Source organism: Bidens hawaiensis, unplaced genomic scaffold (genome assembly GCF_021521415.1).
Source record: "Bidens hawaiensis isolate Kalapana, Puna unplaced genomic scaffold, B.hawaiensis_p1.1 tig00044600_1, whole genome shotgun sequence".
Lineage (NCBI taxonomy): Eukaryota > Viridiplantae > Streptophyta > Magnoliopsida > Asterales > Asteraceae > Bidens > Bidens hawaiensis.
The window spans coordinates 62,915-133,760 of NW_027497904.1; the positions used below are offsets into that span (position 1 = coordinate 62,915).

The 70,846-nt window shown below is 36.0% G+C and overlaps 6 protein-coding genes, 1 non-coding gene and 1 pseudogene across 8 annotated transcripts; 3 read left to right on the plus strand and 5 right to left on the minus strand.

Annotated features, from left to right (window-relative positions):
- Nucleotides 1-17,879: 17,879 nt before the first annotated feature.
- LOC143595039 (WD repeat-containing protein YMR102C-like) lies at nucleotides 17,880-20,776 on the plus strand. Its single transcript, XM_077074185.1, has 7 exons — nucleotides 17,880-18,849; nucleotides 18,939-19,029; nucleotides 19,126-19,283; nucleotides 19,366-19,417; nucleotides 19,676-19,755; nucleotides 19,833-19,926; nucleotides 19,990-20,776. The coding sequence occupies exons 1-7, from the start codon at nucleotides 17,896-17,898 to the stop codon at nucleotides 20,463-20,465; spliced, it is 1,905 nt and encodes a 634-aa protein (XP_076930300.1). The 5' UTR covers nucleotides 17,880-17,895; the 3' UTR covers nucleotides 20,466-20,776.
- A 4,838-nt stretch (nucleotides 20,777-25,614) lies between these two features.
- LOC143595040 (protein phosphatase 2C 57-like) lies at nucleotides 25,615-28,981 on the minus strand. Its single transcript, XM_077074186.1, has 11 exons — nucleotides 28,566-28,981; nucleotides 27,439-27,567; nucleotides 27,201-27,303; nucleotides 27,019-27,129; nucleotides 26,748-26,827; nucleotides 26,614-26,667; nucleotides 26,372-26,488; nucleotides 26,209-26,263; nucleotides 26,101-26,133; nucleotides 25,975-26,021; nucleotides 25,615-25,890 (listed from the first exon to the last, which is right to left on the minus strand). Exons 1-11 carry the CDS (start codon nucleotides 28,919-28,921, stop codon nucleotides 25,767-25,769), a joined length of 1,209 nt encoding a protein of 402 aa, XP_076930301.1. The 5' UTR covers nucleotides 28,922-28,981; the 3' UTR covers nucleotides 25,615-25,766.
- Nucleotides 28,982-29,519: 538 nt separating this feature from the next.
- LOC143595036 (protein PLASTID TRANSCRIPTIONALLY ACTIVE 7-like) lies at nucleotides 29,520-32,396 on the minus strand. The gene is made up of 4 exons (XM_077074182.1): nucleotides 32,328-32,396; nucleotides 32,145-32,198; nucleotides 31,981-32,043; nucleotides 29,520-30,329 (listed from the first exon to the last, which is right to left on the minus strand). Exons 1-4 carry the CDS (start codon nucleotides 32,394-32,396, stop codon nucleotides 29,982-29,984), a joined length of 534 nt encoding a protein of 177 aa, XP_076930297.1. The 3' UTR covers nucleotides 29,520-29,981.
- An 893-nt stretch (nucleotides 32,397-33,289) lies between these two features.
- LOC143595041 (PP2A regulatory subunit TAP46-like) lies at nucleotides 33,290-36,559 on the plus strand. Its single transcript, XM_077074187.1, has 9 exons — nucleotides 33,290-33,457; nucleotides 33,572-33,694; nucleotides 33,789-33,875; nucleotides 33,957-34,055; nucleotides 34,144-34,305; nucleotides 35,443-35,478; nucleotides 35,559-35,630; nucleotides 35,754-36,034; nucleotides 36,120-36,559. The coding sequence occupies exons 1-9, from the start codon at nucleotides 33,362-33,364 to the stop codon at nucleotides 36,379-36,381; spliced, it is 1,218 nt and encodes a 405-aa protein (XP_076930302.1). The 5' UTR covers nucleotides 33,290-33,361; the 3' UTR covers nucleotides 36,382-36,559.
- LOC143595042 (soluble starch synthase 1, chloroplastic/amyloplastic-like) lies at nucleotides 36,531-40,721 on the minus strand (annotated as a pseudogene). Its single transcript, XR_013146455.1, has 15 exons — nucleotides 40,164-40,721; nucleotides 38,906-39,251; nucleotides 38,751-38,828; nucleotides 38,546-38,670; nucleotides 38,392-38,473; nucleotides 38,149-38,322; nucleotides 37,995-38,076; nucleotides 37,839-37,930; nucleotides 37,703-37,765; nucleotides 37,531-37,620; nucleotides 37,320-37,444; nucleotides 37,146-37,254; nucleotides 37,008-37,060; nucleotides 36,882-36,921; nucleotides 36,531-36,794 (listed from the first exon to the last, which is right to left on the minus strand). The product of XR_013146455.1 is annotated as a soluble starch synthase 1, chloroplastic/amyloplastic-like (transcript).
- A 230-nt stretch (nucleotides 40,722-40,951) lies between these two features.
- Nucleotides 40,952-41,023, minus strand: TRNAQ-CUG (transfer RNA glutamine (anticodon CUG)). The gene has a single exon. It is a non-coding gene; the product is annotated as a tRNA-Gln (tRNA).
- An 817-nt stretch (nucleotides 41,024-41,840) lies between these two features.
- Nucleotides 41,841-45,109, plus strand: LOC143595044 (CLP protease regulatory subunit CLPX1, mitochondrial-like). Its single transcript, XM_077074188.1, has 15 exons — nucleotides 41,841-42,536; nucleotides 42,614-42,672; nucleotides 42,773-42,864; nucleotides 42,950-43,029; nucleotides 43,111-43,161; nucleotides 43,246-43,320; nucleotides 43,397-43,474; nucleotides 43,560-43,616; nucleotides 43,707-43,777; nucleotides 43,840-43,939; nucleotides 44,171-44,275; nucleotides 44,357-44,419; nucleotides 44,492-44,614; nucleotides 44,703-44,843; nucleotides 44,923-45,109. The coding sequence occupies exons 1-15, from the start codon at nucleotides 42,102-42,104 to the stop codon at nucleotides 44,962-44,964; spliced, it is 1,572 nt and encodes a 523-aa protein (XP_076930303.1). The 5' UTR covers nucleotides 41,841-42,101; the 3' UTR covers nucleotides 44,965-45,109.
- Nucleotides 45,110-47,709: 2,600 nt separating this feature from the next.
- LOC143595045 (putative pectinesterase/pectinesterase inhibitor 61) lies at nucleotides 47,710-52,947 on the minus strand. Its single transcript, XM_077074189.1, has 3 exons — nucleotides 51,997-52,947; nucleotides 51,568-51,707; nucleotides 47,710-48,620 (listed from the first exon to the last, which is right to left on the minus strand). The coding sequence occupies exons 1-3, from the start codon at nucleotides 52,902-52,904 to the stop codon at nucleotides 47,923-47,925; spliced, it is 1,746 nt and encodes a 581-aa protein (XP_076930304.1). The 5' UTR covers nucleotides 52,905-52,947; the 3' UTR covers nucleotides 47,710-47,922.
- Nucleotides 52,948-70,846: the final 17,899 nt, after the last annotated feature.

Genomic DNA, 70,846 nt, shown 5'->3' on the forward strand with positions numbered 1-70,846 from the left:
TTTGTTAGATGGGACGGGTAACGACCAAAAGATAATAGTTGAGATTATTTAAAACGAATATACAATTAATTTATTACAATTATATTCAGAAGCGCCTTAAATGAGCCAAAGCTAAGCTCAAGTTCCGTTATGAAGTGCTAAATTAATAAATAGAAGTCAAAATAGGTAAAACTTAAAAATGCATAAGGCTCGACGAACCTAAATGAGCTTCGGATTCGAGGCTAGAGCTCGGGCTCAATAACTAAACGAGCTTTTTTTAGGATCGGGCTCCGCTCAAGCTCAAAAAATGTCAACTCATTACGAGTTTCTTATCCACCTGAGCTCGAGTGGCTTGCGAAAAGCTTGGCTCGTTTGCATTCATATTTGAGACTAATAGGGTTGCGCACTTTTCAGTTTGGGTCAGTTTGAGCTAAACTGGGAACAAAAACCTAAATTTTAGCGCAATAATATAAATACAAAATAAACCTTGTTTGTTGTTCGGTTTAACAGCTCTGTGGAAAAATGTGAAATATGTTAAACTTCACTATTTTAGTAATTTACCAAATAGTCTGAGTCAAAAATGTGATCACTTTTGTTGGCTTCTTGTTTGTTTAACTGATCGAGTTCAATAGAAAAATATATTTATTTATTTTTACTCAAGTAAATGAGTTTATTGCATGAAGTTTGAAGGACAAAATTAATTATGCATAGAGAAAGAAAATGAGTTGGGCTTGAAGAAAGAAATAAATGAAAAAGAAACATGATTATTCAGAATTTGGAAAAACAATAGTGTGGTCCTAACAAAACATATTTTTAGGAATGCTTATAAAGGTTAGGTTTGCATTTACATATTACCAGTTGAAAGTTGTGTATCATTCGCTGGATTATGAAATTTTGAAATTAATTTATTCGAATGGATTGATGAATTTGGATGATTCTTAACTTTTTTTTTTCGAACGAACATTTGAATCATTGACGGATCACTAACCCATCTAATCATTTTCATTCCACCTCAAATACAGATGCTCACTATAGATAAGAAAATCCAGCGAATTACCAAATATTTTTTTTCGCATTTTATGAATTTATTTAATATCGAGTCTTTTTCTTTTTCAATTACCAAATCATTTTTATCAAAGTGGGCCTCAACTCAAAATTAGGCCCGATGCTAATCAATTTAACTCTGACGCGTGTGATTGGTGGACACTACTGATCAATAATTTCAGGGCCCAATCCTACTTTACTAGTTTACTTGAACTTATAAGAAGATTTTAACTAATTTTAGCCTTGGTTAGTTGGTTGGGTGGTAAAGACTAAAGACTATTTCAGCTTTGGAAGTGAAAACAAAGTTAAAAACCTGATATAGGAGTAGATTTTCTCTTAGAGTAGTTTAAGAGTAGGGGTAAAGATAGAATTGTGTAAAGCCGTTACTAAAAATAGTAAGATAATTTCAAATCAATCATATATTGTTGCAGTAATAAATGATATAAACTTTTTTTTTATCTTTAATATGTTTCATATGTTGGTTTTCTTCTTTAACACTCAAGTGGCTTCTTTAACACTCAAGTGGCTTCACTGCTTCACATAATATATATGCATGATATTTTGTACGTGAGAAACTCACTAAAATTTGTTGTAGTGGTTGCTATAAGAATTAAGTAAGTCAAATAGGAATAAATAAATGAAGGGATTGGTTGACAATTAAATTGACAAAACCAAAAAGAAGGGTATAGTTTGTTAAGAATCCATAATATGTCGGCCACCAATCACGACACGTATCATCAAACTCCATTCATTATTTGAAAGATACATTAGTCGTGTTGGCTGACAGAAAGCAGTTTGCAAATTAATAGATGATAATTAAAGACGTTTGTCTTTAAAATTCAATGGTCGTTGGTCGACTATCTTTTTGAGACTATTAGGACATGTGTGGTGGGTATTATAGAAGTATTATATAAGTGTATATAATGAAATTGTATTAATTTTGATATTACATTACTAATTTCGTGAAAATAATGTTAAAAATAATGGAATGTTAATCAAGCATCATGCGATGGCGTTGATAACCGAAAAACAAGGGTGTATGCGCTAATCGGCCGATGATTGAGTGTTATGTGTCTTATATCCAACCAAGATGCAAAAATAAATAGTTTTAAGCATGTCACATCATTACCATATAGGTAGTGGAGTTTTGAAGCCCCTCATCCATGAAGCCAAGTAAAACAATGAACAAGGCCCACGCCCACCACACACATGATTGTCGTCTGGTAAAATTTTGCAGCCCGCCTCCATGTCGCCCTTCATACAGTCTCGCGTGGTATTTGGGGCGGTAATGTCCTGCCACAAATGGCCATACCGCCCCTCCATACAACACACAATAGGCAGCCTTATGGCATGAGTGTTTTTACAATAAAGCTCACGTGTGTCTTGTAATGTAATGATTGAATGGATATTATCTATTATACGTGTTTTTAATTAAAAAAGTGTGATATGATGTGACAGAAAAAGTCACTTAAGAGACATTAACCATTAGTCCATCATGAATGACGGAAAATTATTTATTTCTCTTTAACTTTCATTTTTCTAAAAAATTTGTTTAACATGTTACTCTTCTTTAACATATTTCTTTTTGCATCTTAGGTTTTCTTTTAAAATATTAAATTAAAAATAATAAAGCTTTTTTTCTCAGTTTTTTTGTGTTTGTTGTCCTTATTAATAATAATAATAATAGCATTTATTATTATCGGTATCAACATTATTATAAACAATATATATATATATATATATTATATTTTATATATATATATATATAATACTATTGAAAAAATATTATAAATATTACATTATTAATATTAAAAAAATAAACGAATAATACTGGCTTAATAGTTTTTAATTTGATATTTATGGTAGAGAGTGAAGACTATTAAATGAAAAAAGAATGTTGTAAACACTAATATATATCTAAATAATATTAAGAGCTAACAGTGAGTGATTTAATAAGTTTAGAGGGTGTACATTGTAAAAATAGTATGAAAAGGGTATGTTTAGTAATACAAAAAAAAACAACCATATTCCACATAAAACGTGGCTATGTCATTATATATAAAACACCTAAATGTTACTCAGAAAGTTTAAATATAAACAAAATAATGGAATTAATAGATTTTAATTTGATATATATGGTAGAGAGTGAAGACTATTAAGTGAAAAAAGAATGTTGTAAAGACTAATACATATCTAAATAATGTTAAGAGCTAATAGTGAGTGATTTAATAAGTTTAGAGGGTGTACATTGTAAAAATAGTATGAAAGGGGTATGTTTAGTAATACAAAAAAAAACAACCATATATACTATATATAATACATCAAATAAGGGCAAATTAAGACACTCATTTTAAGTAATTTACAACACCTAAAGCATGAGCTACATGTGTTATTAAGGGTAAACATGTCTTTTAAACACAATCCATTCAACTTACAAGTTTGGTCCCTCATTTTTAACCATATTATGTTTTTAATTTAACTTAGTAAACTAACTTCCCACCCATGATTTTTAAACGACTATAGCCTTTTCATACGTTAATATTTTTATAAACAAATTGCACCATAAAAACGAGCATTTTATTCTCTTTAATTTGGATATGATATTGTTGTAATTTTTTTTTTTCATTTTAAATAAATTAATATGTTACGTAGGGGTGTTCAGTGTCGATTTTGATGGTTTTTAAGTTAAACTTGTGAGTCCAACCGTTAATACTGATTTTTTGTCGTCCAAAACCAAACTCAACCATTGAAAGTTGAAACCGAATCGTTACTAACGGTCTTGTTTCAGTTTGGTTTCACAGTTTAAACTTTAATAATAAATTTACTTTTAAATAATTAATAATTTAAATGTACCATAAATTTTAACTAAAAACCAACATGATATGATATTTGAAAATGATCATACATAAAAAATGTTAATTTTAGCCATATAAATGATAAATATTAATGGAATATCTAGGACGTGAAATAATAACAACAAAGATTACAAAAGGAACATATTGCAATTAGGTTAATTTACAGTATTTTTTGGTTTCATATGGCCAGTTGCCGTTATAAACCGCGAACCGACCGTTCACTACGTTTTGAAAATTTTGAAACCGACCAACAAACCGAAAGAAAAAAGGAAAAAGTAAAAGAAGTCAAACCAATGACCGATTTAAACGATTTCAAGGTTTTAACCGAACCATAAACACTTATATTTGTACGTGATTAACAGGTTCAAACACACGCTACATCGCGCACGCACCCGTCTAGTTCCACATATGTAACATCCTAAAATTTATAATGTTGAATAAAGAAAGTTACGTTTAGTGATTTCGCGTTATTAATTAATTAACATCGAGTAAAGAACGGATCATGGACTTAGACTAATTGAGATGGGTTAAATGAGAATGGGCCTTAGGTCCATGGGCTTTAAGGGATATAAATATCCCCTAAACCAACCTTAAACCCTAAACCATCATTCATTTCCATCTTATTCTCTAACACACTCCAAAACACACACATACACCACACACCGCCATATACGGCCGGCGGCCGAGGGAGAGAAACGAGCAAGATCCGAGAGAGAGTAAACGATTAGTTGTGATTAAACAAGTTAAACGAGATCCAAACGAGCACAAAAGGTATGTTCTTGACCTTTAAAGTTTATGTTTTATTGAATGTCCTTAAGCTTAAAGATCCAAGCTTTATAGTTTATACGGGATATATATACGAACGAAATGGTTAGGGAACGTTAGTGGGTGATGTCGAACCATAACAAGGGTATTAAAATCGCCAAAATGCGTGATAAAAACCAAACCCGTAGCGAACTGGGCAACTTCGCCTGCGAACTGGGCAACTTCGCCTTCAAAACGGTAACTTCGCCTTCAAAGCTTAACTTCGCCTTCAAGGCTTAACTTCGCCTACGGCCAAGTTCGCCTAACTGGTAACTTCGCCTAAGGCCAAGTTCGCCTAACTGGTAACTTCGCCTAAGGCCAAGTTCGCCTAACTGGTAACTTCGTCTAAGGCCAAGTTCGCCTAACTGGTAACTTCGCCTAAGGCCAAGTTCGCCTAATTGATAACTTCGCCTACGGACAAGTTCGCCTAACTGATAACTTCGCCTAAAGCTAAGTTCGCTTAAGGTTTAACTTCGCCTAAAGCTAAGTTTGCTTAAAGTTTAACTTCGCCTAAAGTTAAGTTCGCTTAGAAAATAAATTAAAAACCTAATGGAAAATGTGTTGAGACAGATAATGTAAATAAAATTTTTCCAAGCTGACCTGGCAGCTCGACCCCAGCCAGAGGCTCTGCCCCTTGGACCCTGCTAGGGGCTGCCGCCCCTAGACCCCGCTGCCAGGGGCGCTGCCCCCGGACCCCCGTTCGTTGTGGGTACTAGTTAAGACTAGAAAGATGATATGAGAAGTGATAGTTAATTGATACATATACTTGTTATACAGTCAGCCGTGCACAACTGAAGAAAGGGATTACGATTAACGGTGAACGTAACCGTGTTCAGGTGAGTTCTAGCCCCAATTATGTGTCATGTTTTCGGGGCTGTGTGCATACTCAATATGTTTGTTAATACGCTAATCCTAAGAGATAAGTGTATGCCTTATGTGAATAATGTGAAATGTATGAATGATGGCTTGACGGTACGTGAACGATCTTCGGATATTGCACGTACTGTCAGGTTGTAACGCTAAGTATAAGGTAAGTATGATATGTATGCTTATGTGTATGAATGTGATAAAGTTAATAAAAGCAGGAAATGATGGATGTACGGTAACGAAGAGGGAATCGAACCCTACTAATATTCGAGAACTAGGGAACCGAACCCTACTAATATTTGAGGAAAGAGGGAACCGAGCCCTAATAATACTCGAGGAAGGAGGGTACCGAGCCCTAATAATACTCGAGGAAGGAGGGTACCGAGCCCTAATAATACTCGAGGAAGGAGGGTACCGAGCCCTAATAATACTCGAGGAAGGAGGGTACCGAGCCCTAATAATACTCGAGGAATGTAGGACGTAATGCTCTTTATAACATAAGATATGAAAGTAAGTTAATACAAAAGAAAGTATGAAAGTATGAATGAAATAATATAAGTTTATGTGTATTGCATAGTGTATGATTAACTAGAACTCACTCAGCATAGCTGACTTTTAGTATGCACGCAGGTGAGTAGGATGAGGCAGCTCGCTTGAGGAGACACGTGGCACTGAATAAGAGGCTGGCATCGGAAGACTCAAGACGTTTAAGTTTAATGTTTCGTTTATTTTGAAAGACAAAATGATGTTTTAAGACAAGACGTGTTTTATTATGAAATGTTTTATGAAAGCTTTTATATTCCGCGAATGTTTTAATTAACTCTGATATTTAGAACTGCGTTTATGAGTAAATCCAACACGAAAGTAGGGCTACCGGTAACGGGGCCTTACAACATAAAACGTGGCTATGTCATTATATATAAAACACCTAAAAGTTACTCAGAAAGTTTAAATATAAACAAAATAACGGAATTATCGTCGATCTATTGAAAACAATAGTATATAAGTCACAATTTTCATACTATCGTCGAACTATTAAAAAGATATACAAAACATAATTTTTATACGTGTATTGAATATTTGAAATATCGAAGACCCTCATGTCGATATATAATATACTAGATGGGTGCCCGTGCGATTCTGCGTGTGTTTGAACCCGTTAATCACGTAACAAATATAAGTGTTTATGGTTCGGTTAGAACCTTGAAATCGTTTAAACTGGTCATTGGTTTTACTTCTTTTTTCTTTCTCTTTTTTTACTTTCGGTTTGTTGGTCGGTTTCAAAATTTTCAAAACGTAGTGAACGGTTGGTTCGCAGTTTATGTGATATTCGTCAATTTCGGGTCTCGTTTGTATTCGTTTATCATGTAAACCGACCCATTTTGTAAACCAAAGCTTATGATATAATCAAAATGATGGATTTTATGTTACAATATTGTTTTACACTTGTTGGGTCTTGAAAACATTCTTTTTGGTCCTTAAAACTCCTTAAAATGACTTAAACCAAACTTTGTGGACTATTATTGCCATTTACCAAAAACTTGTTTGACCATTTCAACCATCACATGCATCTTTACCCTATTTGTATGAACCATACTCTTACCATTATAAAAGCAAGGCTCCATACACCATTTTGGTTGTTCATCTTCTCCAAAATCTCTCTCAAATCCAAGTATTCATCTTCAACATTTTGTTATTTTGATTTCTTAAGGTCAACTAACTATAGTCTTTCATTTTAACTTGTTCATCTAATATTACTAACACTTTAATATGGTGGTACAACATATATATAATGCACACCCCTTGTTTCCTTTATTTGTTACTTCATCGACTCCGGTTGGTTAAGTTTCGAATGTCATAAGGCAAGGCTTCATAGAGGACTTCGTGTTCTTGATATACACACACACACACATAACTTATTATACATATCACTTATGACTAACTTCTAACCCTTTTAGTTTGTTCATCTTATTTATAAGTTCCATGGTGTGGGTTTGTATAAGACTAACCTCGGTTTAACCGAAACTAGTCCAAACCAGAAACCGAACTTTTGTTTACTAGTTTTGTTAAAATAGTTGTTTAAACATGTTTATTGCTAGATTTGAGTTTCAAAAATCAATTTTACAAGTTCTTTGATATTAAGCATATGGAATCCATCTATGAACTCATTGGGAGATGGAAACCGAACTAAACCGAAACTTTTGCTTAAAAGACTTGTAGTTAACTTTTTAGTTGTAAAATTTAAGTTTTCTTCATTTATAAACCAATATACAAGTTCTATGATATTTGGGCATGTAGAAACCATCTATGAACTATTTGTGAGATGGAGACCGAACCTAACCGAACTATACCGACTTTTACTCGCTTAAGACACACAAGTGTGTTTTTAGCTATCAAGACTTGTATATTTCTTTAAAAATAGTTTACAAACTGATTTTAATTATTTTCTTAAGTACTTGGAATTGTTGGATCCAACTTGATCTCATCACATAGTTTGGACCGACAAAACCGAACACTCGCTTAATGTGCGTTGTTAGTTCTAAACAATAGATCTACATACTTGGTTAAGTGTTAGTATATTTTAATGAGTTATCTCATAACAATTAATATGTTGGAAAGTTGACTTTGGGTTTGACCATTTGTCAAGACCCGAATCGACAACCCGAACACTCGTTAAAAACCCGTTTTAGTATCTTTGTCCCAAAGGAACTTGCATTTTAGCATTTTTCCCACCTTATTACTTAACATTGGTTAAGTAAATATTTAGGTTAGATACTTTAACCCGGTTTCGAGCAAACTTACATTTTTAAAGGATTGTTATTATAAATTCTTAAATAGTTACATTTTAAACCTTGAACTTTAAGTGTTTACTTTTTGCAAAAATTATTTTATTTAAAGATCTTCAAGACAACTATTCTAAATCCAAGATTTTATTGTCATTTAGGCCTTGCTCGTTAAACTTCATCCATCCGGTTATTCATCTTTTACCGATCAAGTTTTATACTTGAACGTGAGTAACTTCATACCCCGTTTTCTATCTTTTGTTTTGATGTGACATTTCATACTTATTCAAATCAAATGCTTTATACTTGAGTCTTAAACCACAAACGTTGTTGTATACTTTACTTGAATAATTGCTCGATTTGGTGTTCTATGCTTATATGCCTATGTGTTTATCGCTTTCGGTTGGTGGAATCTATAAATCCTAGACTACTTGGCATCCCCTTGTAGCAAGGTGTCGTTAACGTAATGCAATTAACGATATTCTATTAAATCCTAGACTACTTGGCAATCCCTTGTAGCTAGGTGGCGTTAACGTAATTCTATTAGCGATTGTCAATTTATCCAAGTTTATAGCTATTATTTATGGTTTTGTACACTAGTTTTGTGGCTTTTCATACTATATATCTATTGTTCAAACTTATGAATTGCTCACCAACCTTTGTGTTGACAATTTTATTTTATGAAATGTTACAGGTTTGCATCTAGGTTGATTATGGAGTTCGGTGAAGAAAATGACACAAATACCGTTAGGATATTAGCAAAAATGAACAATATTTGATTTGCTATATTTTGATATATTTTGTTGTATTTGACTTATGAATATTTGGTTATGTGACATTTTCGATGGTGTGAAATGAAATGAGTTTGTTAAATATTGTCGCTTTAAATAGTGTCATGCGCTTATGGGCAATCGTTACACCTTGGCATGTTCCGCCGCCTTTGGTCGGGGTGTGACAGTTTATACTGGCAACCGGCCATATGAAACCAGACCAGACTGTAAATGTTAAATGCATTTTAATGTTTTTTATTATTAATTATTAGATATGTTTTGTAATATATATTAGATATAGTTAAAATTTAATTGAACATAATCTTTTTATTACAAATAACTTGGCTATACAACTTCAAATTAACCTAATTGCGGTATGATTCATTTTGTGATCTTTGTTGTTATTATTTCATGTCATAGATTTACTATTAATATTTACCATATATGTGGTGATAATTATCATTTTTTATTTATGATCATCTCAAGTATCATATTATGTTGGTGTTTAATTAAAATTGATGGTACACTTAAATTAATAATTATTTTAAACTAAATTTATTGTTAAAGTTTAAATTGTGAAACCAAATTGGAACCAGGCCGTTAGTAAAGATTCGGTTTCAACTTTCAATGGTTGAGTTTGGTTTTGAACGACCAAAAAAGCAGTATTAACAGTTTGACTCACAAGTTTAACTTAAAAACCATCAAAAAGTCGGCACTGAACACCACTACGTAACATATTAATTTATTTAAAATGAAAAAAATTATAACAATATCATATCCAAATTAAAGAGAATAAAATGCTCGTTTTTATGGTTTAATTTTTTAATAAAAATATTAACGTTTGAAAAGGCTATAGTTTTTTAAAAATCATGGGTGAGAAGTTAGTTTAAAACTTAAATTAAAAACATAATATGGTTAAAGATGAGGGACCAAACTTGTAAGTTGAATGAAATGTGTTTAAAAGACAAGTTTACCTTTACTAACATATGTACCTCATGCTTTAAGTATTGTAAATTACTTAAAAATAGGTGTCTTAATTTACCCTTGTTTGATGTATTATATATAGTAGAGATAAAGCAACCGTGTTCCGCGATTGGATAATATTAATATAGATAAAAGATTGTTTGGGAGAGGTGAAGGTAGTTGGAAAAGTCAAAACGGTGTGTTGCATGACAACCCTTAATTTGTTAAGTTAAATATGGCCTTTTAAAATAATGTCAAGGAGTGTTATGTTTTTATAGAATTAAGGAACAGATAATGTGTATTAAAAATTGGAATATTAGATTTTAATAATCATTATTAAATGGTATTGGCTGATAATAATCTCTATTTGTTTTATCGTCAATGGCGGTCCCAAATTCAAAAAAGTTGGCCTCCAATGGTCCCCCGTTAAAAATGACTTAACGGCGTTATAGTTTTTTCAGAATTCCGAACCAATGTTTTAGGGCTTTTGATCGTTAAGAGGATACGAGTCGATCGATGTAAAACTTAGCTCGAAACAATGATCCAAACGACTTGATTTTGGTTAATTGTAAGTTCAAACACCCGAATTGAAGTATTGTTTCGTCATTTATTTCAAACTAAATTTTACACCAATCGACTCGTATCCTCCTAACGATCAAAAGCCCTAAAACATTGGTTCGAAATTCTAAAAAACTATAACGCCGTTAAGTCATTTTTAACGGGGGACCATTGGAGGCCAACTTTTTTGAATTTGGGACCGCCAGTGGCGATAAAACGAATAGGGATTATTATCGGCCAATACAATTTAATAGGGATTATTAAAATCCAATATTCCTTAAAAATTAATGTTAAGTTCTTACCGATATTTATTGTAAGGAAGTTAATAATATACTTAAGATTTAATGATAAAAGAGTTTCACAAAAAAATGAGATGTTATAATCCGGCTTAAAAGCTATTTGGGTTTGGTGAGATTCATGACCCGCTTATTTTTTTTACTATAAAGTTGTTTCTTAATTATAAATGATATTTTTTTATACAAAATCCGAGTCTAATTTTTAGTATATCTATATTTAATCGGATTTTCATGTCAAATATTGGGAGATATTAATTTTTAATTTAATGAGATGTTATAACCCGTTTAAGGGCTATATGAGTTTAGTGAGACTCATACTCGTGAATTCGGATCAAATGAATGAGAAACATCCATTTACAAATAAAGCAATCTGGTAGCTTGAGAAAATGTAAGGATGTTTCGTTTATATATATTTAAAATTAAGATTCATTGATAATACAAAAACTAAGAAATGTAAAAGGTGTGTTATTGGACTTGTAATACATGCATTGATCGATCTAGCAATTTAAAAAGTATGTGTGTTATTAAACGACAATATCATTCGAGCTAACAATGAAAAGGAGAAAAGGTTAACATGAAAAGCAACTTTGGTGCTAATCCGACAACATCCTATCCAAGATTAGGCAACTGTTGGCTACCTAAGTCTAAGACTTGTCTCTTAATTTGTTTTTTGGCTAGTAATGAAAGGTGGTAGACTGGTAGGATAGTTCAAATTAAGCGGCTAGCTCCATGAACGATAGATTACCCATAAACATTCTAATTAAAAGGTTGAAAAAACATTTCTAAGACTATTTATGTTATAACAATCTTGCCAAACACAAACTAGGAGGAATTCATTTTGAGTATTAAGGATGTTAAACTCAATCGATCAATCAATCAATTTTACCTAGTAAAATCTCACCTATAACAAAAGTATTAGTAGGATATGTGGAGAGTGGAATGTAAGGAAACCTAGAGAGTAGAGATTAGGGAAAGTATTTATGTTTGTTTATGGCAAAAGTATTTACGTTTGTTTCTATAATTAAAGAACGAGTATGAACAACCTCATTTTCCTTAATAAACAAACATACTAGAACTTTTGTTTGGTTGTTTGCTCGTGAACCGTCTATTTATTCGATAAATTAAAACTAAACGAATGAGCACTAACAGATTACAAACACTTATTTGGTACGGTTTTGTCTACATCTCTGCCTTCAGTGTCGGATCCATGATTTTTTTTCCTATGGGTTCACCTTTTTTCGGTGTTCAAATTTCACACAACCAAACGTTAAATTTTTCAGGCCGGTTGGACCTTATCGGAGAATATGACGTAATACGATACCATAATAAAACAATGTGTTAATTAAAAAACATGTAAGGTCATTAAAAAAGTGAAAAAAAATTACAATAAAAATGGGTCGTGGACGCGTGAATACTCTGGAAATAATGGGAAGCGAAAACGTTCTTCTTTTTGCAATTAAAAATCCCAACTAAATACACAGTGATGGTTTACAAAAAAAAAAGTTACAAAAATAGGACTTAAAAAAAACTTGAACTTGAGACATTTCAAGTAAACCCAAACTAATAATACAATGATGGTTTACCAAAAAGAAAAAAATATAATCAAAATAGGTTTGTGAAGACTTGAACTTGAGACTTTTCAAGAGTTTAGAAAGGTTTTAAAGAAGCAGTTTACCACTACACTATTTTAAACTTTTTGATATTTGTTAACTTCTAAAAGTCTTATGGGTTCACTAATACTTTTTATATATCGTTTTAACGTAAAATTTAAAAATCAATGGGTTCCCGTAAACCTGGGGAACCCACACTAAATCCGCCTCTGCCTGCCTTTCTACACACCTTGATACCAATAGCTCACATGCATTTAGGTATTAAAAATTTGTTCAACACCCACCACATCATATATATGCAAGTATAATGTAGCCTAGAGTATCAATCTGCATAGTAAAAAATATGCTCATGCTCAAGTATTAGAGGGTTTTAATTGGAAATTGTTGCAAACTAAACAATAAGCTTACGAGGTTTGTGAATTAGCGGTTATAAAAAAAATGTAATGTGATTTTTATGTAGAATCAGCCTAAAAACTAATAAAGAAATAACGACAAAATATGGGTTAACTTTAAACAACCATGTTTTTAGCAATTGACGATGATTGTCTGTATAAAGTACTTCAATCTTCAAAAGTAAAATCATGCGGTCGGAGAGGGGTTAAGTGAGAATTAGTCTTAAATTATATAATTGCCGCAACCTTTTTATTTTCCTTAATATAATTATAGGCTTGATCTTTCATATATAAGCATAGATAGATATATCTGTACGCTTGTAAATTGTAACAGGACACGAACTTTTTAAAATAAATAAATTATAGAAAGCATTGGTTTTGTTTAATAAAATATATTAATATATTTTTTTGAACGGCAAACTTGTAGGTAAATAATCATGTGACCAATGTCTTTTTTTCTTATAAACGATACTCTGTTACGTACCTCGTTCGTTAATCAAATGGTTCAAAGAAAATAGATAGAAACCAGTTTAAAAATCATAGATTTTTGAAAGAGACTTTGATTGTTAAATCATCATTTTTCATTCATAATTCATATGGAAATTACATAGTCTTTTATAGGCATACAAAGAAACTACCAAATTATCCACTAGGCCATTATACAACCCATGATCTCCTAAACATAATAAACAAACTACTAAATTAACTAACAACTAAATTAGTGAAAGAATAAACGTGGGAATGCACATATCATACTCTAAAAAACGTACGGTTAACTAATTATTTTTCAATAATTAGTTGTTAGTATGTGAGTGGACCTACCTTCCATATGTTATCATCTTTGTTATAACGTTGTTAACCGGCCACCCATAACGTTGGGATCCTTAACGTCGTGGCACGGTGTAGCCGGCGTTAAGGGCGTGCATTCACTCCGCATAACATTGGGCTCTTGCCTTCCCACAAGGACCACCATAATGATTAATGTTCTATTGTGACTAATTAAAGTATTTTCTTTAGTGACAAAACTGGCACTTCTTTCAATGGGTTATAACTTATAATGTAATGTAACCAGGACGTGTTCACTCCGTACAACTGTATACCCATGTATTTACTTGGAGACCACTCTATAAATAGATATAGGAAGCCATATTCATTTCTTTTCATACAACACTCAAAAAAGAAACTTGGTGAATCAAGCATGCATGATGCATTAGGGAATAAGGTTAAAGGAACTACAATGTACAAGCATCTTTAACACGGATCAATCTATACAATCATGATCAAGTGAGTTTTAATATCATATTAGTTTAAGAAATTTGATATATATGTTAAGATCGATTATAAAGAAGTTATATACGTTCATATATGATTCCTTCTCTATTCTATGTATGTATGCTATTCTTCCAGCAATCTTCTTATAAGCGGATGAATGCTAGCCAAGACTAGGACGCTGCCAAGACTAGTAAAAACAGACCAATGTAACATCATAGGACACATATAGACATAAAACACGTAGACAAACAAATACAAAGTTCATCTAAAATGCAGGAGAATCTAAGCTACTAAGATAAAGCTAACACAAAAAAGTGTCATCCTTTAAAAATCCTTAACTTTAATCCTATGTCTCCATGAACTCTTATCATGAACCATGTTCTCAAAGTAGAACTGCCACTTTTACCCGAAAAAACTCGTACCGGAACCCGAACTAACCCGAACCTGAGAAAATATCAACCCCAACCCCAACCCGAATCGAAGTAATTCGGGTTGGTCTTCGTGCTTAATTTATAAGTTTCGGGTCAACCCGAAAAACTCAAACAAACTTTTAGTTTTAAAATTAAATATATTTTTAGGTATAATAAGCTTAATATTAGCCACTAAAGTTATCAGTTGATGACCATAATCGGCTGTTGTCATTCCAACTATCATGAATCTATTGTTTATTGTTAATTTATGTTTTCCGTTTATTACTAATAGCAACCGTAATCGAACAACCAAATCACGTATGATTGAAGAAGATTATGGTTCGAGTTAGTTACTTAGTTTTGTTCTTCTTTTGAATTATTTTGTCAAATTATGTTTGTTTATTAGCTGATTATGAAGAATATGTTGTTTTAAGTTTAGCATTGAAGTATTTTTTTGTTTTGTTTTCTAGAATACTCAAAATCCGATTAACCCAACCCGAAAAAACCCATGAGAGATTTGGGTTGGATTTCGGGTTAAGATTTAAAACTTTGAAACCCGAAGAACCCGAACCCGAAACTCAAAAAACGAACCCAAAGAACACCCCTACCTCAGAGAGGTGCAACTCCAACAAAATTTGCTTAATCTTTTTCTTCAAAGTTAATTCAGGACTGCTATACTCCTCCCATCTACATTGAGATTTGAGAGTCTACACTGGTCTAACCGGCTCCGTTTAATATAAGTAACATAAATTAGTTAGTTTAGAAAACAATGAATTGATTCATTTATAATATTAAAATTATAACTATGCTATTAATAGTAAGGAATTAAAAAGAGAGAAGATTTTAAGAGATTGACAATATTAATAAATTACCTTATTTAAATAATTGAACAATTTATGAGAATTAACGAGGTAGCGACACATCAACAAAAAATGTTGTCTTTTATTAAGAGTATAGATAGATTTTTTGAACGACAAAATATTTTACGCGCTCTATACAGTTTGAATTCATGACCTCCTATTTCACATCTTAATCACGTTACCCCCCCATCAAAATGATAGATGTTATATTATTTATTTAAGTATCATTTTATTTGATAATGTGTTGGTTTGGGTCCTTGGGAGGTACTAAAGGTCCGAGTTTGAGACTGAAATCTTGATGATTTTTACTTCATCAATCCTGACCTCTATGTATCTGCTTTATGATTCTCATAGGTAACGACCTCTTGCTTTCCATCCCACTTCCTCCTAAATACATTTCGCCCACCTTAAGTAATGTTTCACCTCAAATATTAACTACATGTTTTTAATGTAATGACTAAAAGATGAAATGATAACTTCAAAGTTAAATATGTTCATGTAGGCTAGGTAGCTACAATCTAATGATAGTAACTAATCATGGAATATTTAGTTTAGTACCCTTATCCAGTCCTTTTGTGACCCGTTCCATTATAAGAATTAGTATTGTTATTATTGAGATTAAAATAAAAAAGAAAACAAGAGATCTTGAACAAGAAAAGAAAAATATAAAGATAGAAAGTTGACCTTCGATTATAATCAAAATTCAAAACCCAAATTTGAATTCCATATCTATCTTTTTCCAATCAATATACATGATACATGTCTTTCTTAACATCGTTTTTATTTTTGGAATTCCGTAAACTAATCTTTTAACATAAATTACCGACAATAATATTATTGTTGCCAAAAAAAGTGATCTTTAAAACTAAAAATAAAAGGGAAAATTCTCGATATAACCCTTTAATTATGAGAGATTCCAAATTTATCCTCTCAGAATCACCTTTCCAGATTTATCCCTTTTTTAACGCATCAATGACAACGTGTCAGGTAGTCTCGTCGACGAGTTAGTTAACACATAGTCAACAATGTGTTATACCTCAAAATACATAGTCAACGATTTGTTAGACCTCAAAACACATCGTTAAAGACGTGTTAGGCATCGAAACACATGGTCAAAGATGTGTTAGCCTATTCTTTATTTTTTAATATTATAATATCATAAATAATTTTACTTATATTTTGTTTTCTTTTATAACTTTTAATATATAAAGTTTTATATAATTTTGAATATACCGTCGAGACATGTTTTTTTTATTTACATGTTGACACAACATTTTCTTAAACCATGTCGGGTCAAATTTGATTGAACATTTCGATATTAATGACTCAGTTTCAAGTAAAATTTATATCGACCCGTAAACAAAAAAAAAACACGTCTCAATAGTATATTTAAAATTATATATAGCTTTAAAATATAAGTAAAATTAGTTATGATATTGATATTAATAAAACAAAGAAGAAGCTAACACATCTTTGACTATGTTTCTAGAGGTCTAACATATCGTTGATCATGTGTTGGAGGTCTAACGCATTGTTGACAATATGTTAGCTAACTCGTCGGCAAGACTACATAATACATCCCGGCGATGCGTTAAAAGAGGGACTAATTTGGAAAAATGATTTCGAGAGGACCAATTTAGAATCTCTCAAAATTAAAAAAAATATTTTAAGAATTTTCCCAAAATAAAAACCCAAAAAATCTTGAAAAATAAAATAGAAACTTGGATTTGGATTTGGATTTGGATTTGGATTTGGATTGGATGGAAACCGAAAAGGCAGAGATAGAGACAATATATATCTATAATATATATATATAGAGAGAGAGAGAGAGAGAGAGTAAGAAAGAAAAGAAAATAATAATATTGTAGGCATTTGACATTTTACAGACCAGACAGACCCCCAACCTACGCTACTCTATACATCTCGCTTCTTGGTCCATTCTTACTTCATCACCAATTTCAACAACATACATACATACATCCTTTATACATCTTCTCCATCAACACTTGTTTCTTTACTCACCTTTCTTACCGCTGGTTAGTAATCAAGTTTCAATTTTTAATCTTTATGTTTATGTTTATTTGATATGAGGTAATCCCTGTCGTCATCACCTTCCCAATTCTGTGTTTCTTGTTGCTCCATTTATCAATGTTGAATAATAATAATAATAATAATAATAATAATAATAATAATAATAATATTATTATTACCTTGTTTGTTTATTACAACTATACATGAATAAGCAGGGCGTTGGATCTTGAATTGGATCCTTCACAATTTTGTGTTTTCAATATATTTATTAATTGCTATAATTGCTACCACTTGAAGTTGATCTTGATATGTCTATGGTTTTAATTGATTAGGTGGAGATGATGGATTAAGTAAGTTACATTGCATAGGTTAGGTTAGGTTTCATGTGTTGAACTTGAACCATGGCTACCTTAAACCTAGACCAAGATTTTCAGTTCTTTGATGCCCAAGATTCACTTCCATCCACTTCTGGTGGTTCATCTTCTCTGCCTAATTTTAATTATGATGTTTGGGCCGGGACGCCGACAAGCGTTCAAGATCGAAAGAAACGCTTCCTTAAGTTAATGAATTTTACCCTAGATGATGATGATAAGTATAATTCGGATGGTTCAGATGATAGGATTACTGAAACTAGTGATGCTGTGTTAAGAAGCCCGATTTATGAAGAAATGTCTTCGAGTACATCCTCTGTTTCCGATTCATCAAGAGCTCGGGATTGCAAGGAAGTAGCAGAAGTATGCAGTTCCTTGATCCACGATTCGTCTCCACTGGTTCAGAAACTTGTGGAGAGACAAATCAAGGTTGCCGGTACTATGGCGAGAACCGTCAACAGAGTCAAAACTCAATGGCTGAACCGATTACTCTCCATGACATGTGCGGTCGATCCTCAACGAAGATTTGATGAGGTTTGCAGAAACAGGGTTCAACGGGTCAAGGTTCGACAAAACAAGAAACAACTAAAGGAATTCTCGGCTGTTTTCACTGGACAGGACATCCAGGCGCATCAAGGTTCGATTTTGACCATGAAGTTTAGTCGAGACGGGCGTTATCTTGCGACTTCTGGAGAAGACGGGGTTGTGAGAATTTGGGAAGTTGTGGAGGATGATCGGTCGAATGATATCGACATTCCAGATATTGATCCTTCCTGCATATACTTTACGTTGAATCATCTTTCTGAACCTGCGCCTTTAATGGCTGAAAAACAGAAACTGAGTTTGAATAAAAGCCTAAGAAAAACCTCGGATTCGGCTTGTGTCATTGTTCCTCCGAAGGTGTTTCGGATACTGGAGAAGCCAGTTCATGAGTTCCATGGGCACAAAGGTGAGGTCTTGGATCTCTCATGGTCCACTGATAATGTGAGTGAATAAGTTAATTAATTAAACACTGATTTCAATAATTATAAGGTTACAAATGTTTTTATACTGTAATGTTTTCTTCATTTTAGCTGCTTCTGTCATCATCGGTTGATGAAACGGTTTGTTTGTGGAGAGTTGGGAGCGATCAATGCATTAAAGTGTTTCCGCACAGTAACTACGGTATGTAAAATATTCAAGATTCTTATTCAAATATTAGACCCGTAATAACACCCTTGTGATTTATTTGTGAGGAAAACTTATGGTATGTGATTGCAGTGACATGTGTTCAGTTCAACCCTGTGGACGATAGTTATTTCATAAGCGGGTCAATTGACGGGAAGGTTCGGATATGGTCGATTGGGTCTTCCCAAGTTGTAGATTGGACAGACATTCGAGAAATAATCACCGCTGTCACTTACAATCCTGATGGAAAGGTTTACCATTTTTCTTGATTAATTCAAAATTTTGGAAAATACAAAGATTACTGAAAACGCCTTCTTTCTGGTTTTTAATCAGGGTGGAATTATTGGATCGATGACAGGCTATTGCCGGTTCTTCAGTTTGTCAGGTAAGCTTTATCGAGCACATACTTTAATGTTTCGTCAAATGTGTGATGCTTTTTCTTTGTGGATGGTATTCAACATACCAAACAAGTGTGGTCAAATGTTACATGATTGTTTGAAAATTCTTGTGGCTTGTATATGGATTTATTATAATGATGGAATGGGGGGATGTAATGTCATTTTCGCATCGAGCGTGTGATATTTGATCCACTATTATTGAGGGATCCACTCGTCTCAACTCTCGTGTCTTTTACTTGATTTAGATCAACAGTTCCAACTGGAAGCTTCCGTTAGCTTAAACAGTAAAAAGAAGTGGGCTTGCAAGAGGATAATTGGCTTTCAGGTTGGCTATTAATTATTGGATCATAATTAATGCAGCTTTCACTGCTGTTCTAATTGTGGGTCAATCTTTTTGTATAGTTCTGTCCACAAGATGCAAGCAAAGTAATGGTCACATGTGCGGATTCCCGTGTCAGAATTCTTCATGGGGTCAACGTGATCGGCAAATACAAGGGTATGACTTACTTGATTTACAAATATCAACTCAGCTATTAATTAATATTTACTATTATTCTAGGCCAAAGAAACTGCGGAAACCAGTTATCTGCATCGTTCACATCCGATGGGAAACACATAGTGTCAGCGTGTGAGGACTCAAACATATATGTATGGAACTGTAATAATAAAATACAAGACCAAGAAAAGACAGTGAGGTCGTTCGAGTGTTTCTCGAGTGATGCATCGGTTGCGTTACCATGGTGTGGTCTAAAAGGAAACGTTTGGAACTTGCAAGACGGTTCTTCTTCACCTAGTTACTTCAGTGTTGGTGATGAGTTGTTTCTCGAGTTCATTCCCAAGGGGTCGGCCACCTGGCCCGAAGAAAAGCTCCCACCTCCATCTCCGCCTCCATTGTGTAAATCCCAATACAAGTTTTTTAAATCATGTTGGCAGAGATCAGGTGGGTGTCATAGGTGGGGCCTGGTGATTGTAACGGCAGGGTGGGATGGACATATCAGGTCGTTTCTCAACTATGGATTGCCGGTAACACTTTAACTAACGGAATGTATTGGTGGGGGCAGGAGGGTTGAAGATGAATGTTTTTCATTTGTCATTTAAAAGTCGTCGTCAGTCATATCGCGGTGGTTTTTGAATGATTGAGTTTTGTCTTGTACAAGCTGGAACTTAATCAAAGGCAGGCCATTTTTTTATCACATTACATTACATTGGGTAAAAGCCAAGCTGTCTGCTCAGTGCTTACTATTGCATTGATTTTCATTTCCTACTTCCACTGGGCTGGCCATTTTTGTATTTCAGTAATTCCTTATTTTTCTTGAGTTTAATGTACATAATAAGCTTACATTTTGTTTTTCATCAGTTTTTTATTTCTCAATTGATAAAATTAAAAAAAAAATCATACTAATGACTGTAATTAATCAGTAGCATGCTTATAATTAACAACAAATTAATTTGAGGAGCTATTTTTGTGGAGTAATTTGTTCCATTTAATTATTAAGATATTTTAAATCTTAAGCAAAAATACTTTTGTTGACCTTCCAATTGGGGGTTTGCTTGGGTGTTTGAAGGTTTATTGTAAGTCCAAAGTTCAAACCATTAGGCTGTTCTTTATGGAGGGAGCTTTAAAGCTCCTCTACAGTGTCATGTTATTACGATGTAGGTTTGTTCATCTCTATAAAGCCCTGTTGTGGTTTGTTACCCTATTATATATATATATATATATATATATATATATATATATATATATATATATATATATATATATATATATACGTCCCCACACCCTTCAAGGCCGCCTGATCTTCACAACCCACCTCCCCCTTACCGCCCGCCCTTTATCGCCCCTTGGCGGTGTTCCCCCCTAAGCCGCTCCCACATCGCCTTATAGCGAACTGTCTTAGAAGAAAAGTAAATAAAGAGCTAATGTGTTTCTTTATTCCCCAATCCCCATTACAGTTTGCGGACGGCTAGTGCTATTTGTGTTCTACTACCTGAACGTAAACTATAAAGCCAAAACTATAAAGTAGTGTTTGGTATGCATGAATGGAATAATAGGCGGAATGGAATGAACCATTATGATGGAATGAAACAAAATGTGTTTGGTTGATCAATGGAATGGAATCAACCATTACCATGTCCATTTCATTCCCACTAAAACACCCCAAATTCATTTTATCCACCCCCATTGTTTTTTTTTTCATTCCATCTCTCTTTCACATATATCACCTCCACCACCCTCCCACCGCTACTACCCATTGCCCTCTCACCGCCACCATCACTACCCATTGCCCTCCCACCACTACTACCCATTGCTCTCTCACCACCACCACCACTACCCATTGCCCTCCCACCACTACTACCCATTGCCCTCTCACCACCACCACTACCATTGTCCCCTCGCCACCACCGTCTCCGTCGGCCGCCACCACCCACCACCGCCTCCGTCGCCAGCCCGCCGCCGCCACCACCCGCCTCCGCCGCCGCCACTAACCACCCGCCACCACCTACTATCGGCCCACCGCCGTCACCACCAACCATCGCTCCCAGCCATCACCACTGTCACCCGCCGCTTACCACCGCCACCACCGTCCACTATCACCACCAACAATCACTCCCGTCGCCCACCACCCACCACCACCATTACTTCTCGCCGCCCAACACCACCATCCCACTGCCACTCACAACCATTTTTATTTTCATCTGACTTTTTTTAGCTTACCAATAATAAAAATTAATAATTCATGTCATTCTCAAATGGTAACCAAACATGTCAATGGAATGGTAATGATCCATTCCATTACCTCGTCTATTCCATTATCTCGCTCATTTCATTTCCCCGTACAAAACACCGTTAGACTGTTAGTGTAGTCATACTCGTTAGATTGTTTTATAATGTAAAAGATTGTTTTAAAATGTAATTGGGCTTGGGTTATCACAAAGCATATAGGCTTGTGCAATGGGCTTATTACTATAAGGGACAAATACCTAACTGCTTTCATTTCACAAAATGAACTTTAATTAAAATTTTGAATTTGCATAAGATTTGAAATTTGGTTTGTAATCTGAACATTTTAATAGGAATTGGAACTAGAAGGAATTGAAATCCAATTCTATTCTTGATATATTCCTTTGACAAATAAATTGGAATCGGTGTTTCTTTAACGAGGATAACGGCGAAAACATTCTAGTTTTTTTTGAAATTGTTTGCTTTTTATTTATATTTTGCATTTTTTTTAATTAATTTATTTAGAGGTTTTCTATTAAGATAAAAAAAACCCTCAAAAATATTTAAAATAATAATAAAAAATTCATAACTCAAAATATAAATTAAAATAAAAAAAAGTAAAATGTTTTATTCATTGTCCACGCTAGAAAAAAAGAAAAAAAAACTCGAGAAAAGATACCAAAGAATTTACTTGAATTTATTCACATTTTGGAAGGATTTGGAATTCCTTCATTTTAAGGAATTTGAAGGAACTGAATTCCAATTCTTTAAACTGAGCACACCAAAATAGAATTAAGATTCCAATTCCAACGAAACGAACACGCCATGTTATAGGATTTTAATTTCAATTTCTTTAAATTCCCACGAGTTCTATGAAACGAACGCACCCTTTTATTTAGTTTGTGGTGTGGAATATGGATCCCTAGTTGCAATATACAAACACACTTGAAAAGACTAAAGAGCATTCCCATCCTATCTAGAAATGTCACTCTTATCCAAAACTCAATCTGATAAAACTCGTGCTCGAACATGACTATCCCGACCTAAAAAACCCGAACCCGAGAAAAGACTAACCTGAACCCAAACCAAAGTAATCTGAGTTGGTTCTTGGGTATGATTTATGGTTTTTGGGTCAACCCAAAAAACCTGAATAAACATTTAATTGTAAAACAAAATACGTTTTTAGGTATAATAGGCTATACGCCTTAACCATTAAAGTTATCAGAAACTGACCCTAATTGTCTCACAAGTTTTTCAACCAAATTTAATGTTTAGATGATTTCAAAATCAACCATATTAAGTCTTCGCTTGTTTAGGTAAGAGTATTCACGCCATGAATGCAATATTAAATTTGTCGGTTTGTATGACGTGATACAAATTTAATTGAAAACTAAAGTAGGTCGTAGGTATGAACTTAATTGAAGAGGCAATTTAACCTAACATAACTTATCCGGTTGTTGTTAAAGTGGGAATACTTCTTTCAATTTCCTTCTATCCGAAAGCCCCTTCTTCACCATATCAGCGTCTTGTCAAATTTCTTTCCTTGAATCCATATCGTCCATGGTGTCCGTCTTTCTCACCCATAAACCATTTTTCAACTACTTAATTAAAATAATTAAAATTATACCATCTATAATATATATAAACGAAATCTTTAAAAGCTCTCTGGTTACTCCCTACATTCTCTCAAGCCATCAGATTGCATTATTTGTAAATAAAGGTTTCTCATGTATTTTATCCGAATTCACATGTATGGGTCTCACCAAACCTAGATAATCCTTAAACGTGTTATAACATCTCATTAAATTAAAAATTGATCTCACCAAATATTTGATATAAAAATCCTATAAAATATATGATTTTTTTTAAAAAAATATTATTTATAATTAAGAAAAAAATTTATAGTAAAAAAAAGATAAGCGAGTCATGGGTCTCGCCAAACCTATATAGCTTTTTAAAACGAGTTATAACATCACATTTATTTGTGAAACTTTTTCAATATCAAATTCTAAGTATATTTATTAACTTTCTACAATAAATAAAATTAAAATTCAAAAATTATATATAAATATTTGAAACAAATAATATAAAACAACCCCGTAATACAGGGGATACAAACTAGTATTTTATAAAGTTACTTTAATAAAGTATAGAAACCGTGATAAAATAAAATAAAAAGTATTCAAGGTTATAGATTTATCCCACCATTTAAAGGAAGTAAATTTAAAAGCTAGCAACAATGGTTTTACAATAATGGTTAACTACTTGGTGGCTTGGTTTGTTTGTTCTTTTTTTTTTTGTTTTTTTTTATGGTTGATGGGTTGTTGGTGACATTTAAGCAATTTTATGGATTACAAATTTACAATAATGATTAACTACGTTAGATCCCATGTTACACACAGGTAGAGATATATATAATTTTATAAAAATATCAACAAAAAAGAATGCCATTAGTCTGGATAATGTATGTTTGTCCTAGTGATATGTTCCACGACACTCGATCAAAGGGCGTAGCGGGTTTTTTGAAACCGCAATTCCATAAAATACCATAATTCACTTCGTCATCAGTTGAAATACCGATTATTGTTCGAAACACATAGTTACACCTTCATTTTCAAAATCATAATTTGTAATATAATACAAACGTACATCTTTCTTTTAAATTTTAGACAAAAGCATTGCCCCTACAAAAAGATTTACCAAAAGTCATGAGCATTTGAATAAAGTTTGAATGGCCAAAACTTGACTAGCTAGATGAAATAGAGTAAAAATACGAGTTTAAAAAATAGATAAAAATTAAAATTTAAAGTCAAAGAAAATCGAGAGTAAAATGGTAATATTAAAGTCTTAAGAAAACCGAGAGTTCATTGAGAAACCATAAAAAAATGGTGAACTAGAAAACCATTGATCAAACGAACTCCGGTTTAGAATCGGCTCATTTGATATATATAAAAGAAAAACTCAATTTGCTAAGTAAGGCAAAGCATGGTTAATGAGAGTAGGTGGTGCAACATAAAGTTAATGCAGGTGACCTCACACTAAATAGAAATCCTACCAATATAAGTAGCCTCCCTATTCTTCCCATTCCCATCATCAAATCTCTCCTTCATGGCTATGCATTTTAACACCTGGATCATTGTTATAACCTCCTTTCTTTTACTCCTTTGCTCACATTCAGGTATTAATTCCTTAATTATATATTATATGCCTATAACTAACTTATATTTCTCTTCTGACTACAGCAATTTGTGCCACAAATGTTGCTAACCTATATAGAGCCCGGATGCACCCAAGGAGGCTTCATGTGGAGCTCACAGACTACAAAGATCCAGGGCCAAATCCCAGGCATGATCCAAGGAAGGGTGGTGGACACCATGGACCATCGAGGCGTCATAATAAGAAATACCAAGTCATGCTGTTTTAGATAAACTTCCGGTTGTTAATAAACTTATGCAAGAAATAAAATAAAAATTTTATCTGAAATACTTTTAGAACAATACGTTTATACTAATGCAAGCACACGAACGAGTAACGCGTTAGACATGTATAGTAATGGAATATCAACACAAGGGAAAAGATATGTTGATTATATACAGAGGTCGCAAGGTTAGGCTTCAAAACGAAGCATTAGATGACATCCATATCCCAAGTGACACGATTCCAATGGTTGCAAAAGCTTGTATCAGTTCAAACACAACGTTCTGTTGTTGTATAGGCAAATTTTCCCAATCCGTCCGCCTATAAAGAATAAAAAATTTAGAAAAGGGTCACCGAAAAGTGATTTGTTAATTGTTAATATCATATATTTTACAAAAGGCATACCCCAAATCAGCAATGACAATGGTTACATTATCTTGAGAATACTGGTCCTGCAATACAAGAAACAAGAAAGTGAGAAATGAAAAAAAAAATTAAAAAAAAGTCAAAAGGGACTATGGAAGTCATTACCAAGGCCATTTGAGCTAGAGCTTCAGATGCAACCTGTAGCAGCATTAGAATATATTAACAATAAATATAAATTAATATAACGAAAATCGGTTGATGGCTACAAGTTACCTGAACATCTCCATGTTCCCTAAGTTGGTTTCTGACAAAGTTGACCGCATCCGAGCTGAAAGTATTAAGATTTTTGGGCACAAGGTTAAAAGTGGTTTAAACCATTTCCTAATTTTTATATAAAAGAAAGGTAAAACTGAAGAATAAAGGTGAAATGAAGCACCTCTTAATGTAATCCCATAAGCCATCGGTTGCTAGCAATATAAACTCCGCATCAGGGCCCAACGTAACCTGATAAATATCGGGAGTAGCAATAACCAAGTCTCCAACAAACTGCATGCTGTATCAATTTACAGTTGGTGATCAATTAACAGTAATCTTCTCAACTCATTTAAACTTCATTAATTCTCCCACGGTTAATTAAAATATTAACAAAATCCACATAAAACGTATGCGGAAGCTTACCGGGATACAAATTTTTCAGACCACCTTCCTTCTGCAACTCCCTTTTGCAGCATCCTTTCAATAGTTAAAAGAAATGCACATGTCAACTACTAATACATCATACATGTGATTATCAGTAAGTAAAGAGAGATTACTCATTCTTTTTGGTCTTAAACCGTATGTCACCAAAGGCACGGGATACAGAGATATCTCCACAAATTCTTCCATCCGAAATCTACATACACAAAAAGACAAGTTGCAAATCAGTTTTGCAACATGAGTTCATTCAGAATCCATGAATATTATTTAAAACAGGCGAATGCTATATATCGAAGAAACTTGCATTAATACTACTAGTTGGCATTTAAAGAAATTTCAATAAAAAAGTATGCAAGTGAAGAATTAAAAGGGAAGAGAATAACACACCCATCCGCCTGCTTCTCGAATTCGTTTGATTTCTTGAAGAGAAACCTTATTTCTTCCATACGGTCTGTGAGGATTAGTCACTTCTTCAGCTTTTCCAGATTGCGAAATAACCTGCCACAAATTCTAATTCTTTTAAAAACAACAAAACAAACATAATAAAACTGGTAACATTAGGGACTTACCGCACATGAGTCACCAACATGGGAAATGAATAGCATATCATTTCGTATGAACATAGCAGTAGCCGTTGCACCAGATTCATCGTCCTCCCCGCTCGTCTCAAGCCTTTACAAAATGAAACAGCGTCTAAACCTTCAACGCAATTAAAATGAAATCATACATACATACATACATACTACTTTGACAATTCTTTCTTAAATTGTCCATGTAAGCACATGTTACATGTTAATGTTATCTTACCAGTTTACAAGTTTGGCATCAGCCTTCTGAAAAGCCTCTTGCAATGCATTCTTTATTCCAACAAAGTCCTTTTTAACCAACAATTGGCCACCTTCTAGAGCCTTCACACACTCCTTATATAGCTCCTCCCTGAAATCAATCAAACTTACTTTTAGTCCAAAAAATTTTAAAAGTAAATTTCAGGTATTAGTGTAAAACTTGACTGTGTTTATTAATTTTGTGTTGATAATACAAATAACTCCTATTTATAAACCTACCAATCCTATTGAAAGATTCAGTTGATATTGTTTAGAACAAGATTACGGCTCAAAACTTGTTTACTGTTATTGATAATTGATTTAAGATTACATGGATCGATATATATTGGCCTAACGATCCTAAACAAATCATAAACCTGTTAGATATTTTAGTGTAATTGGATTGACTTGCCAACCAATGTAATCATAATATACATTAAACAAGTCAGGAGGTGCAGAGTGCATGCTTGTTTTAGTTTATTATGATGTTAGGAGCGAAACCTCTAAAGAACGGGGTTCCAAGGGGGCAGCACTCCGGGTAGCAGGGTCCAATGGATTTTTAATGAAATTCGAATTTTAAATGGATAAACTCTAATCCCTGGTATACGATCTGATAGTTTTGGTTGCACTCTATGGTTCATATTTTTAACTACAAATACTGGTTCTTGATCTCATTCGAGTTTTATCTGATTGATATATTTGGAGAACCACCAAATCGTTTCAATCCGAAAGGCAATACAACCATGGGAGAACCTTTAATGTGGCCCGGGGGAACCTCCTGTTTTTTTGGTCAGTAGTGTAAATTTATCTGTTTTCGTTCGAAATTTTTTGTATGTAATGTAAATCTAACGGTTTACTCCTAAATTTTGACCCCCCCCCCTCCGTTTATGAAACTTTTAATACGTATTAAGTCTGCCCCAACTTTTTCATCAAAGCTTCGCTACTGCATACAACTCAGATAATCCAAGTTGTTACTCCCGAAATTCCCCAACAAAACGTTATTCGAATCAAACTAGGAGAAAAACTAACTCAAAAAAACCCGTAGTTATACAAGATTACTCTAACAAAGTAACAAAACATGTGCAAGCAAAATATATAATAGAAAGAAACCTGAGAAAGTTGACGGAGGAAAAGCCGGCATGGCCGTCGAAAACAGCAGCAAAATAGAAACCATCAAGATCGTTATTAGCGACTATAACAGCATCATCCTCCATCTCCTCACGAGCACCTTGTAATTTGGCAGAACCCCATCTAATCCCAGGAGCAACACCATAAGAAGGAGGCGCATCGATTGCAATCGCTGAACAACGCCACCGGCTACTCCTAACTATATTATTATTATTATTGTTATTATTATTGTTGTTGTTGTTGTTATGATTATTCTTCTTCAAGTTGATCTTATTACTAAGAAGGTGGTTGTTGTTGTTTAGAATAAACCTTTGCAAGCGTGGACTCCATAACGCCATTGATGAAAGAAAGAAAGAGAGAGAGTGTAATTTGGAAGAAGAAGAAGAAGAAGAAAGATTTAAGAGTGAAGGTGAGATATAGATATGTAATATGAGGAGGATAAGATAGCAGATACTGAGCGCCAACACAGGCCGCTAACTGCTTTAACGGATTAGATTTTTTTTTACAACTTAAAAACTCTACCCTCAACTCCTAAATAATGGTTTCTTTTACAAGACTTGAATCCTCACTAGGGATGACCAAACGGGTATCATACCAAATCGATACCATATTTTTAAGATTTTTTGCCACCGGCATGTTACCAGTATATCGCCTTCAATACCAGTACCAACCCGAGCATACCAGTACCGGTACCAAGAATTTGGAAAAATGGTACCGGTTTTTTCAATACCGGTACCCGGCTCATCCTAATCCTCACCATTTAAGAAAACTAAGTTTTATCTAAGAATATGGTACTGTTAGACCAAAAGCCTTTTGGTTTTCGAAGATTACTTCAACTCTTCAAGCATAATCTATGGATTAGATAATCTCTGCTCCCTATACATTCAACACTTAATACATAAATATAAATGTGCATTTGCTCATACACTAGGTCCGTATAATTGGATCCGTTGTTCTCGTGGCCTTCGCCTCCAGATGTCTACAACCCAAAGAAACGAGAGAGAATCCCCGCTACTCGTATCTTTGTGTCAACATATGATGCAACTAGTGGAATCACGAACACAAACTATTGCGAATCTCCGGTACCCACTCTGTTTTACCAGATAAAACTTTTCTAGTGTTCAAACTTAAGTGTTTTACAAATTGTCATCATATCCTATTATTAGTTTACTAAAAATAAAGTATTTGTGCAGCCTTTTAATTTGAATCTAAGATCATGGTGTTTAATATGATGATTCTAATTTCAACATTAACAAAAACTTGTAAATAAGATTTGACACCACTACCACTGTGTTCATCCTATCTCTTCTCTTCTATAACTGAATAACATAACTAAAGATTGATAACAAATTATGCATACAAATGAGCTATGAAAAAAGTAGAGACGCAAAGGGGGGTCTACTGCTCGTCGTCCTCATGGTCATGTGTGTCCATCTTGGTGATATGCTTGAAGGGATCGGTTCTCATATATGCCTCTGGTCGATAAAACCCCAAATCGTTCATTCTGTTGCTTATCGCGTGAAGAATGGCTTTCTTTTTACCCCCATATTCATCTTTATTTTGTTCCACCAACTCATTGGCCTCAGCAGCCAAGTTGTTGACAAAAGCAAAAATATTATCCTCCCACAGCTTCAGCCTCTCTATGTCATACCCCACCAGCTTTCCGGTCTCCCATATGTCCCTCACCTGCTCTTCCACAAACGGTGTTCTTTCCTGTGCGTACTGTATCATCTCATCTTTCTTTGTCTACAAGTCCATAATAACAAACACTAATAAGACCAACCATAAAGTATAAGAGCATTCACAACAGCTTCTTTATATCTATTTCTATAATTTAAAGAAAAATCACTTTCTCTAAAAAATTTTCTGACCTATATTAATCCTCTCACATCTCAATCTCTATCTCTATTCTATTAAACTAATATTGTTTCTCTTTCTTCCAAGTACAATATTTAACTGCTAACTATTTGGTCCTATTATTATTATAATTATTTTCAAATATTGATTTCTAATAACTTTCTATAAAATTTGACTATCTAACTTATGGGGTGTTGATCAGGTATTTTCCGAGTTTCGGTTTTATCAGGTATTTTGAAAACATATTCGTTCACACTGCTTTAGTTTGAAATAGATCAAATTTATACTCCCAAAAAAAGCACATTTTATGATTTGCTGCAAACTCATAAGCATTTGCATTCACTTCTCTATCAAAATTACATTCCTGCAAATTCATCATTGCATTTTGCAGGGTAATGCAATGCAAAGAACCGAATCCTTTTCACCCATGAATATACAATCTTTTCTTTACTGAAACACAAAATCAATTCATAAGAACACGCATGATCAACTTCAACATGTTTTTAACAACTCAAGTACTAAACATAAATGGCTGAAAATACTAGTTTAATTTCCCTATGAATTTACAAATTGTTTTTAACATTCCATGTGGAGAGCGGAGTTTTTTAACATCCAATTCACATAACCATAGGAAACGAAGTAGAACTAGAACCAAAGCAATAAATTGTCACTATTCCATTAACCTTAAGCTATTCATGTAAATCACCAGTAATAATAAATAATGAAACTGAATTCACAACATTGTGACTTGAAAGAAGCTTCAAATGCTCCATGGACTCACGCAAGCAAACGAAAGTCAAACTAATAAACTAAAATCCTCACTAGTGAAAATTTACCAACTTTAGATGGATCATCCTAAGCAACGAAAAGCCTAAATCCAAAATTTACTTGGAAATCATCACTAATAACGCAAAAAAAGAAAAGCTAATATGAAATCCAAATTACGCACATTACATATACAACAACAATAACATTACCTGAACCATCTATAGTTTATGCTCAAATACTTGAGACAGAGTCAAGTTCATGGAAAGGTAGAAGCTTGATACAAAATTTATTGAAATTAGTTTCATTCAAACCTCCTCCAGTTGACTAAAATAATCTAACTAACTAACAATTGATCAGTATCACTACAGCCATTAGTAGGGATGGCCAAATTCGGGACTGGTACCGGGTGGTACCGGTACCGAAATCGGTACCGATTTGGTACTGCCGGTACCGAATCGGTACCAACGTTTTGAGTTTCGGTACCGGTACCGGTATTTCCCGAAATTTTACCTTAAATACCGGTACCGGTACCAAGAATCCGCGATTTTCGGGACCGGGACCGGTCGGTACGGGCCCATTAGCCCTGAGATGATTGTGTTAATAAACCTAAGTTCCTTATCCTAAATCAGCACTTACACGAATCGGTGTTGTAGAAGGTGGGGACTAGCGATTAACCCAGATTAATCAAATTAGAACAGACACACCCACCAAAGTTCCTTATCCTAAATATAATATAGATTCAAGAATGCAATTAATTAATGAAAGCATGTACCAATTTTCTCCTCCTCCATATCTTCCGACGCCCAACGCCGCCGTTTTGGGAGTGATCGTTACCCTAGAACACCAAATAATCAGATACATACAATACAATAGAATACAAATTTAGATAATTATTATGGATGGGTTCCAGATGTATGTATGTATGTATTGACCGACCTTGGAGTATATGTTAAAGTTGGATCGCCGAGTGTTGAACTGGAGCTTCTGCTGCTGAAATGAAATAGATAGATAGATGATTCAACAAGTTATGCAAAACTTACTTAAGACACAAATTCTAATTATAATAATAACAATAGTTGTAGAGAGTTGAGTTGAGTTGATGGATTATTATTAATTTACAGATGATAATGATAATGATGAATTTGAATATAAAGACTGAAGCCCCATTGAGTTCATCGCCATTGCCATTTTCATACGGACCTCCAATCCACCCTTATCTTCTTTCCTTCATTTATACCACACTCAGTCAGATAATGTTATTTTAGGTTTTGGTTTATGACCCGACCCGATCCTGATTTGCACTTAAGTCTTAAAGCCCATACCAGCATTGCCTGGGCTCATTCTAGCCCAAAAGATTAATGACAACAAAATTACTTATTTGAATTATTAGTCTTTTAATTATTATCATTCGTTTTAAGAAACAGGAAAATGGTAAATTTCAAAACTGATGTATCTTTGGTATCGATCACAAATGGTTTGTTTTACGTATATACCAATAACCTGGGCCCATGAAGTGGTGTCAAGTGTCAACGATATTTTAACATTTTGATAAGTCTATAATATCGTATGGTACCACTTGCGTAACTGATAAACACCAAAGACACATTAAATCTCTTTATTTGTATGTGTTTAGATGTGCTATGTGTTAAGATTTTAAATGTGTTCAAACTTCATACATAATATATGAATAGTAACAGCCTCCACATAAATAATTAAAACGATTACTACATAAGTTTTTGTCAAGTAAAAATATACGTTACGGAAAAAATAACTACACAAAAAGATGACAGTCTAGGCCTATCCAAACCGCTCAATGCTCGCTCCAAAATGCTTGAAAAATCGACACTCGATTTTGACTCGGTTTGGCTCGGCTCATGAATTGCCCAAGGCTATGCATGACTTTAGAGAACACTAGAAGGATCGAATAAAGCCGGGTCAAACATTAGTTCCATCCTACTGTTAGATCAACGGCAAAGATGATGCTTTATCAACTACATCGACGGTTCTGAGATAAGTCGGTGTTTGTAACCCAAGAAAACCCATATCTCGGATCCAAAATCTCAACCCGATTTATACCCGACAGCCTGCACTGCAATTTATCCCTTCATCAAAAAACAAGAAACAGAACCAAAAACCAATCGATTTGATTTGTGATGGGATCAATGAAAATGGAAGACATGTCTTTACCAGCTTTGTTCGAACAAGCTCGCAAGATTCACATCCTTGCATCCGATTCAGCAGTCGACAAGGTAGGCTTCTATTCATATCCCAACATGTATGTATGTGTGTGTATGAATATTATTATTATTATTATTATTATTATTATTATTATTATTATTATTATGATATGTTGTTATTTGTAGGAAACGTTGAGAAAAGGATGTGAGGCTTTGCAACAATGTGAGGAAATGATTAGCAAGCTAGGGCTGTTTTCTAGTAACGAGACTAAGGAAGAAATTAGTACCACAAATCTCAAATATATACTTGTAAGTGTGTTAAGATATTGCATGATTTCACTGCTTTTGAATGAGTAAATCTGTATATGTAGTAAGGTTTTAAATGTGGGTTTTGTGGGGATAGGTTCCGTTTTATCTTGCGGAATTGATAGAGAAGACGGTAGACGGTGATAGGATACAGATATTGAAGGCTTCACTGGCTAAGTTAAAGGTAGTAACTAACTAACTAACTGTTATTAAGTTGTTGAATGTGTAGCGGTTTTGGTTAAGTGTAAGTTTGAATGATGTGTAGGAGTTTATTTCGTTTTGTGACGCGATGGAGCTTGTGCCGGAAGGTGAGTTGGAAACGGGAGCTCAGAATATTACTGCTGTGGACAAGAGGGCTAAGAAGGTCGGTTGGTCGGTCGTATTAATATTTGTTTATTGTGAAATGATTATTATACGTTTTGTACGATATTGAGGGGATGACTTTAATATAGATTGCTCGGTTCAAGCGCCAACTTGCTGCAGAGTCGAAACTTTTGGAACTAAAGGAACGGAAAGAAAGACGTGGGCGCTCAACTAGGGCTGCTGCGCTATCTACTCCTGTTGATGCTGGGGATGATGATGTGCTTGATGATGATGGGGAAGAAGAAAGGAAGGTCAGTTATTATTATGTTTGTTTTGTGTATGTTAATCATCTTTGGGTTCATAAGAGTAACCAGGGCAGCAAACTGGATGAACTTTTATGTTAGGAATAACAGCCGACATGTTTTAGGGATTGTAATGGTGTTCAACACAGTTAGCCTTGGGTTTTTTTCTAGGGGTGTAAACGAGCCAAGCCGAGCTCTCCTCTTTTTTATTTATGAGAGCCGGCCCATGAGTTGTTTTTTAAGCTCGGGATCGGCTCAGTTATAATCTATTAATTAATTTTTATACATTTTATATAATTTTATATATTTTCAGAAAAAACCTTATACGAACCTAAGCTTGGCTCGGGCTCGTTTAGTACCTTAAACAAGCCAAAGCTCGGCTCAAGCTTGGCTGCTAAGTATAAGTTAATACATAGAAGTCCAAAAGAGGTAAAAATTAAAAATGCACAAGGCCCGTTAAGGCACAATAAGCCTAACCGGGTTTCACATACAAGGCTCGAGCTCAGGCTCAATAATTAAACGAGCTTAATTTGAGAGGCTCGAACTCGAAAAACTCGGGTCGTTTCATCTTTTTATCGAAAAGGAGGTCGGTTATTACATTTGTTTGTTGTACTTGTGTGTATGTATAATCTTCTCCATTAGAGTGACCAAACAGTTACATTTAGCAACAATAGCTCAACATGTTTTTAGGGACTCTAGTGTTGTTCAACGCAGTGTCTTGAAGTTTTAATAGAGACTTTCACCTTCAAGATGTGACGTGCTCTTGCATAGTCTGTAATTTGTAACCATCCTAAATTATGAACTGCGTTGAATCATCGCCCACTTGCTAGGTCCTGTCTATTACTAGCTATTGCATCAAGCCACTAATTATAATCAGTTTTCATGAAATCTGATTTCTTTTAATATTTGAATGTTTTATCTATCGTTATCCCGTGATTCAGAAGAGGGCCAATCATTACTTCAGTTCAATTACTATAGCTGTTTTAATAGAATCATTGACACATGATTTTAACATCAACACAGTCACTATGTCTTGGGGTTGGAAAGGTTTAACAGAAATGTAGAAAGAAAATATGCTATTCCAGCTTTAGAAAGCTTATTGCTTGCGCTTCACTTTATTTCATTTTTCTGTTTGTGAATTTGCAGGCTTGGCTTACTACAATCTCTTTGGCTATCTGCAAGGTCGGTGTTTAATAGTTTCGGCCCAGTCTCTCGTTTTTCCATTTTTCAGTTAATTGTTATCTGATAAAATTATATTGTAGGCTCTTGATCTAATGGAAATGCTGAAAAAAGAGGAGGAAATGTTGTCTGCAATAAAGGAAAAACAAGAGCAGGTATAAGTGTATAACTCATCATCAAATGTCTTAAGCTAAATATACCAGAATAGGATAAAAGGACTTTTATGGTTTTAGAAATCCACAAGCATATCATATTCATAAGTATTGTATTGTGTGCAGGATGGAGACACTGAAATTTCACAGGCGGTTCTTGAAGAACGTGCAAAGACTGTAGAAGACTGGCACCACAATGCTTCTGCTAGAGCTCGATACACAAAACCAGCAGCACCTATAACATGTGCTACTTTTGCCCAAGATGTTTTGGAAGGGAGAGCTAAGGTTTCCCAGGCAGATGATCACAAGCACCAACCACTCATGTTTGGACCAGCTAGTCTCGTGGGCGGAAGCATAACAAGTGAAAGAGAAAGGATTGCTGCACAAGTTTTTCAACCTGGTCACAGGTATTATATTATACTATTCTTGTGTTACCAAAGATGATCTTTTAAGGTGAATATTTATATATGCTATTTTTATAATAAATGTTAGATTGCCAACGATGAGCATAGAGGAGGCTGGGTTGAAGGAAATGGAGATGATGAACAAATGGCAAGAGAGAACTGCTAAGATGATAGAAGAGGCCAATTCCTCGTGGCACAATGACAAGTGGAAGCCAAGGCCAGGTGGCGCCGATGACGACGACGATGATGAGGATGACGAGGCTGCCCAAGACAAGGCAAGGGCCTTTGATGATTGGAAAGATGAAAACCCTCGAGGTGCCGGAAACTCAAAGCTCACACCTTGTGGCTAACTCGGTATTCATTTCTCTTTTTTTCGCAAGCTGTTAGTATCTCTTATGGTGGAGATGTACACTTACAATTTATTATGTGTAATAGTGAGCTTAACTTTATGTAGAATGGTAAGCCAATAAACCGTATAAAACAAAGTTGTGGTCCCTATTTTTTTTTAATCAAAATGATGCAAAGAAACATGAAGATGAATTCAATAGTAAAGGTGGTGCGTTCTTAACATAATCGACTTCCAAACAGTCCGTGATGGCGTCGATTAGGTGATGTAAGGAGGGTCCGTGAAGGCCCAATGGAAAAGTTGCTCATATTGGAGTGCAGCGTTATCCCATGAACAATCTCTCGCCATGCCTCTACGCATTAACCCTTCCCATGATGTCTTGTGCTCCCTGTACGTCTTTATAGCCGTCCTTAGTGCCTAAACCATCAACCAATCGTTCTGTAAATCTAACATACTGTTAAAACAGTTAATAATATTATTATAATTTTGAATTTCAGAACTTACATCCAGCATGCTTTCTCTTGTCAAAGGTGAAAAGACCCATCTGTTAAAAGCAACATAGAAAAATAATATTAACAGTTGGTCTACAAATAACTTATGATGTGGACTGGGAGGGTACCATATACGTACCCGGTGCCTTCATCTTCACCTTCTGCATATGGATTGAAAGTCTTGACAGTTTCCTGGAATGTCAAAAGGTTTATTAGTTTTCTACAATGTTTAGTTTATAAACAATACAGATCACGCGAAGTATTGAATTTAACTCACTCTAAGGCCTCCGATTCCATGGACAACTGGTACAGTCCCATACCTCATTGCATACTGCTGGTTTAGACCACATGGTTCAAATCTTGAAGGCATTAACAGGATATCACACCTGCACATTTCACTCACTCAGATATATCCCCTTAAGCATTCATTACAGGTGATTTAGTTACCCACCCTGCGGCTATCTGGTGAGCAATAGGAATATTAAACCCAACCCATCCGCGGTATTTGCTTCTAAATGCTGCTTCACTTGCTCTCATCCACTCTTCATACTGTCTCTCTCCTGATCCAAGCATAACCTGAAAAAATATTCCGTCTTTACTTATCCATCGTTTTATAATTTATTGCCCAACCTCTATTCGATTCTTTTTAAATAAATTCCTACAAATTGAACATCGTCTTGCAGCAACGCTGGAGCAGCTGAGAGTAGTATATCGATTCCTTTTTGGTAGTCCAGTCTCCCAATAAATCCAATCTGTCAGATTTCACACGCTTATAGCAATAGCAGGAGTCGTCGTTTCACACTTTTTGGTCATAAATAGAGAGCGATAACTCACCAACGGACAATCTGGCCGAATTGGAAGACCTAATTCCCTTTGTAGAGCAATCTTGCACTCCATCTTCATTTCACATACAGACCAATGAGATCTTTATAATATAAAAACATTTTATTAAGTAGCTTGCATTGACCACCTTTCCTGAAAGATCATCAGCTGTGTAATGAGAAGAGATATACTCATCAGAGGATGGGTCCCATTCAGTAACGTCGATGCCATTTGTGATTCCTGCATTTATCATCAAAGCTTATACCTTTTTATACTGAAGTAGAACACAATATTTCCTACATACCGCGCACAACAAACTTTCGGCTAGTCAGAAGCTTGTTTAGACCATATCCACCTTCCGGGGTTGTTATTTCCCATGAATAACCCTGAAACATGAAGTCATTAATACACGTCTTCACAGCAGTATATAAATCTTTATTCTTGATAAACGAAGGTACCTGACTAACGGTCAATATCCGGTCAGCAGTCACAATTGCGCCTTTCAAAATATTAACAGCCTGACCGGTGTCAAGAGCATGTGTCCTTGCCCAAGTAGGAAATATCCATTCCAATGCTCCGTACCACTCCCAAGGAAATCCCAAATTACAATAAGTTGATGCAGCCTCAACTCCCTTGCATACAAATATTAAAATCACATACTTTTCCAGTAACATGATTGAAGGATATCAAAACAAGTGTACCTGGTGTGCAATGTTATGAATCACAATGATACTCCGAGCGTCCTTATAGATTCCATTTGGACGATATTTTGCTGCCAACAGTCTAATACACAAAATCATTAGCGAGTAAATCAAACGACAGGAGTGTTCAGTGAGGTGATGACTGATGACATACGTTGGCACAAGGCCTGCGTGCCAATCATTAGCCAGGAACAGGCATTTTTGTCCATACGTAAAGCCTCCTAGAGGGAGCACTAAAGGAGCCTCGCACGCTGCGTGACAAAGTAAGGTGAACCGAAACTGTTTATTCAAAAGAAAAAACATGTTATTGTTGATATAAAAAATATAACATGTTAAGCCATTAATTAGTAGTTTAGTACCTGGTTATCGCCAAATGGACCATAAATATCGCCATATGGATTTCCTGGACGGTGATAGCAAGGATGGTCTACAAACACCTGAAACTGCATTTCAATATTATTTATGCAACATTTTCTGTTATGTTAAAACTGTTAAAGTTGATTATATAACTTACCCAGTCAACGCCTTTCCTGTACTCGTGAAAGAAATTAACCTCCTGGACCCCACCGAAGCAGTAGACGTTGGTTGGACAATCGAGATTGGTGGTGCGAGCTAAGTTTTCATCAGAAGGGCCTCCATGTAAATATCTTGGAGAACCATAACTCGATGTCCACGTGCTGCAAGTGCAATGGGCAAGGAACCGCATACATCTCCTAACCCTCCTGTCTTTGAGTATGGTGAAGCTTCAGATGTAACAAATACTATGTCGTATGTCTCCTTTTTAAGGTCTTCTGATACTGCAGGTGTTAATTCATCATCTTCCAACTTGTCGGCTGGAAAGCTGCCTGCTTCAATGTCACCTGGGAGTTTTCACAGTTTGCTACTAGTTACTAATTATATATACAATTAGAAATCGTTTAAATGCAAATGGAACACATTTTTACGAGTGCAAACAAGCCGTGGCGCTCACGAGCTGCTTGAGCTCAGATTGATAAAAAGCTCAAAACGAGCGCAGCTTTTCGAGCTCAATCCAAGCCTCAAATAAAGCTCATTTAATTATCGAGCTCGAGCCTTGTTTGGGAAGCTCATCTAGGCTCGTCAAGCCTTAACGAGCCTTATGTATTTTTAAGTTTTTCCACTTTTGGACTTCTAAATATTAATTTTACACTGCACAAACGAGCTCGAGCTAGAGTCAAGCTTTGGCTCGTTTAAGGTATACTGCACTAGCTTGAGCCAAGCTTAGGCTCAAAAGTGTTTTTTCATAATATATAAAATAATAATAAAAGTGTATATAAATTAATTAATAAATAATAAACAAGTCAAGCCCAAGCTTAAAAAAACAACTCATGAGCCAAGCTCGAGTTTTAGAAAAAGAGCTCAAAACGAGTCGAGCTCGACCTCAGCTTAGCTCGTTTACACCCCTACACATTTGGAAAAGTTGCTTGTAATAGAAGTAAGCTATTGTTCTATTCTATTTGCTGGCAGACCTCAAACCACAATATAAGTTGACCCTTTCCAGTTTCCACTATGGTTTTAAATTAAAAATGGAGATAGTATTAATATTTATTTATCATTAATGTCCGTCGACCGTTGTCAATGATCATATGAAGTTGCAGATTAAATGCTTAGAGTTTGGAATTATTAGTTGGTTGCCAAATTATCAAGATCCAAATTATAAGAAAAAAAAAGGCTGCATTTCTGATTCAAAAGGGTTGGTTGATAATAATGTACAAGATTATTAAGTAGAACGAATGATGATAGAACCAAGTTACCAGATTGAGGGATGAGCTGAAACTCCTTTTCATCATCTTCTTCGTCGTCAAAAAACCCCAAAAGACCATCCTTTTCGTCGTCTTGTTTAGAGTTGTTGATGATCTTGATACGACAACTCCTCGTGTTTTTATTCTTAGAACACAAAAGCCTCAACCTCCTATTAGAATCCAACTTCAATTCGTCTGCAATGTTACGGGTTGATTTGGAAAATGGAACAGGAAACGGTAGGAGAAGCGACTTCATGAATCAAAGATAATATTACAAAAGAGAGTGCTTGCATTTGCATGTGTTTAAAACAATGTTCTAAAGAGAGAGAGAGAGAGACAAAAGCAATACCAGATGTGGAGGAAAGGGATAATAATAATAATAACTTTTGTTCACTGTGTGAGTCAGTGTGCTCTAAACTTGAACATCAAGTAAAGACTAAAGAGCAGACATCCCTTTCCTCAAAAGCAGTTGTTTCAAACTCACAAAGTAATAATGCAAAGCATAAATCACTTCTTGTTTGATTATGAACTGAGAATCCAGTTGATGAGTTTGAAGTTGATTACGAAACCGAATCAAACAAATTGCTTAGCATATAACACTGTTGCTTTAGTTGTGGATGCACACTTTTAAAGGTTGATCTTCATGTCAATGTTTAATCATATCAAATGATAATTAATGTATCGAAAATGTGTATTTGCGTGTTGAAGATTGATTGTTTGGAGTTTATATCATATACGGCTGTAAGGTGATTAATTGATTTGAAAGCAAATAGCATATTAGATAAAAAAAGAAAAATTTTAGGTTCTACCGAGACTTGAACTCGGGTTATTGGATTCAGAGTCCAATGTCCTAACCACTAGACCATAGAACCGCTTTGTTAGAACATGTCTTACAAATTATAATTAAATTAACAATAAATCTTCCACCGTAATACCTGTATTTTCTATTTTTGTCCACACGTTGTTTAGCAGTATAAATACAATTGTGAATTTGTGACATATGTTCAAGTGTTCAACAACAAAATACTTAAAACATTTTTCAAAATTATTTTTTTCCCGGAAGTAAAAGTTTCAAAAATTTCAAAAACTTAATCTTAATCTATAGTTATATAATAATATAATTTAAGTCTCAGTAATCATGTTATATTTTTGGTGTTAAACACTAATTCATTCTATGTGTGTTAATTTTTAACGTGTTCTTTTATATTTTTTTGTATAAAATTGCATTCGGGTTTTAAATATGGTCTAATCGATCCATACATAAATTGGTACATTTTGCGTTCGATGAGCCTAATTATTTTACACATTTTAATACCTCTGAACCATAGACGCTAAGATAAATAAAATAAAGGGGATATGAAACAATATAATCTTTGCACAACCTACAATAATATTTATTTACTTTATTAAATGATGTTATATTTTTCTAATATATTTGAGGACACTTGTTTAGACAAGACTTGTATTTTTGTAATTATAAAACCCAAATTGATAAGAAACATGATCCAATCCTTCTAGACATGCTTCTAATATTTAATAATTTGTTGAATTGTTCACGCCAATTTTAAAATTACACTATTTCTTAAAAATCCAATTTGTGTAGCAATTAATATCAGAAATTTATTAATGTTATTGCCATAGTTTTGTTTAATTGTCTTGCAGATAAACAGAATATTTATTATGTTTCAACCACACAAACAAACTTGTATGTACTCTTTTATGATGACCAATCAACTATAGATATTTTGTTTTGGAAAGCAAGGAATGTACTTATCTAGATGCATAAAGTACTTCAACCCAAGATTCAGATTCTAAACCTTCCTCTTTCTTCTACACTTTTCCAATCACAAACAAGAACAAAGATTATCTTCTCAAGATTCACCTTCATCAATTCATTTTAATCCAAATAATAATAATAATAATAATAATAATAATAATAATAATAATAATATGGCTGCAGCTGCTGTTCTAAGATCAAAAACACCTAGAGCCAGAGGTTCACTGTCACACTTGAAGTACTTAGCTTCAAGTCAAGATATGCATACTTGTTCAAGACCATCAACAACCAAGCTAGACCAATACCACTCTTTAAAACCCTTGTTACTATCAGGTGAAAATCTTGATAAAGGTTATTGGTTTTTCAAGAAGTGGAGATCAATTAATATGTATGGTGGTAGTGTTCATGGTGGTGACCCACCTGAGGTCTGGCAGCCTCGTGGAGATGGTTTTAAAATTGTTCCCACCATTGCGAACTCGGCCGTGTCCGGTTCGGGTGATGGGAATGGGAGTTGGGGTGGCTCTAATTTGGGCAGCAGTTTCCCAACTCCTAAGGAAATATGTAAAGGATTGGATAAGTTTGTTATTGGTCAAGAAAGAGCTAAAAAGGTTTTTTTTTTTTTATTCTTGTGTTAAAAGTTAATATTTTTAGATTGTTTTATGTGATTATGGTGAATTTGATGCAGGTGCTATCTGTAGCGGTGTACAATCATTACAAGAGGATCTTTATTGATAGTTCACAAAAGTAAGCACATTTGTAGAAAGTGATATGTATATGAAAATGTTATTGAAACATGTCTGTTAGTAACTTTTTTGATAAATTTTATTGCAACTTGGAAAGTTAGGCCTTCGGGAAATGACACGGAAAAGGGGGCGGATGGTGATTTTGTAGAACTTGAGAAAAGTAATATTCTTGTATTTGGACCGACGGGGTCAGGTAAAGTTGTGTTATGCTATTTGCATTTTCAGTTTTTTGCTCTCCCTGTATTTTTTCGCACTTGTGAACTTTTTTTTTGTTATAGGGAAGACGTTGCTTGCGAAAACATTAGCTCGCTTAGTGAACGTTCCATTTGTTATAGCAGATGCTACCACTCTTACTCAGGCAGGCAACTATTATACGTTATTTATCAAATCGGCCGCTTTACAAATGTTGATAGGTTACTATACATATTGAGATTTGCAGGCAGGTTACGTTGGGGAAGATGTGGAATCTATTCTATACAAGCTTTTGACGGTACTACTACTTTTAAGCTATGGTCATCAGATTCAATGCTGTATATATATTTGAGATTTGATGATAACCTTTTTCTTGGTTCAGGTTGCTGATTATAACGTCTCAGCTGCTCAGCAGGGCATTGTGTATATTGATGAAGTTGACAAGATTACAAAGAAGGTTTTACTTCAAACTTGCTCTCACTCTGTGTTAAACCTTTGATCTGTTGCATTCATTAATTTGTTGATATTTATAGGCTGAGAGTCTTAACATTAGCAGAGATGTATCGGGTGAGGGTGTGCAGCAGGCACTACTAAAGATGCTGGAAGGCACTGTACGTTGATTTTTTGTTTTGTTTTCTTCTAAAGATAACATTTTTAAGAAATGGCACGCATTCGATTCATGATGATGTGTTTCAGGTTGTCAATGTACCTGAGAAGGGAGCACGAAAGCATCCTAGAGGAGACAATATTCAGGTAAATTACTTTTACATATATGGTGTGTCTTGATTTAACCCAAATTGACCTATTTTTAAGTTCAAACTTTTTTGTTAATATTTGTTGCAGATTGATACCAAAGATATTCTGTTTATTTGTGGTGGAGCGTTTATAGATCTTGAGAAAACGGTCTCAGAAAGGTATGTGTTTTTGTTTTTGTTACTTGTGCAGTTGTGTTATATCACATGATTTTGTTATTCAGACGGCAAGACTCTTCCATTGGGTTTGGGGCACCTGTTCGGGCCAACATGAGAATGGGAGGTGCTACTACTGCTGCTGTCACTTCATCTTTGTTGGAAACTGTAAGCATTTTCCAAGTCATTATCCGATAATGAACAAGTTGTAATAATAAAACTTACTGTAAGATATGATAGTTCGAATAGTTAAAGGAAGGTTATATGAAAATTTACCCAACCCTTTTGACAGTCAGTTTTTATTGCTCCCCTAGTATTAAACCGATTATTTAATCCCCCAAAAAAGCATATAAACGTTAGTAGAAATAGCTAAGTTTTACTGGCATATGTTTTTGTTAGGTTGAAAGCAGTGATCTCATTGCTTATGGATTGATTCCTGAATTTGTTGGACGGTTTCCGATTCTTGTTAACTTATTAGCTCTCACAGAAGATCAACTTGTCCAGGTAAAGTTTATTCAAGATTTTGGATTGATTTTTCCATACCTTTATCAGTTTATGTATCAAACAACATTATTGTATTTGTAGGTGCTAACGGAGCCAAAGAATGCGTTAGGCAAGCAATACAAGAAGTTATTTCAAATGAACGGAGTAAGTTTTCGTGTTTTGTCTTATATGCATTTTGACTTGGATAAATCAGTTGGTTATTATTGTTGTTTTCAGGTTAAGTTGCATTACACGGAAAGCGCATTGAAACTAATTGCGAAGAAAGCAATATCGAAAAACACAGGTGCTCGTGGTCTGAGGTCCTTGTTAGAGAACATTTTGATGGATGCAATGTACGAGGTTTGTGAATTCTTCAACTTATCCAGTATCATTAATTTGTTAAACGAGTGAGCATGTCAGTTATTGTAAGACGATTCTTCATTTGTAGATTCCTGATGAAAGAACAGGGGAGAACATAATAGATGCTGTTGTTGTCGATGATGAAGCTGTTGACCGTGGAGCAAAAATATTGTACGGGGAAGGGGCACTTGATCGTTATCTATCACGCCATGATAATAAAGATACGGAGGTAGGTGCATGCCAAAACGTCGAATCTTTATTTAAAACACTTCATATTAAATGTTTAATATAATGTGTTTCTGTTGCAGGTGGAAGGGGCTGATGAGCTGCCTTCTATTGCTGCATTGTAAATCATGTTTCGGATGACATACGTGTACTGTACAGTATAAGTTGTAATAATACCCGCCCATTCTGCACCATGTGCTGTAACCTGTAGCATGTATATATGTAAACTGTATCCATTTTAAGATGCCATGTTTGTGTTGGACTGGAGTTTATTACAGTTTCGTCGGTTGCATGCTGTCATCGCCCTTATGGGCCTAATGTAGCAAGCAGCATGTCAAAACAAGCATGTGAATGCTTGCTTGATATTATAGTTACTACCGGTGTAACCTAAAATCCGTCCAAACTGAACCATAAACGCTCATCCCTCAGTTCTAGTTAACAGAAGCTGCTATTCAAACATAACTTTGAAATTTGATACTCACTCCGTCCCTCTACAAGCGTCATGGTTTGAAAAACACAAAATTTAAGAAAGTTTGAATGATTACATTTTTTGCTTAACAAATAACTATAATGCCCTTGACATATATAAAATGACAAAATTTAAGAAAGTTTGAATGATTGTATTTGTGTAAGGGTAAAATTGGAAATTAGTTAATAAATTTTGAAAGTGAACATTTGTAATGGAACAAACTAAAAAAGAAATATGAACACTTTCAAAGGGACGGAGGGAGTATCTTTCTATATATGTTTTAGGAAATTAGGTGCTACAAATTCACTATCTAACAATGAATCATACTCTTTCCAGAGGGTGTGAGGAAAACATAATTATTTGTGTAGAAGTTGATTTCGGGTTTTAGATGGGGAGGCTAAAATTCGGGTAGAGTTTCCGATGAGCGGTGCGGTCATGGTGTTTTCTGAAGATGATGGTTGCAGATCACCCAGAATTCCATATGTTTGTTGATTATGTGTTGTATTCTTTGTTCCTTATACAGTGGCATGCATGCTACTAAATATTTTGTTATTTAGCTCTTGTTTAACAAGTTGAAAAGTGCCCTGCTTGCGGTGCGCGCATATAATGTATATATGTGTGAACCCTCGGGTGGGCAAAAGTAAAATTGCACTAATTTTGACGTTATTTTACTAATTTTATGAAAATAACGTTAAAAGTGATGGAAGGTTAATCAGGCATCATGTGGTGGCGTTGATAGCCGAAAGACAAGGGTACATGCACCAATCAGCCGGCGTCCCGATGATTGAGTGCTATGTGCCTTATGTAATATGTCCAAGGCTTGATGCAAAACTACTATCGAGCCGGGGGTCTCACCGGAAGCAGCCTCTCTATCCCCATGGGGTAGAGGTAAGGCTGTCTACATCTTACCCTCCTCAGACCCTACCATAGCTTTGCTATTGGTGGGATATACTGAGTACGATGATGATGATGATGATGATGATGATGATGATGTTTAACAAGTTGAAAACTAGAAATAGGGTATCAATTTCTTGTCTATTGACATAGCTATTTTAGTACTTAGTTTTCATTTTAAAATATAAATATATTAGAAATAAATTGAAGAATTTTGAAGTCAGTCCACTCTCTGTTAGAGGTTGGCAGGTTGCTACTTGTTAGTGCAATTGTGGGCCTTTTCTTCAACTTGAGGTCCATTATCCATTTAATGTCTCAGCTAGAGGTAGAGGTGCACAAAAAACCCGTATTCGGAATCGGACCTGAAAAAAATACCCGGTGCCGGTTTTTTTATACCCGGGTATTCTATACCCGAAACCGGAACCGACCCTACCCGTAGGGTATGGATAGGGTATGCATTTTGAGGTCAATACCCGTACCCGGAACCGTACCCGATTTATACCCGTAAATACCCGGACCTGGTCATATCCTATACCCGATACCCGATACCAATTTTCTAATACCCGAAATAATACATGAGTTTTTATAGTACATTTTTATGTTTACTTCACAACTTTTATGTTTAAGTTTTTGTAAAATGCATATTACTAAGTAAATATTTTGTAATTAAGTGAATTTATGGTTTTTGTAATATCGTTTAATTATTTTTATAAATTACAAAGCAAATTTAAATTTTAAACAAATTAAAAAATGTATAAAAAATTACAAATTCAAAACCGGGTATTAATACCCGGTTCCAATACCCGAACCCGATCATACCCTACCCGGATACATAGGTTGAGTTTTTCTCCTCAATACCCTACCCGAACCCTACCCGGTTTCTCTCAATACCCGATTTTCCAATACCCGATCATACCCGAAACCGGTTTCATACCCGAACCCGGATATTAGAAAAAAACCCGATTTATACACCTCTAGTCTCAGCTATTATAACAAATTAATTACACTTAAATAATAATAATAATAATAGTAGAATCGAACCATATTTTTTCTTTTTGTTAATTTGTTGGTAAAATATTTCTTTTTGGTTGGGGCAAGTAGCAAAGACAAAGTTAATTAATTAATTAATTGTTTTGATGTTAATGGCTTACATATAAACACTCAAATATTCTGAATTGAGTTCTAAGAAGTAAAAAAATTTGTATGTATGAATATCTATTTTTGTAAGAACGTATATTTAATGTGCCAAACATGCATTAAACCAACGAACAATTATTATAAATTTATAAGCACATGTATACCTGTAATTATCAAAATAATTCTCAAAAGAAAGGTGATGTATGGACAAAATATAATTTAAATCCGATGTTGATGTTATATTAATTATTAATGTATATTTAATAAAAGATTTCCAGCAAAAAACTTTACAGCTAGCAATTTCTTCATTTCGATGATGATAGATCAATAGTAACACTCGATGGGTCCGAAATGAAGAAACATGAATAATCATTCCTTCTATTATTTTTATTACAATTACAATTTTGACCCAACACATTACATCAATATTATTAACTTATGATACAAGATACTATGGTTTTATGTTTTCCAACATTTACCTTAATTATATCAACATGAGTTTCACATGTTCATATTCATGTTTATTTTTTAAAACCCTATAAAACCATGAATATATATATTTTTTTTGTATGTTAAAACAAAGCTATGGAGATAGACCAGCCAAAAATGCAACTCCAGTAGAAGGTAACCATGAGGATCCATATATAAACTGAGCCACTGTGAACCGACTCGCCTCTATAGTAGATGTGATAACCCGATAACCTGGCCACTTTACTCGTTGACCAACGCCCGCACCGGGTCCATTGTTCATATACTCACCATAGTACAATGTGTCAAGTGCAAATGCCCCATTCCATTCTAACCAACCCCTAGGGTGAATATGGTCACCCATGTAAGTTTGCAAGTACACCGTCCTTGCGTAAAGTTTCCATGGCCGCCCAAGATATGTTGGGAAACTCGACTTTGATGCCTCGAGATCGGGTTGGGCCACTAGCCTACATAAGTGGATTGAGATACCCGTGTTTTGATTTGGGTCTTTTCGGTTTTGAGCAGTAATTGTGACCTTTTGTTGTGGCATTGGCTTTCGGGCATAAATGTTGCAGCTTTGGAACACGACTGCCGCATTGCCAAAAATGAAATCCACTGTGCCATAAATGTCACATTCGCGATAAAATTGGCGTTGGGAGTGTACATATAACGTGTCTTGGTACCCGATGATGCTGCATCGGTAAACTACTGCATGGTCGGCACCAGTTCTCAGTGCGACCGCTTGGTGTCTGGCAGGGCCGGCATAGTTCTCGAACGTGATATCCCTTGCAATGAAACCCGAACCAGTTGCAGCTGTTTTTGGAAATTCACATATGAAGGTTAGAAGTGTCATTTTAGAAGATAAATAATTAAAGTTAGGTATCCTAGATTGTAGTCTAATTACACTAAAATCAATGATAAACGAAAAAAAAAAGACAACTTACAGGAAGCAAGAAGCCTAAAAAGTATAATGAATCGTATGACCAACATAATAACTACTAGCCCCAAGTTAACCTTCTTGTTTTGAGTTTTATTTCAATGTTAAGAATATTTCTCTAGTTATTATATTATAATGTTTATACGTTTTTATTTATCCATCCGTTAATATTTTTATGGGAATTATATCTATCTATTAGAGTTATAAATGATGTTACAATAATTACTTGAAAAGTTAGGTGGAGGAAAAATGATGATGTTTATGTAAAGTTCAAAACCTCAAATAATGCATGTTATCAGTAAAATGCTAACTTTATATTATTTTACTGGATGATAATGAGGAGTTTTTTACTAAATGAGTGTAGTTGAAAAAAATATTTACCAGTTTGGTGTAGTTTGAAAACTAATTACCAAAATGGGTGTTTTCTTGAAACTTGTTTGATTCTCTCCTAACCTAATTGGTTAAATCTAATTCACTAAAATTAAATTAACATATTGTTAAAAATAAAATTAAATAAAAGAGAAACTCATATTTACTATTTATAAATATTCGTTTTGCCAATCATATATTCCAAAATTATAAACTAAGTAATAACATCGTTTTTTTACTACCTTTAAACTAATTATTATAAAATTTAGAAGTTTGGGCGAATACGGTCCATGCAGCTTTGTTTTTTAAAATTTTATTTTTTTACTTTTAAAAAAAAAATTAAGCAACAATGGACTGGCTAATAATTTTTTTATTATTTTTTTCTTTTATTAGTTAACTCGTATATTTAAATAACCAATTAACTAAACACAATTTTTGTTTTCCGTTTAATCTTTTGTTTGGTGTCCGTCATAGTGCACAAGTTTGTAGCATGAGTTTTCAAGTTACATAATAAACAAACAATGGAACGTCCACGTTTCGATACACGCTTACATTACGACTAAATTTTTGGGTTTTATTTTTCGTTTGCAGTCGCAAATACTTTAAATCGAAAGACTTTACTATTGTCGTATTCTATAAGTAACCTAATGTCTTTTAATAAAATCTCTAATGTTTTTTTACATTTTTGTTTTTTACGCACCAGACAGAACCGGATCGCGTTGTCTAGTATTACACATACCCTAAAACCTAAAATATTAATAGAAAAATAGCATTGAATTATGAATGTCTCGAGCAATAACAAGAAAGTCGTTGATTAACTTGTTCGATTTTAGTTCTAAATTACGAAGGGACGTAGAATTCGTCACCTCTTGCAAATATAATATCTTAGTGCATAAATTTCTAATTCTAACAATATGCTAACAATAAAATTATTATTATCTAATAAGTTAAATATCAAATTTTGGTGCCACAAAGACTTTTAAGATCTCTTTTTAAGTAAATTATTTTGTTTAGTTTTCAGGTTGATTAGGTGGTTCAAATGGTTGGGTATGATTCTTTAAAAGCTATGGTTTATATTATTTGTCCGAGTTCGAATCTTCATGCAATCATTTTGTTTATTATTATTTTTTTCCTTCAGTTGTGAAGTGGATTTGTGTTCTTTATACGTTTGACCAGACTATATTGACTGTTAACTTTAGATTAATAAGTTTTTTGTTTTCTATTTCTACTTTCTTTTTCTTTTAAATGTTTTTTTAGTTGTTGTGGCTTAAATATGTTTTTTTTGATTTAATTCCGGTGCCGTGACCCGATACCGACCGAAAAACTGCATCTTATGGGTCCAACTGTTAACAACTCATTATATATATATATATATATATATATATATATATATATATATATATATATATATATATATATTTATATAAGAGAAGTTTGGTGCCGCTAACCAAGTGGCGGCACCAAACTTGTCTATACCATTTTGATTTTCTTTTTTAGTATTGGTAGCGTATCGAACGTAACGAAAACCGACCTAACGTCAATTTTTGTGTACATAACGAAAACAGACTGAATTCGTGTAAGCTCACTACATCAACGTCCCGCACTGACAATGCTAGGGTTTTGATGCCATTTGGTTTTGTTGTTTTACTTCCGGTACCATAACAAACGTAACGAAAACCGAACGGATTCCAATATTTTTTGTTTGTTGTTTTAGTTCCAGTACCGTAACGAACGAGAAAGAAACAGACCAAATTCGCGTAAAGTCACTGCCTTTTGTTTTAGTTCCAGTACCACCGTAACGAAAACCCACCAACTGTCATTTTTCCTTTAGTTCTGGTATTGTAAGAAACCGAATAAATTTACGTCGACTTATCATCTCAACGCTCGAGACCGACAACACTTGATATTGACCACAACCCAGATTTTACCGACCTGTCCGGCGCAACACGCCGGATATAACTTCCTAGTTATTATTATTATTATTATTATTACTATTATTATTATAATTAATATAATTTTTTGGTGAATAATAAACAAACATGCAGGTTAAAAAAGACGATATTATTAATACTAATATAATAATAGAAGTGTTTTCTTTTATTTAAGTTTAGTGAATTAAATTTAACCAATTAGGTTAGGACTTAGGAGAGAATCAAATAAGTTTCAAAAAAACATCCATTTTGGTAATTAGTTTTCAAACTACACCAAATTAGTAAATATTTTTTTCAACTACATCCATTTGATAAAAAATTCGATAATGAGTTATGTATATGTTATAGTTCAAAACTTCAAATATGATATGATAATCTCAGTCATCAAATGTCACACTCATTTTGAATTCTAGTTAAATACCGGAATACCTATTTAGAATGTTACTGTTTTTCTTCTAGGATTCGAGTTTGTTTGTCGTCTTACTAGGTAGGGTAAAAAAAAGAAAAAAAGAAGAAATAGTACCAAAAGAGGCGGTGTGGAAAGTGGTGACATTGTCAACGACCCTATTTATCCCTCCTGTAATGACTGTTTTGCCCTTGCCATCCCCTACGAACATCAAATTTGTCTTCTTCCTTCCCACCTTTAAATTATCTTCTTCGTACCTAAATTACAATACCTTTTAGTAAAATAAATAATAAAAAAATTTCATTTCACAATACTTTATTCTTAATAACTAAACTCTTACTTGTCTGATCTTTTTAACATAACAATTGTCACACTTCATACTATCCTGTGTGTTTAAAACTTATTAACCAATAAAAAGCCTCAAAATACACCTTTCATCATACTTTTTATATTACCTTTTTTCTTTTCTAAGTTAATTGATCCCATTTAAAAATATAAAGTTTTATCCGACACCTTGATTCTGTTAAACTAAAGGCTAAACTTTACCTTCCTGCTTTTACGTAGATTATGAACCGTCGGCTGCTAAATTCGGGCGCCTTCTTTATCGCCTCAGCGATAGTCTTACACGTCCCACTTCCATCCTTCGACACTATAATATCCGCTTGCATACTTCCCACGGGCGTCTGCAGCAGCCTTCTCTCCTTCCTTCCCAACCACTTCGGGTACGACATTAACCTACGCCTATGCTGTATCGGGACACCATAAAAATCATCCTTGTCACTCGTAGCCGCATAAATCGCCAAACTATTACTCACCAACTCAGACAAGTCCTTCAACTTCTCATCCATCTGCTGCTTCACATACCCGTTTTCCACCTCGGACAACCCTTCTATACACGTGTCCTGATTAGTCAACGCGGCACTGAGCCACGTCATCACATCCTCACTAGACCCCTTTGTGGTTACGGAACCCAAGGAACGCGAAAGCTGGTCCACCGAATCTTCTAGAAGCTCGAGACAATCCTCGTACGCGGACCGTACATGTGTGTCCATTTCGAGGTTACTTATCTCGGACGACGTGTACAGCGCTTTTCCAAAGCGCTGTAGCGTCACGTTTATCGAAATGTGGTTCATTTCGGTTACAGACGCACTTTGTGCCCCTGGGAAATTAAGTAGGGAGTCTAAACACAGACTCTGGTAACGAGTCCGACCGCAGACTTGTGACATGGCTGCGGTCGGGCGAGGGTGAGATCCTCCCGTGTGCCTGGTTCGGAGACGGACCACGAGTCCCACCGACACCAGGGACACGATAATGAGAGTGATGGCGAAGATGAAAGCAAACTTTAATTTGGAATTAGAGGTGGGTGTGGGATGAGAAGGTGATCGGGTGGGCTTTAATGATGCGTCGGGTCGGTTTCGGCCCGGTTGATAGTTGCCGAGCCTGTCGTAATCCATGTGTAGGTTTAGAATTAGAATGGGAGGTTATAATGAATGAGTGTGAGTGTGAGTGTGAGTGTGAGTGTGAGTGTGTTATGTGTATATATTCAGTACGTACGTAGCAGTGGAAATTAGGCAGCCAATGTCTGGAATGAATTAGTAGTTGTTGTGAAGTTAACGTCCATGGCTTAGCTGTTTCCATGTTCTTCATGGGACTTTATTATTATTATTATTTTTAATTTTAAAGAATATATGATGAATAAGAGGGTAAAAGCATCCACGCTAGGGACTCTAAAAACAAAAAAAAAATAAAAAAAGAAGAAAAAACATACATAGTCATTTGACACGTTATAAAAACATCATTTTTAAAAATATCCAAACTCATCAATAAAAAATCTTAAAAATACCAAAAATCATTGTCACGTCATCACCACCTTTTCCATCCAAAACCTTCATATAATTTTTTTTCTAGTTCTTAGCTAAGAACTTTTTCTAAAAATAAGTCCTAAAAATTTGGTCCACAATAAGTAAAATTTGATGAAGTCTAAAAACACACACAAAAAAAACAATATTTAAAAACATCTTAGTGTATGCTCTAACACTATATAGACACAAAAAGTGTATTCGAAAGTAAAAATATAAAAAAAAACAACATTTAAAAACACGTTATTGTGCATGCTTTAATATACTGTACTAAATAGACACAAAAAGTGTATTCAAAAAGTAAAAAAGAAAAATGATTACGTCAGGCACCAGTGAGTACTCTTTGAGTCTTTGGTCACCAATAATATTTACGTTGGTAGTTTAAATTGACATGTTTAGTTAAGGATATTCTGAATTTATAAAACACAATTTTGATTGGTTAATTAATCACGTCCCTTTTTACGTGATTTGGTTTTTTCCTAATAAAGACCTAAAAAGATTTAGACCCCTATTGCCGGAAAAGAAAAGTTTGGTGTACGTGATTAAGATAGTGCTTGCGAGGGGATGGCATGGACAGTAAGGTGATGTGACCGCTGGTGTGTTTAGGCCATTCACCCGGTTACCTGTTAGACCGGCTCCAACGCACACGTAAAGCCATTTTTCACTAACATCAGCATCCCAGGCGTGCGGCGTTGAGGCATCAGGACGGTGCACCATCCTTAGCTACATGCACCATCCGCTATGTTTAGTTAATTTCTTTTTTTTTCTCTCACAAAGCTTTTTAAGGCTATTATTATGATGTTTTATACGGTTACTTTCAACTTATACAACAACTATCTATTTGCTTAAATGGCTATAGCTTCCCATTCAAACTACGTATACTCTCTTCTGCCTGAGTTTGAACCTCTAAGGCAACATTTTTTTTTCTTTTTTGATAATTGGGATATACATTGTGTGTTGAATTAGGTTCTTTGATTAGTTTTTTTTGGCCAGTAAACATGATAAGTTGATGAAATATTTTTTAGGTTGGTTCTTGTACTCATAATAAATCAAACCGATACCCAACCGAATTTGTGTCGACTCGCCACCATAATGCCCGTGTTTTTGTTTAAATATGTCAACTTGAAAAAACTATTTTTTGAGTTTAGTTATGAACCATAACAAACGCAGCCACTACTAACAAAATTCGCGTTGACTCGCCGCTATAACAACCGTGTGTTTACCGACCGAATAAACATTGTTTTAAATATGTTAAAAAAAATTTGTATCATATGCTATGTGTATTGAATGTTTACTAATTTGTGTTTTGGGTTTAATGTTTGTAACAGTCGGGTTCTAACCAACACTAATCGAATTTATGCTCGCCGCCGCAACGCGGCGGGTTTACTACCTAGTTATATATTAAAAATAGATTGCATGTAGAAAAGATGAGTGTAGTACTATTGAGGGTAAAAATGTGATTGTAAAAGAATGAGTAAAAAGTTGATGTAACATGATGACGCGTCTTCATGTGAAAAATATAAGTTGTAGCGACGCAAACAATTGTGATATTGTTGTTCCCAAACTAAAACAAATGACTAGTGCGTTTTTTCACACTCGTTGACAACAAATTATAATCAAAACAGAAAACAATATACTCCGTAATGTTCTAAACCTCATAAACACACAAGACCCAATGTTTTGTTAGAGTGGTAATTACATAGAATAAAGAACTGATGACGATACTAAAATAAAGAACCAAAGGGGTATATATATGTTGAAATTAAGCTTCAAACTTTTGTATTACTTCTTAAAGAAGTATCTTGAATAGATAGAAGTCCTCATAGAACAAATTAAACATGCAGTTAACAATCTCAAATCTTCTTAGGAATATAGAATTGTTTATGCTACATAGCATTCTATCGGAGTATTAGTTATTAAAGGTTCCCCAAATGGATTGTCGGCAGAAACTCTGATTATGTCTTCCAAAATCATAGAAAAGACTCAAAATCATATCATAACTTTGTAAAACCAAAAAAGCCATTATGTGTCATATCTGACAATGAATCGATCCGTCATCTTTTGAAGTTTCCAAATTCCCACATTCAAGTGTCTGGGGTCCTACCATCTACGTAGAGGCGAATGGTATGGCTATCGACAGTGGTTAAGCCAGCCGGCCCATTTGAGAACTGACATCAAACCAGGATCCCTACCCTTGTCATATTACTATTTATACCCAACTCCAATTTACATAGCTGGCTGCTCTGCCCCCACAATCGCATGAATGGTGCTCATCTCGTACGAGTGTCAGGTATTGATTTAATGATTTTAGATGCATATCCACGTTGATTGATTAGTTAATCAGTCAATCCAATTCGTACGTCCTCATCGAATGAGCTAGAAACAAGTCTTAACTATGACTTCTCAACATCACACACATTTACCACATAATCTGTTATATAATTACTACGTGTAATGTAACGTAACAACTCATTCTTATGTTAATTATTTCCTTGTAGAGATATGAGTTTTAGCGGTAAACTGGAGTATTGAAGGTTTTTCTACACGTAGAATTTAAAGGATGTTAACATCCCAAGTTCTGATGTATTTGATTCGAAACAAACTGTTTTATACCAATAATGATAATAATAATTTTCAGCTATGATAGCTCTAGAAATGTTTTTATGTAATAATAGAAGTTAAGATGAGGTGTTAACGAGGCATGTGCTATATATAGAAATGGCAACCACTTGTAGTTGTAGGCCCATGGTGGTAGGCCCATTGATTCATTCATTCATTGTATTTTTAACTATATTCCAATGTTCATTATTAGTGTTTATTTCTTTTCCTAGTTACACCATTTAAAAAAAATCATTGCCACTTAGATTAACCTGCATTTATCTCCAAAAATGATATAAACATAACTACCGTTCTTAGTTCACTGATTTGTTGATCCAAGTTAAATCACTCGACCTATGTTGTTTTTTAAATCGTAAATTGTAAATTTCATCGTGATGGTTGCCTTTGGCTCTGCTCTAATTGGCAACGAGACAATGGATTGATTCTGTTTTGTTTCCTATCCCAATCTGGAGGGGCGCTTAAATGCTCTACAAGATGGTCCCACAGGTAATCTTCTTTTACCGCGTGCCTGAAAAGGGCCTCGAACACTCATTTTATGCTAACACTTGTCTTAGATATTACAGAATTAAGCTAAATAATGATGGAATTTTGTAGAAATAATTAGTTGTGCTAATGTATTTGAAGTCCGGCCATCTTGTCTTGTTATTTGTATTATATATATGTAGGCAGTAGGTCTATTGATATTAATGGTGTCCCCATCATTGATCAATTTTCAAAATAATTGAGTGTGTAAATATATATGCTCTGCCAAAATAGTCATTGTTATCACTTTTGACATTTTAAACGCTGATGGCAATGGGAATATGTACTTGTTAAAGGATGTCCACAAATTCATATTTAATTGAATTTCGGAATTAATGTGTACTTTTAAACATGTAAAGACAAAAAATTTAACGAAGTTGATTGTAATTACTAAATTAATATAATCATTTTGAAGACCTTTATTGGTTGGAATACATTTAAGGTGACATCTGATCTATTTGTTCCTTTTACTATATAGCTATGTTGTTATTTACATCATATGATTCGGTATTTCTTTTTAACGACCATTTGAATTATTAACGAGTCACTTACTTACCTGATTAATATAATTGGTATTGATATATATAATTCAAATTAACCAATTTTTATATTAATTTGATAAAATATTCCTCATCTCAAATGACAATGCAATTGCCAACTTTTATGGTATCAAGGGACATAGTTGTACAAGTAATATTGTTGAGACCATATTTCTTAAAACTTAAAAGAAAACGTCGATGTCAAAACATAGTGCATGGACCATATATGATTGAAAATCTATGCAATCATTTAATCTCACAGTTTATATATATATATGTTTAAAATAAATCATAACTCACAAGAAAGTTGGTTTACATTCTTTCTTATCACAATCACTTCTTCGCTCCTTCAACAAAGGGGGAAAAGATAATTTACATATTGATTCACCCTTGTAAATCTTAAAACATACATTTTGAATTCTAAATTTATAAAAATCTGATAATACTTTTATGAGTTTTGATAAAAACAACTAAAATCGTAATAATAGCGAAACTTATTAAGGGTATGATAAGTATTACTTGAATTAAATATGATAACGTTGATGATAATACTAAGAAAAAAATGGTTAATTGTAGTTTATATTCGCGTATCATAATTTATTCCCATTAATGCCCACGTAAATGCATGTGATACGTGACTTATTTGTGCCTTATGTCGTGAAAATTGTACTAATTTTGACGTTATTTTACTAATCTCGTGAAAATAACGTTAAAAGTGACGGACGGTTAATCAGGCATCATGTAGTGGCGTTGATAGCTGAAAGATAAGGGTACATGCACCGATCAGCCGGTGTCCCGATGATTGAGTGCTATGTGCCTTATGTCCAAGGCTTGATGCAAAACTACTATCGAGCCGGGGGTCTCACCGGAAGCAGCCTCTCTATCCCTATGGGGTAGAGGTAAGGCTGCCTACATCTTACCCTCCTCAGACCCTACCATAGCTTTGCTATTGGTGGGATATACTGAGTACGATGATGATGATGATGATGACGTGACTTATTTGGTATATCACGTTTTTAATGGTGTGCTGTGAGAAAACATCTCTTCGATGGTAGTTAAGTGACAAAAATCAATATCTATGCATCCTTGAACCTTGTAATGTATGTTTTCCTGGTGTATCATGCATCATCTATGCTTTAGGGTATACTGAAAAGGCAGTAATCTGAAAGACTAGTCATATAATCTGAACTGAACTTGTTCAAATGTTGGCTCCTTTATTTCCATCCTCTACTTCAAATAAAATATGAAGAAATTTGAAGTTATGCATGCTTGTAAATACGGACTTGGAGTACAATGTTCTTTCATGCAATTTATTTTTTATTTAACTTATTAGTTTTAATTAGTAATATATAAATGATTTATTTTAGTTCCCGAAGGAAATACTCTAGTTAAATCAAAATATTATACAAAGAAAATACGTTAGTAAAAGTGTCTGAACTTTACTGAATGAGATTTTATATTTGAAATTAGATTAATTTATTGTCTATGTATATTATGTAGGAGAGAAGAATTATACTAGAATTTTGAAAACAAATTTTTTTTCTTATGTATATATTATGATATGTTTAATTATTGCTAATTTGAAGTTTTCCACAAGAGATGGCAATTTGTTTATCAGATTGGGCTTAGAAAAGAGATTGGGCTTTAAAAGTATAGTGGACTAAAATTATTAATATCAGATTATCCATTAAACCGAAAAACAGTTCGGTCTCCAAGCAAGAGGGTCAGAGACTCAGATGTCATTTAAAAGTACACAAATTAGATATTGGGCCAAACCGGTCTATTCTTAAAAACGGTTAATTTGAATTGGGTCTAATGGAAGCGAAAAGCGAATCACGCACAAACGGTCTCTTAAGGGAAAACCAAACTGGACCGGATCGGATTGGAGCCGGATTCAACGTACTATACAATTAGTTTTTTTCAAACTGGTCCCCCAAATCAGTTTCAACTTATATATACTCATGAGTCATGCCTATTTCAAATTGACGGACTAGTTCAGACCGGAACTTATTTCATCCAAACTGGTTTCCCAAATCTGTTCAAGATTGGTTTGTCCGCTTAAAGGCTAATTATTTAAGGGGTCCGTTTGTCTGCAATGCGTTTGATATATGTATGAGTAGCAATTTCCAACATGTTCCGAAATCAGAATAATTTTTTTAGAAAAATTGTATACCTATTCCATTTGATAAACGGTTCGTGTTTGAGTTGAGTGGACCTGTTTAAACAATTTAACTAAACGCCAACCCGGTAACTACATATTTAACTCATTTTCTGCAACCTACAAACTCGATCAACACATTTATATATTAGTTAATTTCTTATTTCTACCCGCTAACCGGCTTGACATGTTTAGATAAACGGGTTAAATAGACAGTGTCCGGGGTTAGACAAATTTAAGCATGTCCAAGTTAGGGTTGATACTTTTTTACAGGAATGTATATATGGGTCATGTTTGGATTGAACTATTTAACTTGTTCAAAACTTTGAAGATTACTTTGAATTTGAGAGTAAACATAAAGCAAATCACTAAACTAATTATAATTTACATTCATAGGCAGTTGGACAAATAGATGAGTCGTGTGTTAAATTCATAAATGTGGTTTTGCATATGTATGTACCATATACGCGGTTGACATAGATACTATTATCGTGAGATAATAACAAAATGTTTACTGTTGGTTTTTAAAAGGTAAGTTGAATTCTAGTTAAAAACATGACCTATCATATCGTACAATAACAATTGATTGGATTTAATTTATGCCTGCCTGCCTGTCTAGCTTATTGGAGGGTAGTTGTCCCTTATCAAAAGTTGTCACCAAAAGCAACAGCCTCTAACTTACAGACACATAACTATTATCCAACAAAAGATGTGTCCATGTCAAAGGTACCTGTCCCCAACAAGGGAACGAACACCCCCACAACATGCATTCGTCTACTGAAGAAACACTAACCGGACCCCGGGCAGATTACGGGTAACCTGGGGGTTAGATAGATGTTTCCCACGAGGGGTTAGACCCGGCAAAGATGGTTATTCTGATAACCTGCAAAACAGACACCGTGAGCTTGTCACTGAGAAGGGGGGGGGGGGGGGGGGGGGCTTCCTCCTTGTGACCACCCTCCGGCGTGAGAATCAGACTAGATTGCTCTTTAAATATAAATGTATATTAAGAGATTGCTAGAGCAGATATCAGGTATAATATGTAATACGAGATAGTATATGATGATAATATGATAAGATGAGATGATCATACCATTTGGGGTATTTATAGGCGAATGTAGGTTTCCAAGGAGGTGTGGCCGGCTGAATAGTATTCCTGTTCTACCAACTGTGGCCTACGCACGTGCCCTGCTGGTAGTTGGTGGGTAGGCAGCGGCTGACATTGACCAGGCCTGCTGTGTACTATTCCTTTTCCACCAAGTGCCGGCTATGCACGTGGTATGACAGGAGTTGGTGAGTAGGCAGCGGCTAATAGTGACATACAGTACAAGAGCATGCTGCTCGCCATACTGCTGTTAATGAGCTGTCGTATCGTTGGTCAGATCTTTTGCCCATACCTCGTCAGGTACAGTACAGAAGATCTTCCCGTATCGTACGGACTGGCTTAGTTGGGCGGGAGTATTCCCCCTCCCGCCTTTGTGCGAGATTGTTCCCGGCTTTGCTCATTCCTTCAGGTGACAACTGAATGATTAAGTGCCTTGTGCGTGTAGCCTTGCTGCGCGGGTGGCCTTCCCTGATGGCTTGTATCCGCAGCTGCGGGAACAGGCAGAGTACTTCACCATTGGGAGGCATTTCCTGCGGGAACAGCTTGCGTACTGCGCGTAAGGACGTCACGTCTCTGAGCATGGTGGGTCCTGCGTATCCAGTTGGTTTATGCGCAGACGTCTCTTTTCAAGGTGAGTCTTGCGGGTCCAACTGGGCTCTGCTGGGACCTACCTCTTCAAGTCCCCCCAGTCCAATGTTCTTCTCATGAATGTTTAATAAAGTGAGGTGAACTTTTGGACTTAAGCAAAGGGTTTTGAAAAGGGTTTAGTTTTAAGGTTTTCCATGGGGATTCTTCCCGCGGAAGTCCTTGTCACTTGCAGAAATTCCCTACTTTCCTGCTTGATCTTTGGGTATGATGCGGGTAGGTCTGTAACCTCCTCGCAAGTCAGGAGCGTTGAGTCCCACTTGTATGGATTCTCCATGAGGTTTTGGTAGTTTTGAACATAGTGATCAATTATGTTAAAACCACCAATTCCATCCTGGAGCTTCAAACAATGTAGTTCTCGACGTTCCCGCTATGCGGGGATGTTATTTCCGTTTCCGCAAGCATTGCCCAGAAGATCCTTCTTGGTTTCAATTCCCTGCGGAGCGCTAGGTATGTGAAGGGTTTTGCCTTGACACTGTACCCGCGCTCGTCTTACGGTTACTTTACTTCCAAGGTATTCCTGGTGTCAATTCCTTGCGGGTGCTAGGTATGTGAAGGGTTTTGCCTTAACACTGTACCCGCACCCGTCTTATGGTTACTTGGTTGCCAAGGTATTCCTGGCGTCAATTCCCTGCGGGTGCTAGGTATGTGAAGGGTTTTGCCTTAACACTGTACCCGCACCCGTCTTATAGTTACTTGGTTGCCGAGGTATTCTTGGCTTCAATTCCCTGCAGGTGCTAAGTATGTGAAGGGTTTTGCCTTAACACTGTACCCGCACCCGTCTTATGGTTACTTGGTTGCCAAGGTAAGGGGTATTTTCCCGCTTACTTTTGAATCTTTTTGAATTTTTTTGAAATTCGAAGAGTTGGTGAAAGGATAAGAACAGTCCAAACCTCTGAAACGTCGTGCGACGGTTTCTTCTGACTGTGTCAGGACGTGCAGGAAGTTATGGTGACGTGACAGTACCTGGTCATTCCAGACGCTTTTTCAGGCGCGTGGGCGCGATTTTTCGGGCTCGTGGCCGCGAAATTAATGGTACGCGTCCTTTCAACAACTGTTGCCAGCTTGCTTTTTGCCACGTGTCATAGTTTCATTGCACCTTCGATTTCTCTCTCTTCCGCATTAAATTCATCGCATTAATTGCGATTAGTATATAAAGGGGGAGAGGGTTCTTTGTAATCCACACTTTCACTCTTCTCTTCATCTTCAAAACGATTTCCGGCGAATACTCACCTTTCAGTCGAGCATTCTCTTGAAATCGTTTTCTTCTTTCATCTGCAAGATGTCTTCTCACGATCTCGAGGCTGGGGTGTACGCCGATGACAAGAGTACTGCTGGCGAGTGCCAGTGTGCTCTGCCTGTCGATCTATATCAGTACATCGTCAGGAAGTTCATGCTCGAGTCTCTCGAGCCTGAGTTTCCTGAACCCCATCAGACGGTGTATGATGCCCCCAGAGGCAAGATCGGGGTATATGCTGCATTCTTTGTGTATGGGAATCTTAGGTTCCCATTGACTAAGTTTGTGTACCGTGTCCTGGAGAGGCACGGTGTGCACCTGACCGAGGTGCACCCGATGGCGATCGCGAAGATTCGCCACTTCGAGTGGGTGTGCCGGATTCTGGGCATTGAGCCTTTTGTCGACCGCCTGATGACCTTCTACTCTTGGAGGTGCATCCAGGGGTGGTATACTCTGATAACCCGGATCAAGGGTTTGAAGATTAGCGCAACCGAGCGCAGTCTTTGTTCGTGGAAGCGGGAGTTCTTCTACATCTCCGCTCGCGCCATCCCCCTTGCCATGAAATTCAAGAATGGGCAAGCACTTCCCAGCCTTCACGCCTCCAACTACCAGGAGGCGGAATGGTTCTCGAAGATATCCCGAGTCCAATCTCCGGTTTACCGGTTTGCGGAGTCCGGGATGGTGATGCTCGGGATGAGCCGGGTGTGGAAGGATGCGGATGCGCGAAAGATCCCGATCGTCCTCGAATACGGTTTGAACTCTGTTCCTTACGGTATGCTCTGTTTCTTTTTGTTGATTTAGAATCTCTTCTAACTTCTTTCCTGTTTATTTCAGAGGGGAACGACTTGCAGTCGCTCCTGTATCCGCGGGAAGCTGACAGTCCCGCTCGGATGGGTACTCGCGCTCTAGACGAGAACGAGTTGCCCATCCTAGAACAAACGGCGGATCGGTTCGTGGAGGTCTACCCGTTAGGCCACGAGATCCTGAGCGCCAGGCGGCCAGGTAAGGCGCTATTCAACCCTCGACCCCTCAATGTTGAAACCTCTGCTGGAATTCCTCTAATCTTATGTTCTGATGAGGAATCCGCAGATGGTCCTCCGTTGGTGCGGAAGAAGAAGGCTGCCGGTGGGAAGGGGAAGGAGAAGGTGGCCTCCACTGCCGATCCGGTGCCTCGGTCTGACTCAGAGGCCGAGAGCGAGGAGGTGGCGGGGAACCCCGGTGGTGATAAGACCACCGCTCCGGAGGCTGCGACGACTGTCACCTCCGGAGAGCCCAAGATGACAATGGTGAGCGGCGTGAAGAGGCCGGCTCCATCGGGTTCATCCCCGCCTGTCCGCACTTTTAGGCTCAAGAAAACCCGTAAGTACAAATTTTATTTTTAACTTCATAGCTTTCCCTCATTAATACTTATCTTCTTTGTGCAGGCGTGGATGTTGACGCATTCCAGGGTGGAGCGCAGAGGAGTACCCCTCCGCCCATGACGGTAGGCTTGGTCAGCCTACCTGAGGCGACGACCCAGGCGGCTGCGCCTGCGCCTGCTTCCGCTGGTTCAGTTGCTCACTCCGTTGAGCCGACTGTTCCAGCTGTGATGACATCACCGCCGGCTGTCAGTGCCATTTTTACCGCATCTTTCACTGAGCCGGCGGTTACTTTTGCTGCGGATTCCGCAGCGGCGACCGCGGCGGCTGTTACCATGCCTCCTCCGTCATCGGCAACGACGGCCGATCCTTCAGGTATGCATGGGGCTTATCGCCAACCTCTGCCTCCTTCCCATCTGCCTGACCTCTTGGATGGATTTCCCTTGGGTTCAGGTGATGGGTTTGGCGGCTATCGGCCTGTTATTGACCCTACAGGTGCGTAGGGTTCTTTTGGCCCTTTTCATGTTTTTATCATCTTTTCCTAACTGTTTTATGTTTTTTGCAGTGTCGGATTCCAATGAAGTGTATGTTCCACGATGGAACATCCGCCGAGGAACAACCCTTCGCACACCTGTGGAGTGCGTGGAGTGGGCTCGTCACGCAGCTCCCAGTGGTGCGTTGGGGGAAGCCATGGCTAGCTACCAGAAGGGTAGGCTAACCAATGAGCTTCGGGTTCTCCTGGCCCGGATGCAGCCGCGCGTCGAGCTGCTTTGTCATGAAAACGACAAGTTAAAAGCAGCTCGCATTAAAGAAGTAGCTCAGGCGCGGGCTGTCCGGGAGGAGAATAGGAGGCTTTCCGCGGCTGCTGCGGAGAAGGAGAAGGCCTTCAAGGCTCTCGAGGTTGAAGTTCAGGCCCGGCTCGAGGCCCGTTCCAAGGCTGCCCAAGCTGTTAACGAACAGCTTCGGCTGGCTAAGGAAACTGCAAGGAACGCAACCGAGAGGGCCACCAAGGCTGAAGCTGTTGCTGAGCCTCTACGCATGGAGAATGAGGAGCTTAAAGCCAAATTAGAGGCTCTCCAGCAGGCTCATGATGCCTTGGCGATGGAAGACGCCAAAAAGCTCCAAGAGATCTTGGACCAGAGGGGGGTGCTTGACCACACTGAGCGGAAGCTAAAGGGCGTCGAAGAGGCTGCGGCTAAAGAAGTGTTGCTTGCCAACCTTAACAAAAGTGAAGCCGAACGCGCCCGTAACGAAGCTCAAGCTGCCCTCCAGGAGGCTCTGGTTGCCAAGGAATGGCTTCTTCGAGAAGCGTTGTCTCAGGTATGTTTAGCTTCATGTCTTCACGCTTTTCTTTGTAAATAGAAAAGGTTTTGACACTTGTATTTTTTTTTCTTGTAGGTTGTGCATCGGGTCTTCGCGGATACGTCTTATGACGATGCTATGAGCGCAGCCCTCAACGCTTCTCATGAGGATGGGGAAAAGGCCGGCTTCCTGCTTGGTCTAGGGTTCGTTGAGAAAAGCATCCCGCCTTCCAACTTCCCTTTATTTGACGTGGATACTGAAGCTGTATACGACCAAGCAGTGAATCAGTATGCCACCTTCCCGCATCCGGTGGTGGAGAAGGTGAACGAAGTTGCTGCTGCTGATGATGGGCTAGCTATCCTTAAAGCTTTCCTTGAACCGCCACGCTCTACTGATGGTGCTGGTCCAAGTGGAAGTGGCCCTGAAGCTTGATCCTGAAGATCCCTTCCCACTGCTAGGATAGGTTTAGCTTGTATAGATTTATATTCTTGTAGGCGGGTAGTTACCCGGCCATTCTTGTAATGAATATTATGAAATATAAATCTTTGTGCGGGTAAGACCGCTATTTTCACTGGATTCCTTGCTTCATAAACATTATATGACTTGCATACTTTAGTTTAAATTAGCAATTTTCCAAGTGTTTAGAATAAGTTAACCTTTGAACGTGGTAGATAATAGGTTAAAGTTTTGCTTCCTCTTTCGTGATTGTGCGGGTAGGACCGTCACTTGCACTTAGTAGGATGGCTAAACTTTACCTACATCTGACCTGCGTGGAGGTTTTCCTCATCTTTTTAGAAATTTTCTAAGTGTTTAGGATAAGTTAACCTTTGAACGTGGTAGATAATAGGTTGAAGTTTTGCTTCCTCTTTCGTGATTGTGCGGGTAGGACCGTCACTTGCACTTAGTAGGATGGCTAAACTTTACCTACATCTGACATGCGTGGAGGTTTTCCTCATCTTTTTAGAAATTTTCTAAGTGTTTAGGATAAGTTAACCTTTGAACGTGGTAGATAATAGGTTGAAGTTTTGCTTCCTCTTTCGTGATTGTGCGGGTAGGACCGTCAATTGCACTTAGTAGGATGGCTAAACTTTACCTACATCTAACCTGCGTGTAGGTTTTCCTCATCCTTTTAGAAATTTTCTATTTTGAATAAGTTATCCGTTCGACGCGCGGTTGTCAATAGGTTCGGTTTCCTCTCATGATTTGTGCGGTTAGGACCGGCACTTTCATTTAGTTGGACCAAAGTTTACCTATGACTGACCTGCGTGAAGTTTTGCCGTTTTTTTGGGTTTATGCGGGTTTTGCCGCCTTCCTCACGCAACGACTTTCCACGTAATTATGCGGTGAAAACCGGCATATCCGTGTTGAATAAATTAACCGTTCGACGCGCGGTTGTTAATAGGTTAGTGTTCAGTTTCCTCTATCATGATTCATGCGGATAGACCGGCACTTTCATTTAGTGGGATGACTGAACTTTACCCTTCAACTGACCTGCGTGAATGTTTGCCGTTTTTTGGGTTTATGCGGGTTTTACGCCTTCCCCACGCAACGACTTTCACACTTATGTATGCGGTGAAAACCGGCATCAGTGTTGAATAAATTAACCGTTCGACGCGCGGTTGTTAATAGGTTAGTGTTCAGTTTCCTCTATGATTCATGCGGATAGACCGGCACTTTCATTTAGTGGGATGACTGAACTTTACCCTTCAACTGACCTGCGTGAAGGTTTGCCGTTTTTTGGGTTTATGCGGGTTTTGCCGCCTTCCCCACGCAACGACTCTCACTTATGTATGCGGTGAAAACCGGCGTCAGTGTTGAAAGTTCATAAGTATAAATGTAAAATCATCAGCGTCGATGTTCTAAGGAGAATCATTTTCATTAGAAGTGGCTCTGGGCCTTTTCTTTACAAATTTGGAATTGATCTACATGCAAACTGTGTAATTGAGCTCCCTTCCATGTTATTGGGATGGGAGTGCCATCGAGCCGATATGCACCTGGTTCGGGATCTCGTTCTTTACGCAGCATGTAGTCTCCACATTGAAGCTGCAATTTTATTCGTGTTTTCCCCAGCTGGGGTTCTACACGCATCAGCCTGCTCAGCGTTCATTGCGCCACGAGGTGCGCGAGCGTCCCATCTCTGACAAATGCTTCGACCATGTCCTTTACGTCTGTGCATTCTTCAGTGTTGTGGCCTTTTGTCCTGTGAAAGTCACAGTATTTGCTCCGATCAGCATTGGGACGATGTCGGATTATTGGAGCCTTTGGCCATGGGAGCTCCTCAGTGGCGAATATCTCGGTGACGCTTTTGGTGAGTGGCGTCCATCTGGAGTTCTGGTTCGACCGTACGTTATCCCTTCCGCCTAACCGATGTTGCAAGCCGGATGAGGTGTCAAAGTTTACCCTTGACTGCCAAATGCCTAGCTTCCGCTTTTTGTTTAATCGGGCGGTAAGGACGTTGTCTTCTCTTGTTTTCTGGGTGTAGAGGTTTGTGCTCTGGGGGAGATCTCTACCCAGTTGCTTCTCCGTTTCCGCAAAGCGTTTAGCTGCTGTCATGATGGCATCCCATGTGGATGGCATGCCATCTTTACCCGTTAAGGTGCGGATGAGCTCTGGGTCGTTCGCGCCCTGGATGAAAGCAGCGCGAACAAGATCTTCGCTGATATTACCCAGATTGTTATCATATCGTACAATAACAATTGATTGGATTTAATTTATGCCTGCCTGCCTGCCTGCCTGTCTAGCTTATTGGAGGGTAGTTGTCCCTTATCAAAAGTTGTCACCAAAAGCAACAGCCTCTAACTTACAGACACATATCTATTATCTAACAAAAGATGTGTCCATGTCAAAGGTACCTGTCCCCAACAAGGGAACGAACACCCCACAACATGCATTCGTCTACGTACCGGCCCATGTGATCGTATATGTGTTGGGAGGGAACTAGACACTTAACATCGCTAAAGCTTCGTTACGTCGATTATTTGTAAAATGAAATGTTTAAAAGTATAATAAGAAGATGGTTAAAAGAGAAGTGGGGGCATACAATCATTTATCTAGTCCAACATTAACAAATACAAGACTCCAAGACAAGCTTCACAAAAACATTACAAGTCTTGTACAACAGCCCCACGCTAGGGAGGTGACAACTGGCTCATTTTCTTTTCTAGTACAACTTTAGCCGAAATTGTCCTTGTATGTAAGAAAAAAGTTATAATTAAATATTTTAAATAGAACTTTTAATGTATTTAATGCCCCTGTAAGTTATTAAAAGTGCTTACATGACTTATTATCTTTGGCTATGTGTTCTGGATTAACGCCTCTCATCACATCAAATACCTTTTGGGTGCCAAGGATAGGCGCCATGGGGCAAGGTGTGAGTGAGTTAATGAGTGAACTCAAGCCTCATCTCTCTCTTTCCCAAATACTTTTGCCTAAATTATCCTTGCATGTAATGACAAAGTTCTAATTAAAAAGAACTTATCTTTAATGTAATTAACTTTTAATAAGTTTTCATTTAATGTCCCGTGGTAAGTCATTATAAGTTTCATATACAAGCTACTTACACGACTTATCCTAGACTATACGTTATGAATTAACGCTCACCATCACATCAGCACATCTTGGGCGTCAAACACCTTGCCATGGGCGCCAAGGGCGAGGCATGAGTGGGTTAACAAGTGCAAATGGGAAAAGGAGGGGCGCCAAGTGTGACAACCAATTGGAACCCTCCATTAGGAAGAAAAACGAGTAGTTCGCTTAATAAACCGGGTATCGTCTTTAGAGAAAGCAAAACCCGTTAAGGGGGAGAAGGTTACTAGCTCAAAAACTCCAAATAAACTTATCTTTTATTGTAATAAACTCCAATTCGTTGATCTAATAAATCAGGTATCGTCGTTTAAAAACTTATCTTGATGAGAATGGTGTAATTTTTCTTTCTAAGTGTTTCCTTTTGTTGTGCTGTAATCTTGACCTTAGCTTCTTGCTAGTTTGACTTGTTTAATGAAAGTTACCGTTTAATGAGAAAACTAAAGTTATAATAAGTTCGCTTAATATATGTAATAAAGTTCTAATTAACTTCTCTTTTAATGTTATTAATTAATGTCAATAAGTTTTCATGACTAACATGTGCCATGGTCCCATGGAACACAAGACTCATCTCTCTCTTTCCCGGATACTCTAATTTTAATTGAAGAAATATTTCATAAATAGAATTCTACCTTTTTGCCTAAAATAAAAAAAAAATAATGAAGAAAGCAACATAATATTAAGCTCATTCACTGTACACACATAAATAGTATAAATGCATGCATAATTGTGTCATTTCATTTACTCAATTAACTGATTTCTATATTCATTTAACATTTCAAATTACCTAACTTACTAATATCGTCATAAAGGGTGCTCCGGCTTTTTAAAAGAGATTATTACAACTTAAAAATCAGTATCTTAATTTCATAATTAGTTGATATTCAAAAGGTGTTGCAGAATTAAAATGATGCATTGATTAGTGATGACAACGTTGGAAATTATAAAATCACTCCGTTGCTTACTCCATCAGATATTTAACCATATAACTTGCAGACTTAGTAGTTGGTAAAATTTGGCTTATTCTGACTAGAAATGTATAGACATATTTATTTTTTTTCCGGGAGGTAAAAGAAATTTGTCTAAAAAAAAAAAGAATTTGAGACTTACTGGGACTTTTGTAAAAAAAACTGTTTTTTCATTACAGGATAACTTGTCAAGTTCTTATTTTTCATGGCCTCTACATATTTAAAAAAACATCTTAGGCATTTTTGGATGTTACAAGGGGCACCATCTTTTAACATATTTATATCTTGTTTGTAAATGTTTATTGATCCTTTTGCATATATATGATCCCAATAACAATAAAACTATATAAGCACAAAAGAACAAGTGTGTATGCGTATATATATAATTAGGTCATGATGGACCCATATGTGCCAGCACTTTGGTTTCCCATCCCATTCCCAGCTGTGTGCTCTTTTCCCTTTGGCATCTGTCTTGCATTTCCTCGCCCCACTTCTTAAAATGGCCAGAAACCCATCAAGAATCATCATAACTTGCTTTTTTCAACTAAAGTCGATTAGTGTCATCAAACACGCCAACGTCTATTTCATGCATGTGTTTGTCACATGAGTTCCGGTGTTTTTCCTTGGATGATACATCACCATAAGGACATGCGTAATGAGGCAACGCCCCTTGCCCAGTCAGCCCAATTGGCCAATTGGGCTTGAAATATCGAGCGTTTATTTAACAAGCGTGGGGCGAGAGTAATTGTTCACTTAATTTTCTGGGGTGATCAATACTAACACATCACACCTTTTTTTACATATTTTTTTTTCTTTATTTGATTTTTATGTGAAACAATTACACAATACACACCTTTCTGTGGGACGTGCTATACATATGTGTAGTGACGTGGCTGCCGCTTTTCACTTTCTTGTGATATCATTACGGATACTCTTAACATATATGTGGAACTATAGAGAAATTGTTTGCATATGGTTCTAGTGCACGGAATAGAATTTGCATCATTTAATGCCAGTTGGATACTTGTAAACAAGTTTAGTTCCCACTTTTTAACATCAAAGTAAGTATGGATTTGTCAGCGTTTTAGATAAATTCTAATTATATTATTTTAAGATTCTTTATAAGAAAAAAGGAAGAGAACTAAGGGAGCAAGCGAATACATTTTTTGAGTGTGTGCCTTTTTAGTTGACTTTTTAAACGGTAAAAACACACTACTACGAGACATGCCTTCATTTATCAACTAAAACTTCCCAATACCTTTAACATATTCCTTGAAGGGAGGGCTATTTAAAAACTCGTGGTTTGTAGCTCGTTTGATAAAAGATCGAATAAAGCTAGTTAAAAAAGACTTAATTTGAACCGACTCGAGCCGAGCCAACTCAATTTTGTAGCTTGGCTCATTGACACACTCTTAATTAGGTTGTTTAACTTTGATCCCGAGCCGAGCTGCCTTGTTTAATTTTAAGCTCGAGCTCAAACTGATGCGGTCTCGACTTGTTTA

Bases quoted from the DNA above. Each gene is read 5' to 3' on its own strand.
- LOC143595044 (XM_077074188.1), top strand. From the start codon at position 42,102: ATGGCTGCAGCTGCTGTTCTAAGATCAAAAACACCTAGAGCCAGAGGT. The intron at 43,030-43,110 runs GCAGGCAACTAT...TGAGATTTGCAG, and splicing joins ATGCTACCACTCTTACTCAG to GCAGGTTACGTTGGGGAAGA. The intron at 44,420-44,491 runs GTAAGTTTTCGT...TGTTGTTTTCAG, and splicing joins AGTTATTTCAAATGAACGGA to GTTAAGTTGCATTACACGGA.
- LOC143595036 (XM_077074182.1), bottom strand. From the start codon at position 32,396: ATGGCAATGGCGATGAACTCAATGGGGCTTCAGTCTTTATATTCAAAT. The intron at 32,199-32,327 runs GTAAATTAATAA...ATTTCATTTCAG, and splicing joins CATCATTATCATTATCATCT to CAGCAGAAGCTCCAGTTCAA. The intron at 32,044-32,144 runs GTCGGTCAATAC...TTGGTGTTCTAG, and splicing joins ACTTTAACATATACTCCAAG to GGTAACGATCACTCCCAAAA.
- LOC143595045 (XM_077074189.1), bottom strand. From the start codon at position 52,904: ATGGATTACGACAGGCTCGGCAACTATCAACCGGGCCGAAACCGACCC. The intron at 51,708-51,996 runs GTAAAGTTTAGC...ATTGTAATTTAG, and splicing joins ATCTACGTAAAAGCAGGAAG to GTACGAAGAAGATAATTTAA. The intron at 48,621-51,567 runs GTACTATTTCTT...TTCCAAAAACAG, and splicing joins TTTCCACACCGCCTCTTTTG to CTGCAACTGGTTCGGGTTTC.
- LOC143595041 (XM_077074187.1), top strand. From the start codon at position 33,362: ATGGGATCAATGAAAATGGAAGACATGTCTTTACCAGCTTTGTTCGAA. The intron at 33,876-33,956 runs GTAGTAACTAAC...AATGATGTGTAG, and splicing joins CTTCACTGGCTAAGTTAAAG to GAGTTTATTTCGTTTTGTGA. The intron at 36,035-36,119 runs GTATTATATTAT...AATAAATGTTAG, and splicing joins GTTTTTCAACCTGGTCACAG to ATTGCCAACGATGAGCATAG.
- LOC143595040 (XM_077074186.1), bottom strand. From the start codon at position 28,921: ATGGCGTTATGGAGTCCACGCTTGCAAAGGTTTATTCTAAACAACAAC. The intron at 27,568-28,565 runs GTTTCTTTCTAT...GATTGATTTCAG, and splicing joins TCCTCCGTCAACTTTCTCAG to GGAGGAGCTATATAAGGAGT. The intron at 26,828-27,018 runs GTGTGTTATTCT...TTGTGTATGTAG, and splicing joins TTCGAGAAGCAGGCGGATGG to ATTTCGGATGGAAGAATTTG.
- LOC143595039 (XM_077074185.1), top strand. From the start codon at position 17,896: ATGGCTACCTTAAACCTAGACCAAGATTTTCAGTTCTTTGATGCCCAA. The intron at 19,756-19,832 runs GTTGGCTATTAA...CTTTTTGTATAG, and splicing joins AGAGGATAATTGGCTTTCAG to TTCTGTCCACAAGATGCAAG. The intron at 19,927-19,989 runs GTATGACTTACT...CTATTATTCTAG, and splicing joins CGTGATCGGCAAATACAAGG to GCCAAAGAAACTGCGGAAAC.